Source organism: Drosophila takahashii, chromosome 3L (genome assembly GCF_030179915.1).
Source record: "Drosophila takahashii strain IR98-3 E-12201 chromosome 3L, DtakHiC1v2, whole genome shotgun sequence".
NCBI lineage: Eukaryota > Metazoa > Arthropoda > Insecta > Diptera > Drosophilidae > Drosophila > Drosophila takahashii.
This window is the reverse complement of record NC_091680.1, coordinates 26580631-26648143: the sequence shown is the minus strand read 5'-3', so window position 1 is coordinate 26648143 and position 67513 is coordinate 26580631. Positions and strand designations below refer to the sequence as shown.

Genomic DNA, 67513 nt, shown 5'->3' with positions numbered 1-67513 from the left:
CGGGAGATTTCCATTTCTTATATTTTTTCCCAACTACAGTAACAAATTAAAAATCTGACAAATTCAACCATAACTTTTAGAATGCTTTCATAAAGGCAACATAAGGCAAGACGGTTTTCTCTGGGTAAGGTAAAGTGTAACTCTAAGAAGAGAAAAAACCAATTAAGTTTTATGATCCTCTTCCTTTACGTGCCGAGGGCTTTTAGCTCCGGTCAGCCCCCCCCACTTGGGACATCTCATTTGCGGGAATTATTTATGTGGTCCTGGTTCTCAGACCCTCTCGGGTCTCAGGTTCCTCCATTTGGGATCCACCCCTTGCATGGTCATGCCATTGACAACTTGCACAAATGTTGACCTTTAATTACGACAGCCAACAGCAGCCACAACTTGTTCTGGCTGGCCACTGTTTGCATAACTACGCACATAACAACGACTCGGGGTTCGAAAAGCCTTTTTATATATCTGCACACATGTGCACGAAAAAAGGAGGCAGCCTCCACAAAACGGCAACGACGACAACTGCAATTTGTCCAGCTGCAGTGGAGGACATGTCCCGGGATTGGACACCGGCGGGGAGGAAGGAAGTCGGCAGAGACACACGCATGCCGAGCTGTGGATGAGCACTCCTCTGGATCACTGTGAATGCTCCGCGGTCACTGGCACTGAATCACTTCAAGTTTACAGCGCAAAATCATTTTAATGTATGGCTATTGCTATTGATTTTAGCTTATCTGTGTTGTAGAATGTCTTAGTAATACCAATTTATATGTTTTCAATATAATAAAACGGTTGATTGGGGGTTAGACCATTATTCTTTGGGGTAAGTGGATCGTAACTCGTTTATAATTGTAGTTTTAAAATTATCAAAAGGCATTCAAAGTGAAAAATTAAAAAAATAAAATGTAAATAAAGTATAATGTTAAATTATTGTAGCGTGAATAATTTATCTTTTCTGAGATAAAGCCAATAAATCCTTAATTGTCATTGAAACTTGCTATAGGACAAGCTTTCTCGGGTCCAACATTATGTTCTTGATAGAAAAGATTTTCATAATTTGTTTTTACCATTGGCGGATCTAGGATTGTGCTGTGGGGGGATATCAGAGCAATTTTTTTTGTTGTATATTTTTTGAAAACCAAAATTTCTTCAATTTTTCACCCGAGTGGGGGTGATATATATTACCCCCCGTGGATCCGCACATGGTTTTTTACCAATTTATAAATCACAAGCATATTTTTTAAATCGTTTAAATAGACTCTTTTAAGGTAGTGAGGCCTAACTAAATATCAAAGCCATTTTTTCACACCTCAATTTTAGACCTCTTAAATTATTAAGTGTGACTTAATTTTATACGGACAAAAACTTTTCCTTTCTCTTCAGTTGGGCAGAAAGGGGTTAACATACTAATAAAAATTTAATAAGCACATTAAATGGCCGCTATCCGATTTATTTAAGTAAAAACTCGACTAACAGAGTATGGGTGTAAGATAGTGTGATCGAATGGCACATTAATTTCTCCAACTTTTCTTTCGCGAAATCACTTGGCATCGCTGGCATGCATATGTAGCATCGGGCTTCTGGCTCTTGCTGCGGACTGGGTGACAAGTGCTTAGTGTCAGCACCTTGGTTAGCATGTGGAGCTCCAGCGCCTCGATCCCCGGCCGATGACAATTTTTCACGGGTCCGGGGACTGGGGAGCGGGGAGATCGGCTTACACATTAATTATCACTTTTGTTGCTGGTAGCTGCGACTTCTTTTGCCTCGAGTAGGATGAGTAGGAAATCCCAGCGTTGACATTAGAGGGCGACTGCACTTAGTTCGTTGCCTGAGTCTTTTGTTTTTATCCTCGCTTGCCACTTTTTCCTGCAGCTGTGCCCTGTGCTGTTTGCCCAAGTGATAAATGAGCTGATGAAAGCCCAGCAGGGCGGTGGGGTGCGCTGATTTATGGTTGCCAGGCCAGGCCTGCAGAATAATCGATAATAATCGATAGCAACACCCACTTGGAGTGGGAAGATAAACGAACCGGGCCCCGACACTCGGCGCTGCCACATATGAAAATTAAATTATAAAATGCCTTACAAGTGGGGCGGTGGCCCAGGAGAATCCTTCCATTGCCAACCCTCCAGTGCCCGGACTGCTATAAAATTGCCCGGGCCCAGACGCAAGGACAGCCGGCAGACGAGGGTGGACATGCGATTTCCTTGACATTTAATGCAATCCAACTGCAGACGCCAAACGGGGCGGCGACCCAACTGCCCAACTTCCCCCCATGGCATCCTCTCCTGCTGCTGCCACGCCCCACTCGTGTTGCCTCGGCGGCCAGGATGAACACTCCACCTCGATCTGTGATTCCCCCGTTCCCACACGCTGGGCCAAAGCAAATAGCCAGCGGGCAGATTTTGTCTTTGCGCGCAAGTGCAGCACGTATCAATTATAGTGGGGTACATGCTAACAACAATAACTACACCAGCCCCAGCAGGATCCAGCGCAGCAGCCACTACCACCGATTCGCCATGAACAACGACACTAAAGCTTCAGAGGCGGTTTAAGTTTGGGAGCATCTTTGGTGTGGACAACGAGGTTGACTCTTGAGCGGGGATGTCCTAGGAATATCTAACAGCCGAATTTGAGCCGAAAGTAAAATCTCGATGCGCTGGGAAGATGGGATTAAAAGGTGTAAAAATTGATGATTCGGGAAGAAGGGGTTAAATGAAATATGACACGGATATAAAATGTTCTTCATACATTTAATTACCTTGAGAACATTTTATGGATTTTATAAAGCTTTATAATAAATAAAACATAAACTTTGTAGAAGCTAAACTAATGCAACTTCTATTTCTAATATTTTTTTTATATTTAAGGAATAAACAAGCTTGACATAAACACTTTCAGCATTACGTATTTATTTATCTATCGCCGATAGATAAATCCTTGTTTGGCTAAACATTACTACAATTGATTAACTTAAATATGTTATGGAAAATTGATTAAAAAACATTAAAAAAAATGATATTATACTTCTTATAACTGTTAAGATATGCTAAAGTAACAAGAGGTTCTAATTACTGTGATATCTAATTTACGAATTTCGAAAAATGTAAGCACTTGGTACTAACACCCCAACCACTCAAGACCAAGAACTAAAATTAATCTCATTTACGACATGGACATTTGAGTGCTTCTTCCAATTACCTTGGTCATACTGTGACATGGGCCAGGCGCCAAAACAGCGTCCTGTGCTATTTCAACTCCAATCCCCGGGGCAGAGACAAAAATTCGGAGCGACTCCAAGTGCCCCTGAAGGCACCCGAACCCAGATTCAGATTCAGCCAGATCCACACCGGACCGGGCCAGAAAACTGAACCTAATGGGCAGGCAACGAAACAAAAAATAAAACAGGCCAGGCCGTCGCTGCTGTGGTTCTAGCCAGGCTGTGCCGCAGTCCTGCATAAAACATGATTAATTCCTGGCCGGGTAATTTATGTAGGCACATAATTCACAGCGGGACACATTTTGCTAGAGAGTTCAGGCCGTGGCCCGGCCGAATGCGGTCGCCACTTAAATGCACCACTAAAAATAGCACAAGCACACACTCAGGCGAGTGCGAGTGCGAGTGTCGATCATATGCTTACTATATGCTAAAAATAAAAGGCCAGGGCCAGTCGAGCCGAGCCATAACCCAAACCCAAACCAAAACCAAAAGCGAGCCTCGTGGCGACGACGGCATCGTTGCGCACATTTGATTTAAATTGAAGCCAAAGCCAACGCAGGGGGAATAATCCCGGTCCGAAGCCAAGATCAGGGCCATATGTATGGTCGCGGAGCTGACAATATCATTAAATATTTATGACGCCGCAGCTGAGCACGGCCAGAGCCTAATCCCTAATTAAATCTGGCCGCTCCGCTGGCGTACTTAGCTGGAAAAACTGTCAAGTTCGCTGCCTAAGTCTTTTGTTTTGCGACCCTCCGAAAGGCGTATCCCGAATTCCAAAAACTCTTCCTCCAAACTTATATCGAGTATGCATATCTCTTTGAATTTCCTGGGAACAAGCTTTGGGTTCGACTTCGCATAAAGTCGGAAGCCCTAAGTGAGTCGTAAGTTGTGGGCTTCCCTTCTGGGGCTGCCGGTATTGGCAGCTTGACATGATTACGATGCAACCCACTGCAATACTATTTGTTATCTTTATGCGCTGCCTGCTGTCACTCGAGGCGCACTTCCTCCTCGATGTCGATGCAGAATCATGAATTGAGCCTTTGCATGCGCCAGTGACAAACGATGATGCTTCCGTGCTCATCTCTCCATAGGATCTACCCGATCCCCCCGCGAAAACTCAGCCAGAACGGCATAAATTCTGCGCCAGTAGGCGAGGAGGTGGAGGAGGACTCGGAGAAGAGGAAGCTGTTGTTGCAACCCGCTGGCTTTCATTTCTAATTTTGCATTTGGTCCATGGCTACCGAGCGGTCTGGAGTTGCGATCCCTGGCCGCCGATGTTTTAGCGCATTTTATTGCTTTATTTGAGAGTTTGGCATTGCAACGCTTGTCAATTTTACAACTTTATAGAGGAGAGCTCTTATCGTTTGCATATTTATGCATGATCCCCGTCCGATAGCCAGGCCAATCCCCAATCCCCAAAGCCGAAACCACAAGACCCAAACCGATTCCTATGCCGATTCGCGATTCCCGATCCCATTCCCGGGCCCACTGGCCATGTCTCTTAATATTTTTGACATATTGGCCAGGGCCAGAGCCTTGGCCACAAGTCTGGGCCCTGGCCGAGAAGCCTCTTATTGTTGTTCGCTCCTTCCACCGAAATTTTCGAAAAAAGGAAACGGCAACAACAACAACAAAAGCAACAAACTGAAAGAAACCCAGCTCGAGTCGACTTGAGTCCGCTTTCAGTGTCTGCGTTGCCTTTTCGCATTTGAATTGCAAATCCTATTATGACTTGTGAAATTATAATTTTTCTAGTTGCCTGGCTGAGGTCCCCAACTCCTGCCCCTGCTCCCCTCGTCGCCCAATCTCCGTGGGTAGGTTCAAGTCCAGGGCCCCATGTCCATGTCCAGTCATAACCGCAGAAGGTTCAATAGCATGAATTATGCATATGCAGACGGTTTCGTTCTTTTGGTTTCGTTTCGTTTCGGGAAAATCACAAGCACACGCATCCACATGCACTTAGTTATGATAACGTTGCACATTTCTGACTTCTCAGACTCCTAGACAGAAACAGAGACGCGGCCTCAGACTGCAGCTCTTCATATTTGTTTTGGCCGGCAATAACGCCCCAAAAGAACAGCATCCGCAGTAAGCACTGAGAGAAATATATGCCATATTGTTTAGCATATTGCAGTTCAAGCAGTAAAAATATAAAAAATAACGAGGCGTCAGGAATCGATGTCATCTGTAGTACAGATTCTGTACATCCCAACTTTATATCATTTAGCTTTCGGGATCTCAAAGTTTAACTCCATGAGTAACGGAAAACCTATCTTAAATTCTATACCATGATCATTTATTGTGTTATATAAAAATAAAAAGAAACCCTGTACTGGAAAGACGCCTCCGTTATTGTAAAAGGTATTCAAGAAGTCGACGCAATTTAACAAATTTTAAAATATTACTTTTGAAGACGTATTAAGATAAGAACCTAAAGGTTGTATATGGCATTCATTTTTCATGCTAATCAAGAATTTACATATAATTTCATGTTCTGATTTTTTTCTCTACATTAAAAAGCCGATTACAACACTTACACAATACTTATTTCTTTCAATGCCGAGCTTATGCTTTATGCGTAGCAGCTGCTGGCAGCATAGATGGAGATGGAGACGACTCTGACGACGCCCCCTCTTTTGGGCTGCTACCGCAAAACTCGGACTGCAGCTCTTTTGGCCTTAACTCGGGCTCGAGATCCAACTGGTGCTGGTGCTGGTGCTGATGCTGATTCTGGGCTGTTGGACTGCAGCAGGCCTTGCTGACAGAACAAAGAAGTCGTCCATTTGTAATTGTTGTTCCTGATGCTGTTTGGCTGTTTCTGTTGCTGTTGCAATAAGGGCAGCGAAGACATGGCAAAGGATTACCAAAGCAACGCACATCCCCATACCCGTACCCATATACCATACCCATTCCCGAACCCAAGCCTATACCAAACCCAAACCGAGAGCAAGAGCTACAAAAAACCATCTCGTACATTTGTTAAGGCAGTCAGACTGCGCAGGCTTGCATATCTTTTATGACTTTTGACTTGACTTTGACTTTGCCTCCTTAAACGCCCTGGCCAGCAGAAGTTGAACGACCCCAATGACTTGGCTCCACTTGGTAAAGGTCCAAAAGCTCCGTGGTCAAGGCTGCCCACATAAAGGTTACTGGGAAATATATCTACCAGAAGCTTAACATTTGGAGACAGCATTAAAAACATTTTTATAATTAGCAAGTAAGCAGTTTTGTAACTTATTAAATTAAAGAAAATCCTAGAAAACTGTACAAATAGTAGGGCTTTAATTTGATAACGTTTAATTATGATTTATTAAAATACTGGAACATAGAAAGCCATGAATATAAACGCAAAATACGTCTGCACTGGTTTATTTCTAATGCTCTTTCACATGGGCATTCCCAGGCAATTATGGATTTCTACTCTTTAAAGTTTAAGCCCTTGGCCAGATAGCGTGGGCTACTGCAATTTGCTTGGGCAGTTCTCCGTCTCCAGCTCAAATTAGATGTCAGTGAACAACTCAACTTGAACTGGTCTTAGGCCTAGGTTCATAGTGAAGACATGGCCTCGCAGTGGTATGACATTACCCCAATGGCAGCGTAAATTTGCAAATTAGACGCAGACAACAAAGGCATTATATATGCATTATATAATGCCAAACGAGCTAACACAAATGATCGGAGTCCAAGCCCAAACCCAGGCCAAAGTCAAATCAATTTGCTGCAGTCCAGAGCCCAAAGGGAAAACGGAAATGGAACCTGGTCCTCGGAGGCTCTCGAAGCAGGCTTCTTCTCTGTTTTCTCATCATTAACATTGTCCCGGTCAAATCCAGGTATGCAGATGAGGCTAAGCCCCCAACGATCCCTGGCCAACAGGCGAAACATGCGTACTTACGTCTTAGACTATTTGTTTCACGAATTCGCGGCGCATTTTACTTGGAAAATAAACAAGACGTGCCTTAAGTTTGCTGAATTCCAAATACTCTTCGAATGCTAGGGCATATTTTAGAAAAAGGTTTCTCTTTAAAAAGTATTAATTGTTGTGGCGAACTATGGGATGTAAAGTCATAATACAGGATCAGTTCCAAATTATAAAAACATAACCACTTGGACCACTAGCAAACAATAATATTGTGCCCCTGCAACCAACTGAATAGGTTTTCATTTATATCCAACGGTCCGAGTGTGCCTGATCTCTAACCAGCAGAGGCATTCTGTCCGTCGGTCCAAACAAGGCAAAAGGCATGTCCATCCTTCCTATCGTAACAAGAGCAATTTGTTCTAATGCGCCATGGCAGCGGCAGCTGCTGGAGATGGCGAGGCTAAATCTGTGGAAGAAGCTGAAGGAGCTGGAGTGCCTGACTTGCAGTTGCAACGGGCGTGGAGGAGCAGGAGTAACCGAGTTAGCTGAGATTGCAAAAAGGGCAGCCACTGAACACGCAATGGCCAGAACAAATGTAGACATTAAGCTGCTAGCCGGGACAAGGGTTCGGGAATGGGAAGGGGATGGGGAATGGGATGGGAGATTGGCGGAGATTGCAGCAGCAGCTTCAGGTGACAGACACGCAATGGCCAGACCCAGGGAAAATCCGCAGTCTGGGCCTGGCTATCATAAAATCATAACTATATTTGATACATAAAATTTTACATACATCTCCTGGCCAAACAAATGGGTCCCCCACCATCCGATTCCTTTGGTTGACACTAACGGTCGCGTCAATAAATTCGCTGTGCAAATTTCATTAATTGCTCTGGGTGGGTGGAAGGCGGGGGCCTCGAGGAAAGTGGCGCGGGCAGGTGCCACAACGCCTGCGGATGCCACCGCTGCTTAGAGCCTGGTTCGCATGCAGTGCGCTGTTCGCCATAAAAAATATTTGCCGCCTTAATGTGAGTGGCTTATAAATTTGTGCACAAGCCCAGACCATTTATGGCCATCGGGCAGACCCATGGGGCACTTGTACCTAACTGTTTATGTGGTTAGATGCCAGCCTGGTTGGGTGTGCCTGGGTGTTTCTGTGTGGCTCGATGCTTTTTTGGCTGCATTCAAATATGGAATGCAGCAGCCAGCCGGACATGTCTTAAAATTCTTTAGATGAGCCTCTAAGGTCACGAACACCAATCCCTTGAATGAAAACCATGATTGACAAATACCACTGACCGTTCTTCAATTCAATGCACAGACAAGCAGTTGTGGGGAAATATCATTTGATATCCCTTGATTTCTCAACAGTTTTTAAAAAAAGCTTTACTTTTGAGGTTTTAAGAATTAACTATTTTTAACTCACTCCCGTTGAAAATTGCCCACAATTAATAAACTTGTATTACTAAGGTTGATTAAAATTTAAAAATAAGCGTGTGATTTAGATTTAAAAACATTTCCAATTTCTGGCCAGCTAAGCACTTCGGAACCTTACAGCATTTCAACAACTGACTAATTAGTTCGGTAAGACAAAAGCCGATGAGCTTTAGGTACACTACCTACTTCAGACATTATATGGTATAACAAGATTCCCAAGGTGTCCTAATTGGAAGGATTTTGAACTCTTCTTATTCCCAACTATTTCTACGTAGACCAACCTGGTTTAATTTACAAATTTTATCTTGGTAAAAAGCAGTTAAGCTACTTTAGTACACACAAAAAAATTTGATTGGTAAAATTGACCAACAAAGATAGTTACGTAACTATTAAAATTGTTACGTGTATTTTGTTTTTGCTTCGGGTTTGTGTCTTTGCTAATTGTGTGTATTTTGTTGTTGTGAAATGACTATTTACTTAGTAGAATTGACAATTTTACTGGTTGGGGCCTGTTTGACAATTATTACAGTTGATTTTACCAAGTTTTTTTTTTGTGTGTAAATATCATTTACAACTTTTCGGCAGTCAAAATAATTTCATGTTCCTAAATAACATAAAAGAATGTTAATGAAACTAGTTGCAAACCGATTTAAGCCCACAAATGTATTCACAAATGTCATTTGTCAGATATGTACCTCTAAGAAAATATTTCCCAGCATTCGGCAATGAAGATTAATCACAAACAATACTCTTTATTTATTCAAAAGCAGGATTTGCGTATTTTGATTTGCATTTCATTAATTCCGTTGTACACTTTAGATTTGCACTTTTTACACATTAGCTTGTACACTTTCGAGTTATGCGGAAAAAAAAGGCTAGGAAAGACGAACGGCAATTAAATGCATGGCCACAAAGAGTTCAATTGTACTTGAGCTGTTAGATCCACACTAGGTAATCTTATGCTCTGGCAAGACTAAATATAAATAAAATATGTTTTGGGGGTTCAATTCAATCGAGTTAAACTTAATATTATATAAATTATTGCATCCAAATTCGTTCTTAACATTAAACCTTCTTAGTAGGAAAATTACCAAGGAAAACTAAGTCATTCATTTTTCAAAATACATTCTTTTTGGTATCAGCAAAATTGGGATTAAAGTAAATTAAGTCATGAATATGATCAGTACTGCAAAGTAAATATGTATCTTTGGGATAAGTTATTTGGTTGGGTTTCGTTCTGCAACTTTGGGTTACTAGACACTAAACTAAATGGCAAGAACTAGTTCTACAAATCATCCTATGGCACACTTCCATTTTGCGTTGATTAGCAACTCCTGATTTCTACTTCTGCTTCATGTACATGGTGGCAATCTTGTCAAGAATCGTGTCAATCGACAATAATTCTTCGCTGAATTTCTTCATTGTAGGTGCTGGCACAATCCATTTGAGGAACTCCTCCACATTCATCCGGAGCCTGGCCAAAGGCGTCATCGTGGCATCGTCGTGCGAGGGTCGTTGAGCCAGCTTTAGGGATGCAATGATCACATTATCGATCAGACGCTTCTCGTAACCCAACTGGCGCAGCTTCTGAGCGGAGCTAATCTTCTTCAGCACCACTGCCATGTTAAATCGAATGGTTGAGAGGACCTGGGCGTCTTCAGACTGACTGCCGGCAGACTCGTCTCCACCCGCAGGACACTTGGCGCACTGCTCCGCGTGCGCCTGCAATTCGACCTTGATCTTGAAGAACTCGTGGCAGCCATCGCACATGTAAGGCTTCTGCTGTTTGTGAATCTTCTTCATGTGGTTCTTAAGGTGCGCCAGCTGCGAAAAGGCCACGTCGTCCTCGCAGAGTTGGCAGCGAAAGGGCTTCTCGCCCGTGTGCTTCCGAATGTGCAGCTTTAGAACGCTGGAATGGGCGAAGGTCTGGTGGCAGATCTGTCGAGAGGAGAGATATGAGCAATAGTTTCTTGCAAGCTAGGACTCCGGCAACTTACCCTGCACTGGTAGGGCCGCTCTCCCGTATGCATCCGCATGTGGACATTGTACTGGCTCTTCTGGGTGAAGTACGTGTTGCACACCTCGCACACGTGCGTCTTGACCGCCGCGTGTTTCTGCATGTGGGTGGCCAGATCCTCGTCCGGCTCGATCATCTTGTGGCAAATCTCGCACTCGAACTGCGTCAGCTTGTGGTGCTCCTGGTTGATGTGGGCTCGCAGGGCCAGCTCGTTGGCAAACTGGCTCTCACAGATGCCGCACCGGTGCTCCATGCCCTGCTCGTGGCGCTCCATGTGCACTCGGAGATTGGCGTTAGTTGAGAAGCTGGCCGAGCACTTGGTGCAGTTGAACTGCTGGATGCTCGTCTTGTGGTGAGAAACCATGTGCTGCTGCAGCTGTAATAAGATAAATAAAAAATTGGTTTCAATCTATATATCTTAGGTGTCATTCCTTTCAAATAAATTTTTATACAATCGAGGGACTAATAAAACTGAACAGTTCTGTATGTTTATACCCTTGTAGAGGGTATTATAATTTCAGTCAGATGTTTGCAACGCAGTGAAGAAGACGTTTCCGACCACATAAAGTATATATATTCTTGATTAGCACCAATAGCCGAGTCCATCTAGCCATGTCCGTCTGTCCATCTGTCCGTCTGTCCGTTTCTATGCGAACTAGTCTCCCAGTTTTAAACCTATCGCGATGAAACTTTCCCGAAAGTCTTCTTTCTATTGCAGGTAGTACATATGTCGGAGCGAGCCGGATCGGAACACTATATCTTAAGGCTCCCATAGGAATATTCAAACAAATATAAGAAAATTCATTATAACTTTGTAGGAAGTAGGCTTTTTGATTCTTGACTACTTAAAAACAAAATTTAAATAAATAGAAACGCTGAATCTGGAATCCCTGGAACTGCACCGAGTAAGCATTCTTTAATCTACAAGGGTATATAAGCTTCGGCTGGCCGAAGGTAGCTTCCCTTCTTGTTTTAAATGCTATATCTCGAAGAAAAAACACAGTTTTATTTTGGTGGATAAAAAACAAAAATAATAGTCAAAATATAAATTAACTGTAAGCCTTCCTCGTGAGTTCGTAAACTGATTAATAATATCTTAATGTAGGGGAGTGTGACGTCACGACTAAAATTTCAAATAAATGTAATCGTCTCCCCTTATCTTGTCGACAATGTATGTACAGTAATTTTAATAACAAGTCCCATAATTTCTCCGTGAGGTTTTTTTTCTAAAAAGGTGGCACGCAAATTAGCAAACCTATTCCATTTTTTTGTGTTTTAGCCGTGCCAGAGTGAAGATGTGTTGAAAATAAAATCAAATAAATACATACACGTATAAATGAGATCTTTATCAACAGTTTTTGGTATCGAATCGTAGATGAAAGCAACTTTCTTTATATTCAAAAAAAAGAATCGTTCGTCACCTTACCCTACACTCCCCTACCTATTTATTTTCAGCTTCAACAAGGCAGCACTTATTTGTGCAAATCTAAAGAGCGTCTTGAGAATCAAGAGTTCCTTGCAAGTGGTGGGTTACTCACCTGGCCTCCCCGGGCGAACTTCTTATCGCAGAGGGCGCACGGATACGGCTTCTCGCCAGAGTGAAGGCGCATATGGAGGCGCAGGCGCTCCTTGAGGGCGAAGGACTTGGGGCACTGGGAGCAGGCAAACTGCTTGCGGTGCTCGTGGGCGGTGGTGATGTGGTTCTTGAGGTTGACCGCCTGGCGGTAGCTCTTGCCGCAGTCCTTGCACTTGTGTGGCCGCTCGTCCGAGTGGATGAGCATGTGACGCTGCAGATCGGTCTTGCCGCCGAACTCCTTGGAGCAGTGGCTGCAGACGTGGTGCTTCCTCTTCACCGGCTCACCCTTGCGGGCCGACTTCTTCGCCAGGGGCTGCACGTAGTCGGCGTCCTTGGAGTCCTGCTCGCCGCCGTCTTCCTCATCCTCCTCCGCACAGGCATTTCGCAAGCTGGCCAAGCTGCTCTTTCGCCGCTTGATCGAATGGGTGAGCGCTGGAGAAGATTCCCTCGCCGCCGGCGGCGAGGACAACGAGATCCCGCTGTCCGTGAGCAGAGAGACAGCATCTTCCTTGGACACACTGCGTCTGCTGCGTACCATTTGTTTTTTTTCGTTATTATTTACTTGCTGTTACAATACTTTTGGGGATCTCTCCTTGGGGGACACCGGCACCAGCTGCGTTTTGCTTTACTTCTAGGGTTAATGCTCTACGTAATTTACGGTATTTAGATTCTTTTTTTTTTGATTTGATTTGCTACTTTTAGATAAGTTCCCATACACCTTTGGTTTGTATTAGTTTAGATGGGCTGCAAAAAAGTTAAGAACTGTTTAATTTCTCCACTCGCAGACCGCCACGTTCCGAAGCAGACGGAGAATCAAAAACACAGACAGAAATAGTAACAGTAAGTGAGGCCGAAACAGAAACAAAAAGAGAAACAGCGACAGAACAGAACCTCCAGCTGTGTCAACAGTGATAAGACCTAGGAATGCACAGAAAAATATTACCAAAATTATCTGTCAATTCAGGACTTTGCATATTTAAGAGCTATTGGAAATGGTCTGATTTTAGAAAAGATCTGCAGACATATTAACCGCGACAAATTTCGTATTGTTTTTAGAACTTTTTAAAATGACGGGTGAATTTAGATAATTAATTCTCGAGTCTAGGAGTAACATTAAATAATTTTAAATTAAATGAAAAGTTATACAGTCTCATTATTTTTTGATTTTCGATAATAGCCGTCCAACATTGTAATTATTTTATTTAATAAGAATTTAGATAATAACCCTATGCTATCCCCGCTTTTTCACTGTGTAGAAAGCTAGGAGCTCCCTAGCCTCGATTTTGATTGTTTTATCATATGGCATTTTTCAGAGAACGCAAGCTTCCAGAAATTTTCCCAGTTTGTTGTCTTAATCTTTTGTTTGAGCGGGAGTAGGATGGAGCTATCGTCCGATAAGATCCCGAGGAAGGCAACCACTGATAAGCAATACGGCTGGACGATAAGACCACACACTCACATACACACGAACACCCACTTGAGGAGCTATAGATATATATAGATATAGCTGTGCAACCTGAGCGATCCGGAGTCGTCTGTTCTCCGCGGCAGCGGAGTTTCCAATGAAAAGCGAGCACAAAGAAAATGCAACTGGAAGAGAGCGATGACGATGACCCTGGACGGCGACGAACATCTGGCAGATTGGGAACCCTCCGATTCCAGCCAACCCCTGGCCCTGCGCAGGGTTAATGGTTCATTAGAGCCGCACCCGCAGAAGCTGAAAACTAAAACTCACTTAAACAACACAACGGCCCTCGGCCAAACTGTTGAAAAAGCGAATTAAAGCTAGAATCCGGAGCTGGAAATCGAAACTGAAAGAGAACGGGGCAAAAAGCACGAACGACAGCGAAAATCACACACAAAAAGCGAAAATAAAGAAGTGAATACATAACAGCAGTTTTGTAATGCTAAATAGGCGGGGTAATGGGTTGCAAGGGGTTGGGGTGGTTAGGGGCTATGAAAAGGGGAGGAGAGGGCCGTTGAAGTCTTTCGTATTCGAAGCACAAAACTCGACGAGTCCAGCGTTTTTGGGATCTAGTTCTAGAATCTAGATTGACATTACCAGCACCACAGCAGAGTTACATACGATCTAAGCAATCAATACATACAGATGCTACATATTGGACCTAGAAGGTCCGCCGATCCATCACCGAAAACCAATTAGCCGTGGACTTACCCTCGCAATCATAGGAAATCGCTAAAGCCATCGATCCGCAGGAACCACTCATCACCCCCGATTTGGACACACCTTGACTTCCTCTACATTCTGCGGCCAGCAATAAAATTCGGTTCTTATTTGTTTATAATTCCAACGCCCTCTCGCTGTGTACATACATTTTGCAATCCACTATCTGGCAGTTTGCCTACGTTTTAAGGGCGTATCCATCGAACTGCCCGGGGTTTATTCTGAGGACCACGAAAGTTTACCTGTCCAAAACCGCGTCCGATTTATTCAACAAAATAAATAACAGTTTACGGTGGTTTTTCGTTGTGTTGTTGTTCTTAATCTTAGTGATGTGTATCTTCCGACCGACGGTCACACTAGAATTTCTGCATGCCTAGAGATGGCAGCGTGATTCGGTGCCACTGAACTATTTCAAATAAAAATGTTACTTGTTTTCTGACAAAATCTTGCTTTTTATTTGTTCAAAGTATAAATAATTAACAATTTATGTAGTCGTGTATAGGAAATCTGATCTTTAAAAACCTTTAAAGTTTTGTACATCGTATATATTCTTTATTTAACAAAATTATATATAATAAATTTCTTAAAAATGTTACCTTAATTTTGTGTAATTTTAAGAAATAATTAAAACCTTTGGAGTATTTTGGCATTTTGCTTAACATTTGTGTCAGTGAATTGCACGGGGATGCTCGACAAGCAAATAAAAAACAATAATTACCCTCAATTATTTTTAAGGAAATTCAGTTTTCATCCATTTTTCATCCTGAAGATTGTAAAATTGTTGAAATTTTTGACACTTGCATAAAATTTAACTATTCAATAGTTTAGGGAATACCCTTGATATTTTACACTCCGCCTGTCTGCGACCATTTTTGCACACTAGCACTTGTGGCAACGCTTAAAAGGTCTGGCATCACTGATTCAGAAACACGCGCAAAGATATGGAAAATAGTAGTTAACTTAACACCGGTGTTTATATTAAAATACTCTGCTTAAATTAAGCCTGCTCATTAAGGAACACAGCACTACCTCCGTGTAAAGAGTACGAGTACAAAATCCAAACCCGACACAAGGTAACACATTTGGTGCTCCGCTGAACTGATTCCCAAATAACCAAAGTAATCATATTCGCAGCTACCATGGCTGGCGTACTTTTCGAGGACATCTTCAACGTGAAGGACATGGACCCGGAGGGCAAGAAGTTCGACCGAGTGTCCCGCCTGCACTGCGAGTCCGAGTCTTTCAAGATGGACCTCATCCTGGACATCAACTCGTGGCTGTACCCCATGGAGCTGGGCGACAAGTTCCGCCTGGTCCTGGCCACCACGCTGCGCGAGGATGGCTGTCCGGACAGCGGGGAGTACAACCCCATGGAGCACGAGGGCACGCGGGCGGACAGCTTCGAGTACGTGATGTACGGAAAAATCTACCGGATCGAGGGTGACGAAGCGCACAACGAGGCCTCCCGGCTCTCCGCCTACGTCTCCTTCGGCGGCCTGCTGATGCGACTGCAGGGAGACGCCAACAACCTTCACGGCTTCGAAGTGGATCAGCACATGTACCTCCTGATGAAGCGGCTGGCCTTCTGAGTTTCCCTTCTACTTACTTCCGTTCGAAAATTAGACATAAACAACAAACTTTATTTACATGGTGTGTATAACATTGGTGGACTCCGCTCTGGGTCACGATGGAGAACGATGTAGTCTACTGCCTGGATGGTCGTCTGAAGGGAGCATTCACTATCAGGCGTGCTGGCTGCGGGCGGAAGGGAATGCGGCGATCCACGAAGGGCAGAGCCAGTGGAGTTGACGGGAACACTGGAGTTCCTTTGATCGCATTCACAATCTTGGCCGGCTTAGGCCGCGGACGAGCAGAGAGCTTGGCAGGACGGCGCTGCGGAGTCAGAAGAACCGGTCGCTGCGGTCGGAAAGCCAGGCGGCTCAGCAGCGGGAGAACGTACTGGGCCTGAGGAGGCAGCGGCAGACTGGCCAGATCTATGATGGCTGCGCTTTGGGGCAAGGTGCTCGAAGGGTCATCACTGGCGGGTTGATCAGGGGGGCCATAGGTCTGATCTGGGGGACCGTAGACTTCAGCGGGCTCTTCCACCACCGCAGGCGGTCCGTAGGTGTCTGCTGGAGGTCCATAAGTCTCTTCAGGTTGAGGAAACTCCACCGCCTCCTCGGTGGGCAGTTCGAATGGCGGATCGGGCACCAGACCGGCTGGTGGGTACGGTGCTTGTTCCTGTCCTTGCAGGATCAGCGGCAGGGATCTACCCCTCGCGGGTCCTGGGAACCTCAGGTGAGTGGCTTCGATTCCATTCAAGCTAAGAATGGAACAAAGGGCGAGGGTGGCCAGAGCTGGATAACCGAACATTTTGATATACTATCATGAACTGTTGCATGGTGAGGCTTAGTGTCGTCTATAAATACCCACTAGGGATGCCCTTGGGGACTGCCCAATCCATTGGCCCGAAGAAACCACGAGGCCGATGACTTATAAGGCGGCTCGAACGTTACGTGCCCATTGCGTTGATGACTAAAGAGTGTAAGCACAGGTTGTTATGAAAACGTAGTTAGATTTCCGTAAGTTATAAACAAAATTATTGGGTTTTAAATGGAATGAATCAAATATTTATTGTAACGTCTTAGTAGATACACAATTATTTTTTTGACCAATTAAAGAATTTGATTTTGTGGTAAGCAGCTTAGCAATAAATTCTAGTCTAAGTCTTTCAAAGACTCCTTGAAGTCTACCAACTGCGACGCAGGATCAGTCGCTGGGGGACGGGCTGTTGGGAACGGCGTCCTTGGGGGAATCGCTGGTAGAGTCGGGCGGACTGGGCCGGCTGTGGCTGGTCGAGACTGCTGGCCACGACGATGACAGTGCCATCCTCACTCACCTCCAGCTGGGGCTCATCCTCCTCTGGCAGCAGCTTGGCGCCATCCACCGACTCTTCCTCAGTTTCTGGAATATCATCGGTCTCGATAGGATTCTCAGGCTGCGACTCAGGATCGACCTCTGGAGGTCCATAAGTATTATCCGGGGGTCCATAAGTGTTATCCGGAGGTCCATAGGTGTTATCCGGTGGCAGATAAGTGTTCTCCGGCTTGACAGTCGAGCTGGGAAGATCAAAGGGAACACTTGGTGTGACTCCCGCCTCTGGGTAGCCCGTGGGTGACGGACTGGGCGGAGCCTCTTCTTGCCGGGCGGAGAATCTGCGCCGGAGCGGCTCTGCCGTACCTAGAGCGATCAGGCTCAGGACAAGAACAACAATTGGTGCAGAGCTGGCTTTGATCATTTTCGCGGTTGAAGGGCTTCTGTTCTGATTTCCCAATCCGAGTTGGCTTATTTATAGTCCCAAGCTACCGGATCTAGTTTTGCTATAATTTATGCTCGTCACTTTCAGTTTTCAGGCTCTTGTTCCCGGTAAAGCTTTGATTATGTTGCGCCGATCGCTGATCGCTGGCTTCAGCTTAATACACGGTACGTGACCTTTTTTCGAAATTAAATGGCCAATGCTATGATTTCGAATATTATCCCCTTCCCCGCCATGGGATCATTCATTAACACTTGAATTGGGCTTTGGGGTCGCTGTGAACATTTGAGAATGATTGTTTTTGGATCTTGGGTTCTTGGCAGTTCATAATTTCGTTTGATGAATTTGGTATTCATGTGAAGCAAAATAGGCTATGAAGAAATCCACTGAGCTTGCAGTTCAAGAAGCACGTTCCATCCATAGGCTAACATATTCATAGTTTCTATCAGGGTCGATAAAAAAAGGGGTGAACAAAAAACATTAATTTTTGAAAGATAATATTGAGTTTTGGGGTAAGATTATATATTTATCTATATAAATATAAAACGTTAATAATTTAAAAAATTAATTTATTTGTTTTTTATTGTTAATTTTAAGAAGTTCTTTTTGGACATTGCTAAGAAATAAACAACACTGGCTTTTCACCTTGTTCCAATAAAATGTATCTTAAATTTTTATTTATTATTAACTTTTAATCAATGATGCCAAATTCTTGCATAATGATCAGTGATCATGTGCGTTTGGCAGAACTATCGTAAGAAATCCATCAGTGATCAGTGATTATGTTGTTCTGCTGAACGCGGCCAATTATATTTGGGGTTCCAATTGATCGTCACTATTTTGATTCTACTGAAACCCGTACACATACAATACATTAAAAATATCAGGCTACTATAGATGAAAAAAAGTGGCAAAAAGTACTTCAGTAAAATCCATTGTAGCTAAAGAAGTAGAGGTCGCCCAACTTTGTGATTGGACAATCTTGAAGTTAAGGGTTCAAAGTACCTTTTCCGCTAAATAGTGGCTCTGGGCTACGAATCGTTTTCTTACTATTAAGTCGCAAAAAGTGCCTAAAAATCGAAAATTTGGAACTTTGACCACGGATTTCTCAAAACTTCGACGTGATGGAAGTATGAGGTAGTAATCTACAGCTAAAATCCTTTCAGGTTTGGTAGCTTTTATTCTTGGGCTTTTTTTTGTCGACCAGTGTAATTACTGCTTCTAGAAAATTTTATTTTTATAAAACATCTTTAATATGAACGTGTTCTTAGAAAATATCGAATAGATCGATATATTATAGTTGTCTTGGCATCTCTATTAAAGCGCTATATAGAACAGATGTTCTGATTTGAAAGTAGATAACAAACTACCTCTCGAAAACAAAACAAGAGCTAAGGGTTTGCTCAAAATACAAACTCAAAACTATAGATAAACCGACTGCGAGCATTGAGCTCGATGGACGTGGCCGAGGACAGCGATGGGCCTTCCTCTTCAAAGCGTCAGAGGCACAACACATGTTCTCGGGAAGGCGTTCTCGAAGACACGGATCAGGTTGGGTAAGTGTGGTGGCTAAGTAAACTCTGCGGCGTCCATTACTGACTAGTGTCACACATAGCGTCAGCGACAACAAGCTTAATAACTTAGTTGAACGGGAACAGGAGCCTATCGCGGAGACATTGCCACGGGATGTTTCTCCTTCATTCACTTCGTCTGGGTTCAACCGGCAACCCAACAACGACTTCGATGAAGAGTGGCATGAGTTCCTGGAGGAGACCGTGGAGAGCGATGAGCAAGAGACAGACGAGCCCAACGAAAACCACGATGATTTTGATAATTCCTCTGAGATAGCAGCAAGTATTTCAATACATTAATTTTCTATAATTCCATAATTATTTTCATTAGTCACGCAAACTCCTATCCATTTTAGGACCCTGACATCAATAATGAACTTGACTCTAATTCGGAGGTGAGCAACAAGTATTGTTATTAAATCAAACTAATTTCGAATTCTGGCTAACTCATTTTGGTTATTTATCATTTGTTTAAAGTAAAAGGTTTAAGTAAAATCATTTAAATACATATTTTTTTAATTGTTTAATGTTTTATTGAGTTTGAGCATCTTTCGGAACAAACGTATCCATGTAAAGAGTGAGCATTTAAGCATTTATATTCAAATATATATGTATTAAATAGTCATACAAGCAAGCGAGGATCTTATAATATGATTTTTGTACCCTTGCATTATAAATTTCGTCAGAAGTTTGTAACGCAGTGAAGGAAACATTTAGAACACTTAAAGACATACATATGTAGTCGATATAGCCATGTCTGTCACTCTGTTTCAATACCGTTTGCGAGTTCAGTTTAAAAGCTTTTGATTTAAATTTTTCCAAATCGTATTTTTTTATGCATACCTTATTTATGCTATTCAAGTCAAATTTTCATTCGTGAAATCTGCAAGGGTATTAAAATTTCGGCATTCCGAATCTAGCTTCCGTCATTGTTTTTTATTAAAAGGCTAATAACAAATCTGTCTTTCCAGGATGATGATATCGATTCTGAAATAAGTAATTCAGAGGTAAGCAAAGTTGTTCTTTTTGTTCGTTACATTTTTGGAATCGATTTAAGCCTATTTTATTTTGATTTTAAGTTATGGCTAAGCGATTTCGTTTATTTAATTATATTTATTTAATTTTATTTATTAAACATGAGTTTTACAAGGGTAGTAAAAAAGTAGTTTGACATTTTGCAATGTTCCTCGTAGGCTTCTTCGAAGTTATGTCCAAAAAACCGCCTTTTTGATTAATAGCAAAGAAAGGTTAGAAAAACCACAACAACTGTACTTAATTTTCAATCGAAGGATTAGTGTCCAAAGAGTCCAATATAAAAGTTATACAAATTATTTATTTTACTTTGTAAGTAAGTTTTTCAATATTTTTATCCCAATGCTGGGGAAAGGGTAGTTAAAAAAGTAGTTTGACATTTTGCAATATTCCTCGAAGGCTTCGCAATTGACTTCAAAATGGTGTAGGAAAAAGTTATAGCCAAAAACAGCCTTTTCGATGCCTTTATTTATAGCTGATATGTCTAGCCAAACTTTTCCCACTATTCTTGCACCACTCTCCCCTAACGTTTTTAAGTAAAATCAATTCAGAATAATTTGTTTGGATTTACAAGTTTAAGAACGTACTTTTACAAGCTCAAACATTTTTATAATAAATTAAATAGTCATAAAAACAAGAGAAGATTTAGATTAGTATATTATGTGTCTAAATAAAAGGTAGTAAGAAATAGTTCTGTCTTTCCAGGACGAGTACAGCTTTTCGGACGCCTTTTTTACTGAAGTAAGCACAATGCATTTTTAGAAACTGATCGCAACAATATAATTATTTATTATATAATTATATCTATCCTGTGAGGTTTGTTCAAAAGCGCTCGCCGAACGCGACCGATTTCATAGCGTTGTGGGCAAGACCAAGCCAATGTACCATTGGAACAGCGATAAGGAGTTGATGCATCGTGAGCACAACATCATCAATCGGATTGGATGGCGTGGAGGCCACACCTCTGACCAGAGTTTTGGCGAAAGGTATTACAGCTCCCGCCAGGTAACGGGACAGCTAACTCTACTCAATACGCTGATGCCTCGATACGGTAACTCCCTAAACTTCAACCAGGATGGGGATTTATTGTGCGTAGGTACTGATCGTCACGTGATCGTCTGGGATTGGGCTAATAATAGGACACGGATGATTTTTCGTCTGGAAGTTAAAAAGAAAATCATGCAGATCAAGTTCATAGACAGCGCCGGCTGTTTGGACATCGTTTCCGCCAGCGCCGATGGGCAGGTGCTCCGCTCCGTCATTCACCCCTCCGGCGGATCCCCAATGTCTTCAGTCTGCCTCTATACACACAACGTTTGCGCGGCTGATTTCGCAATAGTCCCTAATAGCCGTCACGAGATAATAAGCGCTGGTCATGATGGAGTCGTCAAGCTCTTCGATCTGCGCACCAGCGATGCGGGCACCACAACAGTACGCTGCGTCCGCCAGGACCAAACAACGGTGGCCCTGTACACCATCGCTCATCATCCGTATGCTCCGGAATTCTGCGTTGGCGGAGACGATGTTAAGCTGAGTGTTTATGACAAGCGCAGGCTGAAAATAGCTATCCACGAAATTACACCACGCAATCTAAAATCTAAACCGGACATCTGCTCCGCCGTCTACAATCACAACGGTACGGAGATCCTGACCTGCCACAGAAGAGCTGGCAACTATTTGTTCGACAGTCGGAGTTACACGGAAGGCGACTATTTGCACTACTACGACAAGCACTTGTAAGTCTGTTGTCCACAATTTCCCTCCATTTCATTTAGTCTGATGCTTTCTATCTACAGTTGCGAGATAAATTTCTTTGGACCCCGATCGGAGTACATTGTTAGCGCCGATTTCAAAGGCATATATTTTTGGGACAAGAACACGGAAGCCATCATCAGCGAAAATAAGTGCAAAAAGGCCGAGTCTGTAGCCTGCCTAAAGCCGCACCCCTGGAAGCCGGTGCTAGCCACCGCTGGACTAAACGAGCCAGGAATCCATGTTTGGATTCCAAATGGCCCTATTGAGTAGGCTGGCCCTTTAAAAGTGTCAGAATTTAGAATATCAATTTGTATATAAACAAGAGAACGCTATAATCGGGTGCTCCGACAATTAGTTACCCGTTACTCAGCTAAAGCGAGTGCGAGGGAGATGGATATATAAAACTTTGATCGGGCATAACTTTATAACGAATGGTCTGATTTAAAAATTTTCTTCTACATTTCGGTAGGTATTAAAAAACACAATAAAACCCTCGGCCCTCGGCTGAAACAAACTTGCGCTGCGTAGGAAGCTTAAGGTAATCCCACCTTTCTAGCTTTTGTAGTTTCCGAGATCTCAGACGGACAGACGGACATGGCTAGATAGACTCGGCTAGTGATCCTGATCAAGAATATTGTACTATGTACTATGTTCACTGTGTACCAAATACATGAAGAATTTTGAAAAGTTTGAAACACAGTATTACAATGCAGCATTTTTAATGATTTTTAAATTTACTTCGATTGATGCTATATTTTTGGATTCGTTACGAATTCCCAAGTTAATCTACGTTTTCCAAAAAGTTCCCCGACGCAAGGACCTCAAAGCTCGAAAAATTCAGAAATTGGCCAACTTTCCGGAGCTCTCAGAGGCAAACGGATTCATGGTTTGATTCGATTTTAAAGTTTTTTAAAAGATACACTCTTTATCTTTCAAGCCCCATACTTAGAAGAATTTTAGGATTATATCAATTATAAATGCTCCCGGATGAACACGGTAATGGCACTAAGTAAATAATTTCAAATAACAATTTGAATGTATTTTTATATATTCAACAAAAAATCGTTTATTTATTTAGTAACAAAATGAAGTATGTGTATGTGTTCGATTCCATTTGTATATCAACAAATTTGGGCTGACCCATTTTAGATGGAATATACCAGCACTGGTGAGGAGCGGATGATCTGGGCGTTTCGGAGCTTTTCCGGGACGGGCCGACGGCTGCGAAGGCGTCCATTACGAGGCTGGATCAGACTGGCGGGAACGGGTTCCGCAGCATCCACAGGAGCCTGGTCAACTGGGACGATGTCTGCCGGCGGTCCATAGGTGTTATCGGGCTCTGCCGGGGGTCCGTAGGTGTTATCCGGAGGTCCGTAGGTGTTGTCCGGCTCAGCTGGCGGTCCGTAGGTCAGATCGGGCTGAGCTTCCGTCTCCGTGGGCAGGTCGAAGGGTACTTCCGGTGTGACTCCCGCTGGGGGGTAAGGAGCCGAGGCCGGAGTGGGGGCAATATCCACGGAGGGAGAGGGATCTGCCGGAGCCGACTGATCCTCTGGAGCCTGCTCCTGACGGGCAAACTGGAAGCGAGAGGATCGGCCTCGGAACCTAACCGGTTCCGCCAGAGAAACGGAAGCAATGGCTGCGATCAGGAGCAGAGAGCAGGTGAACTTGTAGGCCATGTTGTGCTGCTGTTGTGTTGTCTTAGAATGTTGTCAATACCTGAAATTCGTGGGTCTTTTATACCCCAAAGTTTTGGCCACTCATATTTGGCACACCGGGGGACACCCTTTCGATGGCCTACGGACGTGACAATATTTAGTCAAGGGCCCATGTCTAAGCCATAACCATTTATTATAACCCGTCGTGGGCAGTTAACTTTGACACTTAACTTGGAAGCACTGCGTAAAAAGTATGCAAATGGAAATTACAAATTGAAATCAATGCTTCTGTGATTATTAATATAAATAATTATTTGTAAAATGTATCCAGATTTTCTTAATAGTCTCAAAACGACGTTTCATATTTAGAACAATATTATACCATTTAAATAGGATTTTATAAATGTTAAAAAATAGATATTTTTGACAGAAGCGAAGAAATGGCGATGCTTTATTTTTGTTTAATATAACTTAATAATATAATTACGTAAATATATAATCAACACTTTTTAATTCTTAAAAAAAATTCTGTACATAATTCTTGTTGGCCCCTGAAAGTTTCGTCATGAGACTTCCATTACTTTCTGCATAATTTAATAAATCAAGGAAAATCAAAGCATATAATTCACCAAATACTAGTTTATCCAATTCTGAATTGGGAATAAGATTTTTTGTATTTTGTATTTGTAAGATAAATTTGAATTTAAGTTAAATTATGAAATAGCTATATTGTTGGGCAAAGTTTTTTTGGGTATACCAAAGAAGAAGATAATTATATCTAAGGTCCACCCAAATAGCAAATTGGTCAACTAGGGCTAGAGTTTTGACAGCACTTTAAATTCCACTCCACTGTGCGGCGCCTGCTTGACATACGCACTTTGATGGCTTTCAAATCGCGGCGCTCTGCTTAAAATGCACGGCGCTATCGGGCGGGCTAGAATAGCTCACCACTGACCGCTGATCAGCAGGGCCACCGTCGTTGTGTTGTGGGTATAAAAGTTAAAGCTCCATATACGACAGCCAACATAGCACCACTGCAAGTCCCACGATCATGGCACGTTATCAGCTTTTCAGTTCGCTTCTCCTTCTGGCCGTCCTGGCCGTAACTTGCGCCGCCCAGACTCCAGTCCGTCGCACTCTGCGCCTGCGTCCGGTGGCCTTTGCCAGACAGGAGGTGGCGCCCACACCCTATCCTTCGGCTGCGGAACTCAAGCCTGCCGCCGAACAGCCCGCTCTGACCTATGGACCCCCCGAAGATGTGGACACGGACGCCTTGCCATCGGAACAGGAGCCACCGGTGGACAGCTTCGAGCCCAACCCGGAGACCGAGGAGGTGGATACCGAGGAGAGCTCCCTGGAGGCCACCACGCCCTCCTCCGCTCCCGCACGCCTGCGCATCCGCCAAAGATTGGCCAAATTGCAGCTGGCCAAGCCCAAGCGCCTGCGCCAGCGCATCGCTCGCCTGGAGGAGCTGCCCGTGGATGAGGCAGTGGCTCCAGTGGTTCCGGCCCCCCAGGCTCCAGTGCTGACTACGCCCCAGTTTTATTATGTGGGGGCGGGCCAGCAGCCCTATTACCTCGCCTACAACGCTGCTCCCCAGCAGTTGGGCTGGTAAGCAATAGCTCCAGTGTTTAAATTAATCACTGTTCGGTTTGAAGTTGTTTTTGTCGTTGGAAATATATTTTTGGTAATTAAAAACGGTGTGTTTGTTTTATCCGATTAAGCTGGGATAACCTTTGTTTAGGTAGAAGCGTTACTTTAAGACAAACTTTGACGATAATTGGGAAAATAATCGCATTTATAGGTAAATGTAATATTTGTATTTATTGCCCAACTCAACACTACGATTAGAGTTATCCCCTCAACACCAACCCATTGCAAATCATTGGCTTTTAACAATGGCCTAGAAAGAGCCCATTGTGGAACAACTCCCTCTCAGTCTCCTTTGCATATCCCCTTGACATGTGAATTGCTTTGGCAGCTTTTAAAAGGTTTCTTGTTCTCGTCTTTTTAGTGCATATTTTTCCCGGAGTTGGAAGGTCTTTTGTAAACTTAGTTCCCCTTTTTCTATGCATTTTTAATGCTTTGTTTTATTTTAAGCTGAAGTGGCTGGATCACGATTGGAATTTTGTATTAAGCTGCAATTTGGTCGACCCTTTGTAATACACAACTTTAAAATTGATAGAAGTTTAAGTGCAAGTAAAGGGCAATAACGCTATAGTTGAAACTGACATTGTTGTTGTTATCCATTTAATGACAATTTGCTACAAAAAAGTGGAATTCTAATTTTTATACCCGTTACTCGTAGAGTAAACGGAAGCATTTCCGACATCTTTAAAGATTTCGGAAAAGTAAGTATTCAGTTTTACAGTGCTTGTCTCTCTTATTTTTAAAAAATTTATCATAATTTATTTTGCCTTCGCCAATTAACACATTCTGTTTCTAATTAAAATCATGAGAACTCATAAATATTTACTAAAGCGGATGGGGGATATAAGATTAATCAAGTAAAAATACATTTTAACAATGTAAAATGTCATGAAGAAATCTACGATATCAAATTTTGTGACCAAGAGCTGATGTAATCTAATCGAAAACACCTAATCAGCTTTTGGTGTTAAAATTTAATTTAAGATTCTGTCAATTTAAATGGACCCAAAATAAATCTTTGCAAAACTGTTAACAAAATTTATTCCATGTAATTTAATAATTTAGAAAACCAAAACCCGTACGTCTTTTAATAGAATTTTATATGATCGAAAACATAGATTTTCTGAAAAGGCTGCATTTCTCTAAATTATGGAAAAAACAAGAAAGGAAGCTACCTTCGGCCAGCCGAAGCTTATATACCCTTGCAGATAAAGTAATGCTCACTCGGTGCAGTTCCAGCGTTTCTATTTAAATTTTGTTTTTAAGTAGTCAAGAATCAAAACGCCTACTTCCTACAAAGTTACAATGAATTTTCTTATATTTGTTTGAATATTCCTATGGAAGCCGGCTCGCTCCGACATATGTACTACCTGCAATAGAAAGAAGACTTTCGGGAAAGTTTCATCGCGATAGCTTTAAAACTGAGAGACTAGTTCGCATAGAAACGGACAGACGGACAGACGGACAGACAGACAGACGGACAGACGGACAGACGGACAGACGGACATGGCCAGATAGACTCGGTGCTGATCAAGAATATATATACTTTATGTGGTCGGAAACGTCTCCTTCACTGCGTTGCAAACATCTGACTGAAATTATAATATCCTCTACAAGGGTATAATAAAGTCCAATTTATAAAATATGGTATGATTCCAAATGCCATTGAATTTATTTTAAGCAGTTGCGGATTCAGGATTTGATTGTGAGGGTGGCTTTTATAAATATTTTGTTCTTTTCACTTTTCACCCGAGTGAATCCCTCGGAAATCCTTGGATCCGCTCATGATTTGAAGTGATTTTTCTGTGATTTTTTTTTTTAATTGTTTCCATGGGAGTCTTTTAATGTTGAACGATTACATAATTGCTATAAGTCATACAAATTTCATTCAATTTTAGCCGCCAAAGGAATTTGGGCGAGATTCCCAAGCGCCCACATTAGGATTCCTACCGCTCCTTAGGTCCTCGATTGCTTTGTAGTTTAAGAGCCAGAATGGCTGCTGTTCTTCAGGCAGCTGACTCAATCTGTTTACCAAGTCCCAATCACCTTGGGCATCGATAGGTAATCGGTCGTCCGCACTTGAATACTCATTCGTATTGTAGGGTAGGACCACAGGAACTCCAATAGGCGGCCTTTGGGGTGCTCCGTAGGGTAGCTCAACAGTGTTTCGCGACAAGGATGAGTCCCTGGGTCCCGTAACACCGAAAATGTTCTCCAGAGCTGTGTTTTGAGTTCCAAGGTATTTGTCCCTCTGACTCAATCCATCTGGAGGTCTTAAACCCGCATAGGAGGGCCTTTGAGCCTGGATAATTTGAAGAAAACTCATTGTAATGATACCCACAGTACACATATGTTTTAACATTTTTGTCTATTAAACTAAATTTGTGTATAAGAATTTTTCTAGTGCTTCTCGAGATGTTAACTTCTTGAATATTGTCTAACAAGTGAGTAGAGGTCCGGTGTAATATTATTTAAATAACTTTAAATTTTATGATTAAACAGAAAAAGAAACAACGAGTTAATTAGGTGCTTAATGTGCACAAATTTGCATCGCACTATAAACAAGAAAATCGTCATATAACCGGAGTCAAAGGCGATTGGGGAACAAATAAGGTTAAATTTAAATTTACATCTTACATTAAAGGTAATTTTTCCTATATAAACGGTTACTCGTGGAGCAAAAAAGGGTATTTTGTATTCGTGGGAAATTATGTCATCAGTAAAAGAACACGTTTCCGACCCTATAAGGTAAATATTTTCTTGATCAAGAATATTAATCCGTCCGTCGGTTTTAAATTCTTGGGAGCTAAGTCTTCGTTAAACATGTGTAGGCAGATCAAGTTTGAAAATCTCGTTCAGACGTCCTTATACTGTTTGTGAAGATATTTCGCGCAGTATAAAAGCTATTGAATGAATTTTTGCGTTTCATCCATTAATTTTAAAAATGAATTACCGTCTTGATTCTCCAAAAAGAACTTTAAAGATCCCACTTCAAAGAACAAATGCCACAATGATACAAATTATTGTAAAGCCCAGTGGCGGACCTAGGATTTTGTTGTGGGGGTGATATCAGAACAAATTTTTTTTTGCATACTTTTTGAATAACAAAATTCCTTTCATTTTTTACCCGAGTGGGGGATGATATATTACCCATATCACCCCCCGTGGATCCGCGCATGGTAAAGCCATTAGATAAAGATATCGCTCAGTGAAAATTGTCATTCAATTGAAATTTATCATTAAAACCGTTCCAACTTAAATTGAACAATTTTATAGCTCTGTTACGTTATCTCTTAACACACAGCTTTGTATACATTATATATGGAAATAAATCGAAAATGAACTTCTCAATAATCTAATAGCGTCAGATGCTTGGGAATATTCAGGCTTATCAACTTTGAGTTGATTTCCTTAGGAAAGGTTATCACAATTTTAGATTAAGCAGTTTAAAAAGTAAAATATACGGCACAAAATAAATAAATAATTCTATATTTAAATTCGAACATATTTGTAAAAAGTACGCTTATGGTAAAATCTCATTGAGTCTGTTAACCGCGAAAGAAAGATCCCGGCGTTTCCAGAGCGCCCACGTTGGGTCTCGAGCTGTTCCGATGGGCCTCAATGGCCTGGTAGTTTATGAACCAGAAGGGTTGGTTTTCCACGGGCAGCTGGCTCAAGTAGTTAACCCACTCCCGATCACCGTGAGCATCGACGGGAAGCTGGCCGAGAACTGGGGCCACTGGGGTTGGGGTGGTAGTGGTACTAGCGGTCGGGGAACTTGCAGTTGGATTTTCGGAATCAGGTGCTCCAAATCGGTTGGCCACTGCTGGAACCTGCTCAGGGGCAGAACTGCTTATCGGCAGCACAAGGGGAACTCCAACTGGTGGCCTCTGGGGTGCTCCGAAGGGCAGATTGATAAGTTCAGGCTTTTGAGAACTGGATGGCTCTCCGAATCTAGTAGCTATATCCACACCGGTTATATTCTCCACAGCTGTGTTTTGGGTTCCGTGGTATTTGTCCTTTTGACTTAGTCCACCTGGTGGTCTCAAGCCCGCAAAGGAGGGCCTTTGAGCTTGAATATTTTCCAAAAAAGCCATGGTGATGATAGCAAGTGCGAAAATTAATTTCAACATTTTTGCAAACAGATTTCACTTTTTCTTTCCCAATTTCTCAGATGACTCCACGAGATGTTAACTGGTCTGATCTGCTCCGACAACTGAGTACAGCCAGCTTGTAAGATCATTTAAATAAGTTTCGACTCTCAGCTCGACCGCAGCTTTTCTTTAAGTCAGACAAGGTGCACAGAAAGAAAAGTTAATCAAGTAACACTAGCTTTATGAAAAACGATTATCTGAGCGAATAATTAAATTTCAATTTAAAATATGTATTAAGTAAGCTAAAAAAATGTATAACATATAATCGTTAAAAATTGTATTATATAAACATTAACAAAAAGTGTATAAATACACAGTTAATAAATAAAAACATTTCGTTCTGTGTTTTAAATGAGGTTTTGATGGAGCTAATTAAATGTTAGGATCCCCCCATGATATACCTTTGTCATATGCACAGTCTCCCTATTTCTATGGGAAGTGTGCAGTCATTGTTTTTACTCAAACATTGTCATTTTTCTGAAGGCATCGTTCTTAAACTTCCCTACTTTATGATGCATAGAGCTTTTTTAATGACTTAATGTGCTCTCGCTTTCCCCCTTTAATTTCCGAAAAGCAGCAAAGTTTTAGTTTAGTTCTTAAATTATTTATTTAATTACTAATTGTATATAATTGGTATGCAGTGTATTTAAATGAATGATTTTATTAACTAATAATCATAATCATCCGGATTGCTGACGATTATTTCTTAATCATAGTTATGTTAATTACTTAATCATAATTAATTGAAAATATATATCACTCATATATGGGAAGTCATCAAATTTATGACGTATAAATGCAATCAAAGTTCCAGTTTACTCTCTTAAAATTCTTAGCAGAAAATAGAGTATTTATTTTTCGCTAGGGTGATATGACTACGTTAATTTCTTGTTTTTTTGCGGCTGGGGCAATCCCAAATTCGTCACCGCTTGGCGAAGCGTGCGTCCTCAAACCAGTTTCTGGTCTTCCCCTTCGCCCACTCACCTCTCCCAGTCCATTCACAATACCATCTCGATCGAGTTGGTAGGAAATTTTGTTTTTGGGCGCGTCTAGCGAAATTTCTTTCACGTCTTAGTTAGTGTGACTCACAGGAATGTCTGCCAGAAAAAGAACGTTCTATCTCAAAACATGATTTATTTGCTTTAAATTATAATCGAGTAGGGGTTTCATATGTATATGTATCGGTGTGTTCAGGTGAAAAAGTGTGCGCGTGTGTAGCTTTGTCGTCATCGTGTCTCGGTTGGATCGTCATGGGTTTTTGTTTTGAGTTGGCTGTTGGAATGGAAAAAAGATTATGAGTGTCAGTAAGAAAATTAATGCAATATTAATATAGCTCTGGAAGGATCTGTGTAGATTCAGAATTCTGCGATATTTGTTTATAAATTCTATTACTTCCCTTTTCAATAACTTAAAGGACGGATAAGTGAAAAAGACAATGCTAAGGGTTATGCTTAATTTAGTTGCTTGAAACAAAGGCATAACAGATAAAAGCATCGATTTGAAACAGTTGCTAACCTGCATTTTATTCTAGAAGCGTCGCACGGTGGAGCGGGCGGCGCTCAACTTGGCCGGACGTGCTGCAGCGGAAGCCAGACGACGGTAGGCCACGGGTTGGGCGGCTCTCCGGTAGTTAGCCGCCCTCCTGGCAGCTACCAAGCGAGCCTGCTCGGCCGGAATGTCAGCGGCGGGCAGATCGTTTCCGGTCACGTCCGGTGGGCCGTACACCTCATCGGGAGCGTTGTTGGGCGCAGCATCGGGCGGTCCGTAAACGGCATCCGGTGTGGGCTCAGCGGCCGAGGGAGCCGCCGCCTCATCGAAGGGCACTTCCGGCTTCAGCTCGTCGGCCGAGGGATAGGGCGTCACGGCGTCCGGATCACCGCCGTCCGCGGGAGCCAGCTCCTGGCGAGCGGAGTACCTCGAGCGTCCGCGGCTCAAGCGCTGCGAGTAGCGCTGCTGCTGGGCCTCGGATGCGGCAAGCAGGCTTAGAGCAGCAACCACGAGGATAACTTGAAACTTGGCCATGGTGGTTGAGTTGATGTGATGGAAGTGTATCTATGGGAAGGCTGAACCAACGACTGATGACTGGAAGAGCTCCCCTGGGCGCTTTTATAGGTAGGACTTGGATGGGCACCTGTTTAGTGTGCGGCGCGTGGACCCAGTGCGGGCATCCTTTTTTGGACCTACGCTCTGACGTCGGCTCACTACTATAGTCTTGGTTCCCCACGATCGGCGGTGTCTGCGGCGTCTTTATGCGCCTACGACGTGACCAGAAAGAAGTAGCAGATGCAGAGGTCCGAGGTTCCTCCAGCAATCAGTCCAAAATCAGAGAGTGTGCTCCACCTCGATTAAGCCAATCGCTCAACATTAAAATGCTCCTAATGTGACAGGAGGGGGAATTAATGGTTGCTCGTAAATTTGAGGTGAAGTTAAAGGATATTGGAAATTGAAAAGTCTATTCAAGAGTGACGGACTTAATTTGAGAATGACTAAAACTTAACTCACAATATGTTAAATGACTAATAAATCTTCTTTAACTTTCTACACTCAGAACTTTGACAATCGACTTTAATTTCAGGAATAATGTATTTAAAATGGCTAAACAAGGATAAACGTTTATCTTAAAATGACTCAAAAATGCGTTGAAGTCCATATGGTTTTAAATTGCTCCTCAATTTAAGTTAGGATACTTTTTTTCTGGGTACCTATAGATATTTTGTTAAGTGTTTTTTGTAATTTGTAAGCGATTGTATAACGTCAACAAAATGATATCTTTAACAAATGGTTAAACTGTTAGACTTGTTTGCGATTCTACAAATGATTTAAATGCCTTCTGGCTTTAAACTTAAAATGCCTAAAAATTACACATCTCAAAAAGTTAGTAGCTATATATACATTTAGTGTTAATTGTAAATTTCTTTCCTACAAAGTATTCTCTCCCCCCCATTAACTAAACCAAAACATCAATAGTTCATTTTATGTAATGATAGTTTAGGACGTGACTTAAAACAATCGTTTGAGGAATGGGCCTTGTGACCTTGGTGTTCACCTCAGCGCCAAATCGTTGATCGCATAAATATTGATTATAAGTGTTTAATCAAAAATTCTAACACTCAAACTGACAATTCCAGCATAATGCAATTGACAACAGTCGATGGCGACTTCGTTTCGTTTTCGCTTTCAATTGGTTAGGGATTGGATTGCGTATCACGTACGAAACGCATTTAATTTTCATAGAACATGGCGAATCGGACGTGGACATCGGACATCAGTGTGGCAGTTGGAGACCGGTGATAATGTGGGCGATGTGGTGGATGAGTTGGCGGCGGACGTGGTTTTGCCGGCGGCGACCAGAAACAAACAAAAAGCTATGCAAAATAAATCATTAAGTGTGCGCCTAATCGATGTCGTGTCGATATAGAAGCTTCATGTCTATATTCCCCGGGACGACTCTCGTTTTCGAGAACTTTGTATAAAAGTATCGCCCACAATCGCACCTGGAATCAGTTGTGTCTAAATCCGGCCGAGATCGAAAGTTCAGCATGCAGTGGCTTCTACCCGTTATCCTTTGCCTTTGGGGGTTTAGTCCCTCGCAGATCGAAGCGCGTCAGGTCAGGATTAATCGCTATGCGGTCAGTGTGCAGGAGGACCAGGCGGTTGAGGTTAAGGCAGCGCCCTATCCAGCAGCGGGCTATAGGCCGCAAGGTCGCTCCTTCTGGCTGCCAGGTGAAGTAGAAATTGAGGTTCAGGAAGGATCGGGTCTCGATGCGAGTCTGCTAACCACCACAACCGAGCTGCCTCTGGAGGATCTCTCGACCAGCACCACGGAGGCAACTGGAGACTGGAGCACCACCACCAACTGGGATTCCCTGGACACTACCACTGTTTCTCCGGCAGTGGACTCCCGTTCTGGTCGCGCCTTCGAGAAGGCTCCCTATCCAGCAGCTGGCTACCGACCAAGTCGCGCTTTTCGCCTGCCCACCGAGCAGAATCCGGAGGAGCAGCAGCTGATCTCCGCCAGCAACTCCACTGACAGCAATGCCGACCATCCCGTCTGTGGGGTCAGCACGGATCCCCTGAAACCCACACCGGAACCAGGATCCAAGGACGAGCCCGATGCGGAGAGTGTGGTCATTACTGGCAATTTGGGCCCTGCTGTTATCGTTGCCAGAGCTCCGTCCTCCATTCCGGTGGCCATTCCTCTGCGATCGCAGCCTCTAATTCAGGCTCCGAGATCCCGGGGATTCGTTTACACCACGCATGTGGAGCAGCGGTGGTGAGAGTTGCGATGGGAGCTATATTATAATCCTTGTTAACAGTTCAGTATTTTTAGATATTTGCGTGTGAACAAATAAATGTTTTCCTTTGTTAATTGATGTGAATTGTGTTTATTTTGCGAAGAAAAGCCAAAATACTAATAGGTATAGTAGCTCTTCTTTTTATTCAACTGCTGGTGCTTTCTTCAACTTGACAGCAAGGATATTCTAGATGTTTTTATCCGAATCCAAATCATAACGTCATCACTCTCATCGTTTCATCGACCGGAAGTTCTAGCACGTTCCAAACTTTGTTTCTCTAACGTCATTGAATGTTTTGTTAAATGTTGTTTTCGTTCCCAATTGAAGGAGGAGCCGCGTCAAGCAACAAACTGTTTTCTATCAAATTGTGACTGGCTATGGCTGGAGACAGCCAGAGAGTTCCTCTTCCCGGCATCCGTATTAAATTTGACGTGCGGATGTGCAAAGTTTTAACCGTGGGACGTGCGTGGCATGCGGAAAGGCGTGAGGCGTCTTTGGAGGTGGAGCTTAGGGCCTCCATCTCCCCGCATCCAGTCTTCATGGAGGATTCAAATTGAATAACGAGTATGCGAGTTTCTTCCGTCCCATCCGAGTGGAGGAGGAGCAGGCGGCGGGACTGCGAATCCACCGGAGAACATTGAACCTGCGTTTTTCCGAGAAGGACTTGTTGAGCGGGAGGAGTTTCCGTGGCAGACATTTATGGCAATATTTCTGAATTTTTTATGTGAGAATTTCGTGGGTTCAGCGCGGCATTCAATTGAAGCGACAGCTCCAATAAATGCTAACACAAAGTACCATATTTACGAACCGATTTGTTTTTGTCAAATCCAATTTAAAAAGGCAACAATTGAATCTTCTTTTGATTTAAATTGACCAGCCTACAATTTTAAAAAGCTCTTTCAATTTAATTAGTACGTTCTTATTTATTTCGTTAAAGGCTATTAGCCACTCGAGAGGTATATTCAAAAAATTAACAAAAGTCATAATAAAAGAGGTATGAAGAAGCTTTAACAGAGTCCGGATGACAGCCGCACGGGGTTAATTGATTCGCCCGAGCACGCCTCCTTGGCCAAGTCATCGCAAATTGTGCACGTAATTGACAATCAAAGGATCATCGAGGCTGGTGGGCACGATTTCGACGGAATGCACCACCGGCTGCAAGTGGACATCGCTGTCGATGTGCGTGAAGCTGGCTAGCTGGAGGTCCAGGTCGTCGTGGCTGCCGTCCACCAGCACGTACTCGGCCTCCGACTCCACGAGGGCCAACTCCACGGCCGCATTATTGTCGCCGGGCACCTGCGGCTGCTCGGCAATCGAAACAGTGGCATTGGAATTGTCCTGGGAGAGGGATATCGCCACGTTCGGGGGCGGGGAATCCACTCCGGCCGGGGTGGCATCGATGGCAAACAGCTTGGTCGTGGCCGGAGTTGTGCTGCTCTCTGTGGTCGGACTTTCTGGGCCGACCTCCTCCTCCTTCTGCTCCACGCCTTCCTTTGGCTGCTCGGTTGTGGTGGCCTCCCCATCGGCCTTGTTCTCCTCCCCCGCGTCATCCTGCTCCTCCAGCTGCCGCTCGTTCTCATGCAGGCGCTTGGGGGATGTACTGAGCAGCAGGAGCTTGCCGGACTTCTCTTGCAGCACGGCGCCATCCTCTTGTAGAGTACCCGGGGCGGGATCAATCATTATGCTGGCCTCCTCATCGCGACTCAAAGCAGGACCCGCCAAAGTGGTGGCCTCCTCGGTGGTGACATCCCCCTCTTGGTCCACAATAACCACACTAGTGGTGGTTTCCGGACTCGCCGCATCCCCTTCGGGACGGATAACAGCCGCCTGGACCAAAGCCAGGCAGAGAAGTGCGCAACCGAATCCTTTCCACATGTTCGCTGGTCAATTTGTTGACGATTTGATGGCAGTCCATTCCAGACGGGCGTATTTATACCAGTGGTTCCCACCCATTCGGGAGCTGTCATAATTTTAGCCCTGAGCATTTAATTTGACGCGAAACTTCCGCAAGCGGCCCAAACCGGAAATGTAATTCGCCCAGTCTGTGGGTGTGGGTGTGAGTGTCTGTCGGAGGGTGTTGTGCGAGTCTGTGGTGGCATTGAAGGAGGCCGAAAAGGCCTGGGTCGTTCGTTACACCTTAAGCCCCCACAGCCCCCATTGACCGCAACGATGGCCAGAGTGCCAACCCCAAAAAGTCACTTTACATTTTCGCCTTTACCTCCGCCGCACACACTGGATCGCCACAGTAGAGGTAAAAATAATAGTGTTTAAAAGTCAAAACAAATATTATTGTAATTATCACTTATTGATTTGAATTCTGAATAAACAAAATAAATAATAAATGTGCTGAAATCCTCAGATATATCTAAGTATGGCAAAGTAAAGGTGAATTTTAATATTTTTAAAGAGTAATGATTTAAATGTATTTAAAAACTGCAACAAAATGTCACCATATAAATTTACATTAACTTTAATTTCTAAATAAATGTTTTCTGTTGTTCCTTGACAAAATAAAATTAAGAATTTATCAAGGAATATGTAGGTTCCTAGCTAGTAATTTGACCTCAATTATATGTGCGGCCTATGTGTTGGTGCGTATCTGTGTGTGAGCTTGTGTAGTTTTGTCGGTTTAACTTTGTGATGAGCAAAGTTAGTGGCTTGACCGTGCCAGCTGTTGGACATGCTGGTCACGTTCTTCGGGTGACTTTGTTTTCGTCTTAAATGGGAAATGATAAAATTGAAAATAAATTCATACAAACACACATACTCACAGGAAATAAATGTGTCTTGAGGGCAACAACAATGGCAACAGGCTACAAGTTCATTGATTGCCTGTTGACCCAGAGAAATATTTGCAGGCATAAAATGCACAACAGTCGTTGAAGGGTTAACTTGGAGTAATGGCATTTGTGCGTGGTTTAATTGGATTCCCGAGGTTGCTTCAGTGGAATAGAATAGACTGGATTTGATCGAGAATACTCTTACGATTTTTGGTAACTTTATTTTGAAAAGGATTTAAGCTCCTTTACTATCCCCAGTGTTTTTCAAGTATAAAAGTACCCAAACAGATCCCCCCTTGGGAAATAAAAGTACAAAACTGCTTTAAATAATGGTATAGTATTTATATATATAAGTTTATTATCGAAGATTCAACACTACTTACGTTAAAAATATTGTACGTCTTATGCTTTGTTATTTCCTTATTGATTTCTGTCATTACTTGTATTACATCTGTTGTTCATGTTTGTTGTGTGGTTTTCGTCTATACCGAAATTTCTAATTTCATAAAATGAGTATGTGTCGTGTTATATGTAGATATAAATGTATAATAATTGCATATGATCGATGGCTTGTACATGAAGAGTGGGGGAAATTGCGAAATGGCCTGGATATACTCGTATCTTTTAGGTAACTATATGATTTTATGTATAGTTTAGTTTGGAGCATAGTCCAAGATCGATATCGATGCCACTGAGTGGGCGTCGAGATATGTGTGCTTCGTTAGATACAAGATTCAAGATACTATTAGTTAAGTACAATTATGATAATTATTGTTCAACGTTTATATGCAAATGTTGTGGAGTTCATAGAATTAGATTTCGTTTTTCGATTTCACTTTAGATGGTAACCTGTGTAAATGACACACGTATAAAATGAATTTACGCCTACTTACAAGTTAAATAAAGTTTTTCCGTTTTGTCTTACTCTTCTTTATTTTTTGTTTTTGGTTTGTGCTTCGTGTGTTTTTTGTTTTTCAAAAATCTACCTTTGTGTTTCTGACTTCTCTTCCTGCTAAACCTATCCAACTAATCCATTTCCATAGCCACCAGGAAGCGCGATATGCTCACTCATCTACCACTATCTAAACCCTTCTTTGCTAAATTAACTAAGTCGTAATTTAGGTAGGACTTACATTTAAAACGCTAATATCTTAGGCAAAACAGAATTTCATATTAAATCATAATTCTTTGTGGTCTGCTTTTAGGCTGAGCCAAAATTTAAAATTGAATAGGTAAATTTGAAGTTCTTGATTAATTTTTGGTTAATTGACAAAGTTAACAAAATATTGCACTTAGAAAAATGTCATTAGAACGTACAAATGTGGCTAAAAGCCACTAAAAACAAAGTTTAGACTAAGTGTCTGAAAAAAACAATAATACTTGACCAAAAAAAATTTAGCTTTGGACAATCTTATAATTAAATAAATTGCACGTTGGTTCTGTAAGGAATCCAAATGCGCATCCAATGTGCCCGAAACATCAACAACTATCAGATTGTCCCTCCGATTCAACCTCGTTCTAAGCAATATTATGAACTTTGGCCGACAGGCAGTTGTGCACGACAAAAACAACCGGCTTGGGGCAGCACTCCATGTCCAGTTCCTGCAAAGAAGACAACCAAGTTGCATTAAACTGGCATTTTCGGGGGAGCCGTAGGGACTCACAATCTCTCCGTCATCGCCAAAGTCCAGATACAACATCCTGGTCCCATCATCCGCGGAGCCCTTTAGCTTGTCGAACGCGAACTGCCACAGCTGCGTTTTGGAGGTGGCCACCGTCGGAGTGGTCGGAGCGAATCCACCGCAATCGTACAGAAAGAAGCCACGATTTATGTGCACAACCAATTGACACTGCCGGCCCTGGAAGAGGCAGCGGAAGGAGAACTCCCTCTGGTAGCTGACCGCCTGATGGGAGCCCTGAACGAGGGATCTGGCCCAGGCGGCCATGTCCCTATGCGTCTCGGAGCGCAGCCAGTAGACGAGAACGCCGCGGGCGGTGCCGCAGCGGACGCAGAACACCGTGGTCTGCTGGCCCTGCAAAAGGATACAATTCTTAAAAAATCTGCTTCAGGCCGAGGCCAGATCTCCGCTCACATTCAGGGAGGAATTGTTGCCGGCTCCTGCCAGACGCGTCGTGGCCAGGGCGTAGATTTCCAGGGGACGACTCCAAGCCTCCACCGACCACGGAGCACTCTCGTAAATCCGGAACTCACGCTCCGTAACCGCCACGAATATGGGCAGCCACTTGTCGCTCTCATCCGAGCTTTCCGAACTGGAACGACCGCTGGGCTGTGGATCAGAAGGCATATTTGTATACTTGGTTCTCATCAGATAAGGAAAGGTTCTACTTAAAGAAAGTGTTTGCTATTAGTTCAAATACATATAAATTAAAACATGATACATGATTTCATAATCCTCTTTTATTTCCTACTCAGTGGTTGATGCTGTTCGAAGCAATGCAGACTAGTACCGCAATTTAAAGATATCTTAAGGACAGAACTTTTTGAGCAGTCAAGTCGCGCAACTAAGATGCGAATCCCCTCTAATTTTTAAGGACCATACAAATGGTGGTATTATAAAGTTATTATCATTTGTCATTAAAATTGAGAAAGTATAGATTAGTATATAGACTACATTGATAGTTATCCTTAGAATTAAAGACCAACCAAAAATAATGTTTATAATCAGAAACCAGCTTTAAACACTTATTTATATATTTTTTGATAAATATAAAAAAAGAAATAATTTATACATCTTTGAAATGTCGTAACATAAAATCCGAGAACTACTAATAAATCAGAGAGTGATTCATTTGAAATATAAGAGTTGTGATTTGCTTTGTAGTATATGGGTTTAAAAATGTAGTATTTATTAATGTGGATGTTGGGTCAACTTACACTTACCAGCTCGCCGGCTACGCCGCTGTTCGAGGTGCCGCTGCCCCCGCTGGCCGCTCCACCCCCGGCACTCCCAGAACTTCCGCCGCCACCGCCGCTCATCCGCTTGCTCAGCCAGCCGATGTGCTTCAGTTCGCCGATTAGGTTGGTCAGCGCCCGATTCGCCTCGGCCAAAGCTCGCTGCGTGCTGCTGCCCATCGCCGAGTGGAGGGCATTGAACCAGACCAAGGCCTCTGCCGAGTCCGCTGCACGCAGGATGCAGGAGTGCACTCCGTCCGGCGAGTGCAGCTCGAAGCATCGATTCTCTAGAGGAGTAAGAAAGATGATCGACTTTGAGTATAATCTATAACAATATTTGGGAATTAGATAAATATTTTTATACCCTTGTAGAGGGTATTATGATTTCAGTCAGAAGTTTGCAACGCAGTGAAGGAGACGTTTCCGACCACATAAAGTATATATATTCTTGATCAGCACCAATAGCCGAGTCTATCTAGCCATGTCCGTCTGTCCGTCTGTCCGTCTGTCCGTCTGTCCGTTTCTATGCGAACTAGTTTCTCAGTTTTAAAGCTATCGCGATGAAACTTTCCCGAAGGTCTTCTTTCTATTGCAGGTAGTACATATGTCGGAGCCAGCCGGATCGGACCACTATATCTTAAGGCTCCCAATCAAATATAAGAAAATTCATTGTAACTTTGTAGGAAGTAGGCGTTTTGATTCTTGACTACTTAAAAACAAAATTGAAATAAATCGAAACGCTGAATCTGGAATCCCTGGAACTGCACCGAGTGAGTATTCTTTTATCTACAAGGGTATATAAGCTTCGGCTGGCCGAAGGTAGCTTCCTTTCTTGTTTCTAATTATTTTACATGCTAGGAATACGATATAATACGATATAATATATACGGTCGATTAACTTACCCGGGTCGATGTACTTGAGATTTCTGGCCAGATGCGTCAGCTGCAGCGGGATATATCGCGTATCCGCCCGGGGTGTAGTCTTCGGGGCGGGCGGCGAGGTGGGGACGCCCGGTCCCAGCGGACAGAGGAAGGCCCGCTGCAGTTCCCAGCCCACTTCCGAGATGATGCTCGCCTTCCGAAAGTAGGGCGTCACTTCGCGTAGGAATTTAACTGCAAAGCACACAGGAGGAATCCCACCAGGGATATATGTAGGCATCAGTAAAAATCAAACGATAGCGCATGAATATGGATACAGGAAGGATGTGGGGAACAGTGTCATCAGCACTCCCAGCATTCAATCAGAGGGAGTTGGAGCCTTCTTCGTTAAAGCCGATGTTGCTGTTGCTGTTGCTGTTGCTGCTGCGGCAGTCTTGGCAAACGCTGCGGCATAAATTCATTAGAGTTTCCGCTCCATTTTTATTCGATTTGCACACCCAAAGTCCCTCGACTGGCGTCGAACGCTTGAGAACAGTGGGCACAGGGCAATGACAAAGCGGTAAAATATTCTACCTTCTTATCTTCCAAAGGGTAAACATAAGTTTTATTAGAAAATGACAAAAAGGAAGCTACAAATAAAATCTGACTTAGGATATTGTCATATATTTTATTTAAAATAAAGATGTTAGAATAATCCAATTTTTTTGGCTTTAACTAATTACACTAATATGTTTGCTCTAGCTAAATATTTGTATAGCTTTTCTGGCTTTGACTATTATATCGATTTGAATTTAAAGGTTTTTGTGTTTCGTATGGATTACCTAGTAAGCCACTGTGGAACTACTATGCAAATCGTGCTGACGATGCCAGGTGCTCTGCCTCTGAGGGAAAGGGGCATTCTCCAAGTCTCGTATATCTAACTGGTAAGTCCCATACCATTCCCCAGCCAAAGCCCAGCCCACTTGATATGCTCAGAATTCCGCCCACAACATTTGCACAATTTCCGTTTGCTGTTGCCGCTGTCGCTGCTATTTCTGTTGTTGTTGTCGTCGTTTGCCGTTCGAGTGATTTGGAAATTCAATTTTCACACTTAATGCCATCGGCCGACGGTTGGCGGCGGTTTGTCCGACTCCATTCGTGTGTTTAGCTCAACTAATTAGAGCAGACGGCCACACGGCGGATGGGTGATGGGATGGCGGTGTGGGGTTGGGCCAGCGCCACCCAGTTGCTAATTGCTTGGCATTTACCGGGCACTGGAAGGTGGAAGCCGCCAGGGCACTCCAACTGCCCAAATCCCACAGGCACTCCTACTCCTGGAGTTCTGCAAACATTTGCATTCACAAATATGCAACCGACGACAAACAAACAGCCAAACAAGCGGAGCAACTAAAAATAAAAAATGTTGCATAGCGGCAGGCGCAAAGTGTGACGAAGCTTTCGGGAGAAAGGGGGATGGGGTCTTCGGGCGGTTTGGGATATTTGGGAGTGGACTGCAGAGCAAACTAAGCCAAAAACGACAAACGAGAAACGCAACTGGCAGCGGCAAAAGTTTAGATGCAACAGCAAAAACAACAATAACAACGGTAATAAGTTGTGCAAATTTTTGCATTTAAGTGTAAATAAAGTTGCCCGCTCCATGAGAGTGTGTGTTTGTGCTAAAAAAGCATTCTGGAAAAACAAACAAGTTATGGAAAAGTTGGCTAAAACCACCGCAGGCCACAATTGTTAGCTGCTTAAGTATGAATATTTTGCGCTTACATTTTTCAAATAAATATGGTATTACAAACAATCCACTAAGGATTAAAGTCAAGGATTTGCTTAGTGCTTCTGGCATGTGGGTTAAACCAGAAACGGCGAGTACAGCAATTTAATATAAGCCTCTGCTGTTTACGCAAAGTCTTTTTGAAAATTAATTTATTTGCTGGACGTGTCTGTTCAATTATTGTAAGCTTTTAAGTAAAGATAATTTTCTTTTTATCCCGAAACTCTTTATATAAATAACCATGCTCCAAAATTGTTTTGCAAACAATTTATTTTTCTTTTAATATATACCTTGAAGTATATTCGTTGGTTCCCCAATGACGCCGCTAATCTTCCTAAGCTCTTAAGAAATCATTAATTTAATTTGATCTAAGCCCCTTGCATTTTGCTTTACACTTCTCTCTGGGATCATCTTTACGATAATATTATTACTCAAATCGCATTCATTTGACGCCGCTCTCTCGTGGCTTTTAGCTCTTTCCACATTACCCCACTTAATTCACAGTCAGGCCAAAAAACTTTTTTACACCTTTGCCGACAAAAGGAAATCCTGAAAATCCGGCATTGCTGCCACCCCAAAGCATAAATCAAAGAGGCAAGCCGTATAGTGGGCGTGGCCGGTCGGAATATGATATCAACAGCAGGCGGCATTCGGAATTCGGCAAATCGTGCGTTAAAACAAACTTTGCGCAAAACTTTTGCGAGTAAAATCTCACGCGCTCCTGGGGAGGAAGTGGGCAGGTCGGCTAAGTAGGGGCCACTTGGGTGGTGCCGGTGGGTTGGATGGGTTGGTTGGGCGGGAAGGTGGGTTGGTGGGCGGATTGTTGGATCCGGTGGGTCCACAAATGTGTGCCAAGCTGTAAAAACCATTGCTAATGGACTTCTGGGAGGCGAGCAAAGCCAACTGTCGTCGCCTCCGTCGCCATCTCGGGAATCTGTCGCTGACATTTGGCAGTCGGAGCTGGAATCCAGTTGCAGAACCCCCGAATGCCGCCCGCCCCCCTGGCTTATTTAAATTACAATGAGACGGCTGCCTGCGCGCAAATACTTTGGGCCAAAGTTGTGCGCACAGCGGCCAGCGGAGCTTGGCAAGCAACTTGGCCAACTTGTAAATTGAAGTTCGAATCAAGAGCTCGGGCCGAAGTCAGTGGGCAGAAATGGGGCAGGATAGTTCTGAGCTGTTAAGCATGTCGCCGCCCATTCATGGCTAAAGGCTTTTGAAATTGTGATTACATTTGCGCCACTTTGCGTGCCTATAGATCTGGGCCACTTTAATTTAATGAACACACCGTTGAAATTATGAAAACGACCGCAAACCAAATGCCGAAAATCAAAATGCTCACTCAATAACAAAGCGGCCAGTGAAGGCAAGTTTCTGGCGCCTGTGGTGCGGGGTAAATTGGCTAATTGATTGAATTGGTTCATCGGGAGGGAAATGGGTTTTCCAAATAAGTGAATATCTAAATGTAAATGAGCTTAAATAAAATAAACTGTTATTGCTACTTAATGGAGTTTATAACTTTTTGATGAGCTTTAAAGACTTACAACTGGAAGAAGGCTTTGCCTGGGGTATTAAAAAGTGTAAGCCATTTTTTAATAATAATTAAGTATTAAGTAGATATGTTTAAATGAATATTAAGTTACAAATTGTAAAAAATAGTGATTGTAAAATAAATAATAATAATAATTTAGAAAACATTTTTAATATTTCAAAAATGTTATGTAGGGAAGATCCTAGTATAGATTACTCGTCGAATAAAATCTACAACCAAAAAGAACTTGATATGAAACGATGATTAATTTCATATTATTTAGTATAAATTTTGAATTGATATAGGGCAAATCGATTTGATCCCGGCGTATTGTTTTTGTGTGTATACGTTCATCGATTGAATTTTCTACAAATTGTAAGCAGAGCACCAAAACTTCGTAGCAGTGCCGAAAATCTCCGAAAATAGTTTCACCACTGTAATTGGCTCGCAGTAATATATTTTGGCCCAGAAAGGCGGCGAAATGGATCACCAGCGGCTCAACATGGACATGCGCTGGCCCAAAATTAAATGCGAGTCAGACTCTCGGACTGATACTGATACTTTGGGGCTCTGGGCTGCGTGGCATGCGAGGCACGTTGACGACGATGACGTGAGTCTTGGAGGGCTAAGCCCGAGATGGAACTGAAGTTTTGCGGGAGGGGTTGCTCGGCTGTTGATATTAAAGCGACATTAACATTGAGCTTGATGGCTGCTTTGATGGGCCACGATACGTTTTTAAATGCGCGAATATTGTCAGTTGTCCCATACATTCAGATTCCGATTCGGATTCGCACTGTGCATCTGGGATCGAGTGAGTTATCATAACCCCAGGCGACGGCAACGGCAACGTCGACCTTGCGACCGTTACTGAATTCTGATGGGAGAATCGGTTGCACGCTTGGCATAAATAGCGGGGCACCCACAGCAGCCGGGCACAAACCGTTAGCATCCGTCCACCAATCAACATGAAGAGCCAGCGCCAACCCATCCTGATCCTGGCCATGTGCCTTCTGGCCCTCTCCGCCGTTTCTGCCATGCCCCAGCGTCGGGCGAAGAGTCAGCGCCAGGTGGAGTACTCCTCCACCCCCTATCCGGCGGCTGGCTTCCGGCCCAGGATTGCCTTCAATCTGCCCGGCGAAGTGCAGCCCAAGCTCGAGACGGAACCACTGACCACCACCACCAGCGAAGTGGAGACCCTAGAGAGTACCGAGCCATTGAGCACCACCGAGCAGCAGCAACCGGAAGCGGAAACGGAGGCGGATTTGGAAGTGTCCGTCCGTACGCCCGCCAACACCTACGGAGCCCCCGGAGAGCAGGATCCCCTGGAGCCGGACACCGTGGAGGTGGTAGCCCAGGAGCCCGCCCGGGACTTTCAGCCACCCGCACTCGAGGCCGTCGAGGACTTTGCCGCCGATGGCGCTGCTGCTGCTGGCAGCGAGCAGCCTGTTGCTGATGTCCCTGCCCTGGGCCAAGCGGAAACGCAGGACAATGAGCCGGAGGCGGAGGTCAAGGCCGCTACCCCAGCAGGAACATACGGACCACCCGCCACCACCTACGGAGTGCCCGAGCTGAGCGAACCCGAGAACGAGTTGGATCTGGAGGAGTCCCAGGTGGAGCTGGTGGACGAGGAGGCGGCCGAGGAGGCTCTGACCAACGAGCTGGCCAGCGGACGCCTCATCCTGCTGCCCGTGGGCGCCAGGGGAGCGCAGTTCGGTCGCCTCATCCTGGCCGTGGAGCAGCCACGACAACGCTTGAGGAGCGAGCGACTGAGGAGGATCTAAGGATTCACCTGTCCATCTAAAAATGGGGATTATTCTAACGAAAATATACGTACTTGTTTCAACTGGACATTCGCTGCGTTTATGTAAAACTTATTTAACGATGAAAATGAAATTGGAAAAGGGTTGGGCCGTTTTCTCGTCCGTTTGTTAAATTTAAAATGGGGTTAAAACCTTGAAATCGTATGGGAAATCAGAGTTTTAACCCTACTTTAAACGGCGAGAAAACGGCCCTTAGTTGAGGCTTATTCAAGGCTTGTTAGATTTGTTAAATAATAATCATTACAATCATTATACTTCTAGGTATAATTTACTGAATCCAATCATTTTGAAACATTTTTCCAGGATCTTTAAAAGATTTGTCAAATACTACCTGGCATAAACGCAATATAATTAAAGCGATTGTTTAGCCGGAGCAGCTGGTGCCCAGGAAATGTGTGTGTCAAGGAAATGGAATTGGCTGTGTCAGAGGGGATTCCCCGATCCAACTCCAGCCTTTCCCCATCATTCCGCAGAGGAAGTTGTTTCAGCAAAATTGTCGTGCACGGTTCATTGCATTGTTTATGCCAAATGGTTTGGCTTGTGATTGGGTCACGCCCACAGGATGCACAAGTGGGTGGGTCTGGGATTGGCCCGCTGCGTGAGCGATGTGTGTGTGTGCGCAAGGACATCCACCCATACATCGCCTAATTGATGCTTACTATTGTTTATTGTGTTTTGTGCGAGGAGCCGAGCAAAGCGAAGCGAAAACACAACTGAATGGAGATGAACAGGAAACGATGCTCCAACTTTGCCCGACCACTTTGATTAGGCATTGTCCTCCCTGTGTCTGTGTGTCTGTGATTATGATTACGATGATGATGTGCTGGTGTGATTATGTACTTGGGTTGTTATTAGATCAGGCCCCGGCCCTGTACATTCATTTTTAAAGTGTCGGGTCGATGGGTTCGGTGCCAGAATATTTGCCTGTGCAGCGTGTTCTTGCAGATAACTGGTACTCACTGAACCGTTCAAGAGGTTAGATTAAATGGGAACAATATTACTGAGGAGTTTGTGGTTTGGATTTAGTATGAATTTACTTTAATAGTGGTTGTGTTTGCAAGGGCTGAGCTAATTTGAAACAGAGTTAAATGGATATTTATTCAGGTGTAAGAGCCGTCTTTAAAAAAGGGAAAATTTATGTGGAACAAGTGAATGAAATGACAATCTCTCGCAGAGGATATTATAGTTTCACCCAGTTGCTCTACGAGTAACGGGTATAATTATTAAAATTTAAGTAGAGTAAGAGCTTTGATGGCTGCCTATCAGCTGGGCTCCTCAAATGACCCTCCAGGCAGCTTAGCAAACCTCGATAATTATTTTCCTCCTATATCTTTACCTTTCTTCACCTATAGCCCTTTCCTTATTTATGTCTCCCAGCTTCTGCGTGCCAGCTACTCAGACAGTTGAGAATGCAGTGCGTAGCAGGCCATCGCAACATCCCAGCATCCAACCTTCCACAACCTGAACCATTTTCGCTTTTTGCCACTCGACGCCGCTGTGCGGGTGCACCACCCACAAGAAGCGACTATGTATTTTTGGGCCATTTGATCAAATGGAAAGAAAACTTTTCTCATTACTCATTGCCAAGCCGGGGCAAACAAACCAGGCAACGAACCAACCAACCAACCGACCAACCAACCAGCCAGCCAACAAACCAGCGCAACTAACGGCAGTCAACAGCTAACAGTCAACATGAAGCGGTGGGCCAAAAGGGGGGTGGATCTGGATGCTGGGGGATTTATAACAGAACCCAGCTGCAACAGTGGCAATAGCAGTCGCAGTCGCAGTGGCTGCGGCAGTAACTCGCATGTTTTGCTGAGTAATCCCACGTATGTATTTGCACTAAAACCCTCTGTTCCGCCCTTCCGACTCGCTACTCCACCATGGGACGGATGCCACAACAACGGGACAAAAAAGAATCCCTACTGTCGGTCAATTAATCACGGTTGAACAAGTTTGTAAAAGATTATCTGCGCAGTTATGGGGCGGGGAAGGAGGAGGGAATCAAAGACACAATTTATCACAAAAACAAGCAGCAGATAAAAAATGTTTCAAATTTATTGTTGCTAAGAGGGATCTGAATTTTGAGATGGATTTTAGTTCGTAGTTGGGGATTGCGATTAGAACTTTGGTCATATGTACATCGATGTTCTTGAATTAAGTTGTCCATGTTGTGAGCAGGATGTTTAAACCTAAAAAAAAATTTATGTGAAGCGTAGATCGATTTTACATAATGTAATATCAATTTTAACTTAATATGGGGCTAGGTAAATTTGATATGGTCGAAATGAGTGTTCATGTAAAAACGATATGGGTTTTGCATAACCATACATTTACATGCACATATCGATTTTACAACGACATGCTTATTTTTGTGGGTAGCTCAGAAAGGAGAACAGAAATTAAGTCGAACAAATATAAAAAAATAATAAAAATCCGATGACGAATAATATTGAGACTATAAAGAAATGATAGGATGTTATAATCTACCGACTCTAAATTTTAGTCAAATTACGCTTCTTCAACCCACTGTGCCCAACTGTTCGCGATGGTACTCATAGTTTACTTGTTAGTTTGACTCGCGTTTTTTAAGCTCTTCCCTTTTTCGGTACTCCACCTTTCCGATTCCGTGTGTGCGAAATGTTTTACGCAAATAACAATTTGACATTCTGGCACGGGGAGGGTAACGAATGTATCAGCGGTGTGTACTCACCCTCCAGATCCACCACTCGACCGGATCGCTTGAGGGCCCTCACCGCCTCGTCGTGGGTGGCGTCCCGCAGCTCCTCCCCGTTGACCGTCAGGATGGCGTCGCCCACGTAGAGTCCCTTGGCCTGGTCGGCGGCCATGCCCCGGAAGATCTTCGAGATGAGGATGGGCATCCGGTTCTCGCGACCCCCCTTTATGGAGATGCCCAGGCCGTTGTTGTCCGACTTGATGATCCGCACATGACGCTTCTGGTTGGCCACATGGTCAGGTACGTCGCACATATCCATGCCGCCCCCGTCGCCGGCATTGTTGTTGTTGTTCAGACAGAGATCCCCATTGTCGTTGCTGCCGGAGCCATCTAGCTCCGTGTCCTGGATGTTCATCCCCTGAAGCGAGGCAGAGCTGGGCAGGGTGCCGTTCTGGCCAGCTCCGCTAGACCCTCCGCCACCTGCGCCACCGCCTCCTCCGCCACTGTGATTGCTCCTGGGGAGAAACAGGATGGTTAAATTCGATTTGTCATTACTAATCATCCGCACAACTCACCCCAAGGTTCCGTTCAGGGTGGTAGACTGTCCATCGTTGGATGGCTGCGCCGCCTCACAGGATTCGTCGAGACTGACGGCCAGGAAGTCCGTCTCCAGCGTGACGAGAACGCGGTACCAGGCGCCTCGCACCCTCGTCTCCATGTTGCCGCACCGCAGTCCCGAGGGCGACGGGGAGTGCTGCTGCGGAATGGGCTGCTGGGCCGCCGGCGGGGTCCTCCCCAGACTGGAGGATTCCACCATGATTCCTCTCTGACTTCGATTCGCGGTGCTGATATGTCACTCTACATGGTAGTCGCCAGCATGGGCTAAAATGTTAAACAGTATAAAATATTTAGTTTTTAGGCTTAATTAAAAATATTGTTTAACTGCAACTTTCGGGCAATTCACTAGCACAAGATTGTAGTAAGAGATTAATAATTGCCCAGCAATAAAGTCAGTCCTTGCTGGTTTTAAAATTTATCAATTCACTGTGTCTGGAAACGTAAAAGCTTAGCCTAATTTATTGGTATTTGTGCCATAATTAACAATGTGCCAGTTGAACGGATGCTAAGTCATATAAAACTAATTGCCAAGATAAGGGAATCAATTTTTACTGTGGTCATTTAAAGAACGCAGTGCAAATGAGCCTGTTGCAGATGAGAAATGCTCCCAGCCAGGTGGGCCATTAAGATAAAATCACAATTTGGTTGCCAACGATTTGCAATTGAGTCTCAATGGGATCTCCAGTTAGACATGCAGATGACAGGAGGCAGAGGGAGGGATATGAAATTAAATGTCCGGCATGCGGATGACACACACGGAGGCAGAAATGCGTAGCGGAAGAGGGAACATTTGTCATTGTTTTGCCAGTCCAGGATTTATTGCATTCTCCGACAAGTCAAGAAGCACTGCTGACGGGCGGTAGATGGTAGGGAGGTGGCGACACCAGGGCCGGAATGCAAAAGCCGTGGCATTTGGGGCGTACAGCCTTCCATTTCCGGCCACATCCTTCCACACACATCCTTTCGCATCCTTGGCAGCCGCAGTGCAACAGTTCCCCGCTCGGAGCTCTGCAATTACGCATCTTGTCGCCGCCGCGGGACTTTTTTCTATGATTTTCTATTTGACAAGTTGCCACTCTCCGAGGAGCAGGACTCCTGCCAGAGATGCCACCGTGACACAGGATAAGGGGGGAATCGGACTGCTGGCAGAGACTGCGACTCCAGAGCGAGCATCCAATTCGATTTCGTGCTCACGCTCTCAACCGGAAAAGGACTGCTCCAGTCAGACACATCCTGTTTCTGTGATTGTGATTGCGTCTGTGTGAGTGCCATTTGTATGTACATTTCCGCTACGATTCAGCAGGAAGTAATTTTGCCGCTGCCGCTGTTGCTGCTGCTGCTGCTTCTTCCAATGTTGCTGCCGTCATCAAGTCTGTTTACTTTGCAATTTATTGTGCAACATTTGTAATTATTATTGCAATGCCGCAGCTCAAGGCCCCCACCGAAGACTTGGCGAAAATGTATAAAAAACTTTTCCAAGTGTGTGACTGCTTGAGACGAAGGACGAAGGCGCAACGTTGTCATCAACACGCTCATAATTGTAAGTAAACACACCCAAACATACTCAAGGCGTACATATGTATGTATTCACATTTAAGGGCAAGAAACGAGGGTTGACTGGTGAGTCTGGAAAAGTTTATCAAATGTACTACCCCCAAAAAAAACGTAATATGAAAAGATGATCAATTTGATATTGTGGTATCAATTTTGACTTGATATGGGGCATATCAATTCTATTGCTCAACACTTAAACATGTATTAAACAACATCTAAGAGGCCCAATTCGAACGTCGAATATGTCTTCTCCCTCCCACTCATGTATCTTTAAGCGCTATCCCGCTCTATTTCGAATTGAGAGATTTAGTTGTTCTTATTGATCAGAGAATCCACAAAACAGAAAAAATGGCAAAATGATATTATTTAAAATAATTTTTACCAGTATTGCATGGTAAAAACAATATGCGCATACATACTAGAAATTTACCACGCGCATATGGATATGATCCCTACGTGTCGCTTTTTGTGTGTAGGGTAGAGCTATGTCTCAATCAATGACAAACGGGAATTTACCAAAAGTCTTCTACATTTTTGTCAATCAAATAAATCAATATAATTTATGTTGTTAACCTAACAAATTATTTAAAATTTTCCTTAGTTTTCCTTTTGTAAATTGTGAGGAATGACTTAGCTACTACATTTTAAAGCCTAGAAGGATCACAAATGGGGTTAACCCCTTTTCGATCAGATTGTAAAGTTCAAACGGCAGTTGCACTCCAATTCCCTAAAAATGCTGCACAATGATGTCATAACATTAATTAAAAAACACGAGATTCTTATTATTGCACGTGAAACAATGAACTCACAACTGTTTTGCGACAGAACATAGCATTTCCTAAAATCACTTGTTTAATGCCGCATTCATTGTATTCAAATTGTAGAAAAACAAGCGTTTAAAAAACAATAGCCAAAAGAAATCGTAATTAAGTTTGAAAAATTCACCAAAATATTCCCACGACTATGTGGATTTCATTTTCAGAAAATAAATTATCGCAAGTATTCTCATTGTTGTTTGGTTTCTAAATAAATTAAATAAAAATTGTAGCCAAAGTGCAATTGTGTTCATCATATTTTCATACTTCTAAAAAGCTATAACGGAAAATAGAAACTAAATATTTGATAAATTGCGAAAAAGTTAAAGCAGTGAAAACAAACTCTACTAAAATAAATGTGAAATGTTGGTTGCGGCCCCGCTGACTTGGCCGACTGAGATTCGGACTGTTTGTAGGGATGTGTGCCACGCCCCCTTTGGAACACCCCGGCAATTGGAGCCCCCCTCAGCCCCGCCATGTCATCGCCTAATAAGCGCCGGACGTCGCTTGTCGCCAGCGTTTCTGCCGTTTTTCATGCGACGCTTTGGCTAATTTAATGCCGGGCGGTCATAAATTATGCGCCCAAAAGTAGGCAGCGCGAAAATCAGACAAAAAAATGGCACACAAATGCTGGGAAGTGGCAGCAGCTGCTGCAACCCATACATACACATACATTCACATGGAAGTTGCATTCAACTCGAACAGAATTTTTTCGCGCTTTCGTGTAATAACTTTTTTTGGCGTCGCTTTAAGGCATGCCTTTTTGTCAGATTTTTTGCCTTTTTGTTTTTTGTGCCAATTTTTTTAATGCAAACTTGGTGATGGGCGAAAATGGAGGTCCTTTGTATCGATATATAAAGCGGTAGCAGCGCCCAATGCGAAATTGCTATAAATACGTAAAGCGTTTTTCCTTCGAGTCGCCCCTCTCGCTCCCTCCTCTTGGCGAGCGGAAATATATTACCCTGCGTATGTGTGTGTGTGCGGGAATTGCGTAAGTGTGGGTCCTGTGGCGGCGCCATCAAAAAGTCATAAAATCATAATTTGTAAACGAGAATTTATTTCGAAAAATATTTATGGCTGGCTCTGGCTTCTTTTTGTTGCCGCAGAAGCTCCACGGAATTCGCGCTATTTGCTCCGTCCTGCAGCTGTGTGGGTGCGTATCTGTGCCTGTGTGAGTGTGCAAATGTTGCTTCATTAGAGCGAGTGGCAACAACTGGCGCCCTCGCATTGTTTCCCCACATTAATTTAATCCGCAACCTTTCCCGCCTCGACCCTGCATTTAATTCTCTTTATCTGAACCGGTCCAGGTTCCTGCATTTTAATGGAAATGTATGCAAAAATGCTGCGCCAGTTGATGGCGGAAAAGTCTCTTATACGTTTAATGGAATCTTGATCGTTATCGGCGAAATTGACAACGATATATTGCGGATGGATGGCGGCCAGAGAAAGCCCACGTTGAATGCTCGTTTAAAATGCGGAACGCTTTTTTATTGCATACTTGGGGGCGCCTGGGGAAATAGAGGGAGTAGCGCAGAGGCGTATGAAAAGCCCAGGTGAAAATCGTTTAATGTTAATGGGAAAATCAATTTCTAGCCATTGTGTCCAAAGGAGTGAAGAATAAATATTTTAGAATGAATTTCATACTTTAGGCAGGAGCTGTAATTTCCTATTTGTGAGAAAGAAAAGTTCCCCTTCGGAAAATGTGGATATAGAAATGGTAAAAGGCAAGGCTTTTTATGGTTATTTCACTTTATTTAAGCCAATTCATCGTCGTAAGCAAGTTCCATTTTCCGCCACTCTCGTTTTTTTCTCATTTGGCCCCACATCCGGCTTAGCTTCGATTAAGGTAGGACCCCACCGGAGAACACATGTCTTAACGCTTGGCCTTGACACCGCCATGAGCCCCGAGCCCTCGGCCCACATTGCGCCCACCTCTCGACCTCCCCAACCCCCTCAACCTGCACGACCTCTTCAACCGCCTGGCCACTGATGCCATCGAAGCCTCTTAATCATTCTTAACAATGCCGCCACACGTTGGGCCTGGCATTAAGCTCTCAGCCCGCTCAACTGGTGGAAATCGATACGCATTTACGTACATATATTCCGGAATATCTACATATAAATTGCGCACTAATGATCTTTAAATACACATAATACCCAGAACATGCCGCACACACAAATTGTGGGCCAGAAAAAGAGGGGAGATGCTGTTGGATACCCAGTTTGTTTAGTCATTTAGTTACCCGACTTTTTTCCGATGCTGTTAGTTATTTTTGTAATGTGAGATACTCAGCGGAAAGTAAAATACCCTTATGAGCTTATTAGAGCCACGTTTACACTTTACCAGTTGAAAAGAGACGATTAGTTTGGTTAAAGTTTCACAAGAAAGATAAGCAGCTCAAATAACATGAAGTACTATCAAAATTCAATCGCAAATATTGAAATGCAAAAGGATATTATGTTACTAGTCATTATAGTTACGTTATAGGTCATAACCTTTAAAGCAAAACTTATTTAATCCACGTAATTTAAAAGTTTGCACTTAGTGTTTGCTTTTAAACCTCAAATCCACATCTATTTATAACGTTTTACTATCGCCCATTTGGGTCCTAGTGTAAACGCGGCTTTCACAGTTGGCTTGGCCTCCTGCTGTCGTGTGTGTGGGATTCGGATAGATAGATTTTTCATGTGTTCACCGCAAAGCCGCCGCTGCGACCGATAAAAGCCAAAACAAACCTCCGAGATTTGCTTATTAGCACACCCGCCCACACCTCGCCCAGTGCCACAACATAACCTGACTCTATCTGACAAATTATTCAGCATTGATTAATTATGAAAATGCGTTTATATTGATTGTCGAGTGTGGGTTCGAGAGGCTTATGTGTACGGGGTTGCGTGTGTATCGGATGGTGGGGTGTGGGCGTTATGGCCACAGTTCTGGTGTTTGCCCAATTCCAATCCCAATTCCAGAACCACTTGCACGCCTGCTTATGTATATTAGTTGACAATCTGGGAAAAACAATTGCCAAGAACTGGTCGGCCTGACCTGGATGAATTTGCACGAGAAGTTTTTGAGCAGGTTAGGATATGTTTAAAGAGGTTTTTAAAAATATGTGTCTAATATTATTAATATATATAATAATATTTAAATATATAGTAATTAATTTTAAAAATATGTGTCTCATATTATTAATACAGTAAATAATATTTAAATATATGGTAATCAATTTTCGAGAATTATTGTTTTTGGACCTAGAAATATTTCCTCAGAAATTCTGTTCGAAATTTGGTTTTAGTATGCAAATTTTTGTGGAAAGAATACCTAATTATTAAGTCAATCACAGCTATCGTTGTGAAGGGCCATTAAAATCAAATCATGATACACAACCCAATTATTTTCCAGAGCCCAGGGCACGTCGACAAGAATCAAGGAGCCAATGGAACCAACTGATTTCGTGCAGTGCAGACCGACCTGGGGATTATTATGTATTGCCGTTGGCAAACACTCGACGCCCCCAATGCAAGCATGTAAATGAGACGTTCGGCTTGAAGGGGATCAGGGGACGGACAGGTGGGGAAGGTGTGCGGAGTGTCTGTAATCACTGAAGGCGGCTAACAGCAGGTGGCCAGAGACAAAAGTCAAACGGAAGACGGAAGAGGGGATGGCTTACGTTGCTTTTCTCCACTTATTAATTGCCAGTGTCTTGGCATAATTTCCACTCATTTGTCTGTTGAATGCAAGTGGCTGAAGCATTGTTCTCCCAGTATGGAATCTCCTCACGTACGGAAAGAAATGGCAATGGAGTGAATCCATCCGCCAGGCGTATGAACACACATACTCTAGCAGCACGGAGCAAAATTTATAGATAATATTTTTAAATCAAGGAAAAGCGTAACCTATATTATGATGTCTAATTATAACATGATTATTGATTCCTTATTATTGATTTTGGATTCTATGAGACCTTTTATAATCTTTTTTTGTATAAAAGAAATGGTTATAACTTTAAATGATTGTTACGTTTTCTTGTGCCTTTTGTTTTCAGTGTGCCTTTGCATGAAATGCAAAATGTGATGATGCAGCTTCATTAAGTGCAATTTAAGTGCGATATTTTCTCGACGGCACCATCGCCTCTCCGTCGCTTCGGTGAGCTGTTGAAAGGCGCGATGGATGACAAAAGGTAACGGAAACAAATGGAACAAGAGTCGGGCCAAGAAAGGACCTAAGCAGCTGGGTAGCTGGGTAGCTGGGGAGCTGAGGAGCAGGACGACCAAGTGGAAATGCTCTAATGCACGTAATTGCACGTCGCTCTGATTAAGTTAGCGCAATTTGGTTTCTTTCTCTTGGAGAGCCGGCAGCAGAATGTTAAGCCAAAAAGCGGATTACACTTCTCTAGAAACGTAATTTGTACGCTGAATATGAAAGTGATCTGGGAGAGAGCGCACATTTAAAGCGGGACCGGTCATAATTAGGTCGTGTTTTGTCAAGGATAATCTTAAAAGTGCACATATGCTTTGGTGGTTTTGGGGAATATATCTATAATCCAATTAAATGTTTACGCTTTGTTTAAAATTTGGTATTTATCTATGTGTTCCTGCAGTAAAAATATAACTAAGTTTGTAGAAAAATGTATTTTTATTTAGTCTATATTGACATTGAACACGTTCCTTAACATTTCACAGCCTTTCTTAAATCAATAATTTAGTTATTTTGGCTGGAATAAAATGTAATAAATATATATTATTTTATTATGTATCTACGCATTTATTGTATTACTTTAGACGTCTTAATAAATGGTTTTAAAAGCGAAGAGCTTGCATTTATTTTTGGCAATGAAAATAACAATATTCCATTTCTATCTATTTAAATTAGTTAACTAAGTTCAACAGTATTTACTGGGTTAACCAAATATTTTTATCACATGTACTGACTGAGTGTGCTCAAGAATGCAAAAGTTCTAAACGAAAACGTGCTCGCCAACCTCTTTCTACCTAATGAGGTAATGAGACTTTTAAGGTTTCACTTAGTGGTTTTATTATTATGGGTTTTATAAGTGCAGTAAGCTGGTTTGGCAAGAAAACTTTGAAGACAATCCATCTCCTAACTCAGCTGTAAAACTAATCGCCGTAGTTGAATCGTAATTTATTTTAATTTCGAACCCAAATACGGGTATGCAAATAAAATCCAGGACCCAAAAACTTTGAGCTTGTTTTGGTCTCGGTTACCCGACCCGCTTGCAATGGTAACACTCTAAGCCGCACTCAAGATGATGAAAATTGGGCTTCGTGGCAGGCACTACCCTAATCCCGTCGTAATAATAATCCCCCTGAAGCCCACCCACATTTTCAAAGGCAAAGCGAAAGGGAAAGGGAAAGGAAAAGGGCAATGGTAAATGGCAAGTGGCAAGAAAAAATAGTAGTAGTGGTTATCTGTCAACACATATCGGCGAATGCATGTCAATTACTGCTTAAATGCTTAGCACAAAAAGCCGGCAAAAGGTGCGGAGCGTGGGTGGTGGGCGGCGGTAGTGGGAGTGTGTGGGCGGGCGGCTTGGCGATGATGATGATGATGAATGCCGATAGTAAACGGAATTAACTTTCACGCAGCATAACGGCAACGACTGCAGCAGCGACTTGAATGAAAGAAAAAGCTTACGCCGTCGCAGAGACGAAGCTTTCCGGCAAAGCGCGCGTAGTAAATGTGCGGGTGGTGGCAAGGGGGAGGGGGCTCGGTTTCTGGCCATCATGCGTGGGTGGGCGCACTTAGATGACGAATAAATGCGCACGTCAAAAAGACTTTAATAAAAACTCGTCAAAAATAAAAGAGTTAATAACAAAGAAAACGAGTTTCCACCCACCTTTCGATCGTATTGCAGAGTACTTTGCGAAAAGCAATTAATGCACAGAAACTCGAATTGGCGCCTGCGCATAAACACACACCTACACTCACGCACACACACTCCCACTAGACGTCTGCTCCGTGTGTGTGTGTGTATTAAGGATTTTTTGCTTTTAACTTATTTTGATTTTATTACACTACTTGGCAGCTCCCTGGTTCAACAGCTCGAAAACTTGGTCGATTGATATGCAAACATTTACGCGACGTCAGCCAGAAATAACAATTAACAAATGGCTATAATACTGGTCGGGCAATTAGCTCTTCGGTTTTTGTCTGGCGCTTTTCATTATTATTGTTTGTTCGGCGACGGCGGCGGCTCAGTGGAAAGCCGTTGAAAAAGCGCGCAGCTGAATTCGTTGCCGTTAGAAAGTTGCGTTGCGAAAAACATACAAAAATACTAAAATATCCATCAACTTTTACTGCAATTCGGACATTATTTGAGTTGGATTATCCCAGCGATTAGTCGGATATCGAGTATGTTTCGCTATATTTTCTTAAATATTTTTATGGGAATCGGAACCAAACGCAGCGCGGGTGAGCGTCAGAATTAAAAAAATAAATGGTTGCGGGTTGCTTAAATAGACTCGGCGCTCACCCAAAGCTCGCTCCCAAAGCCAGCTTAGCAGCTCTCTGCTCAATCTCCCCCGCTGTTGGATTTCTGTTAACCGAATAGGGTTGTTGTTAAATTGTTATTAATTTGTTAACAAATAATTAATTTGTAAAATTAGAATTAAAAATAAAATATTTGTATGTGTCAATACGAATTTATTTGAAAATGGCTTCAAGAGTCGATTTGAGTCGGAGTCTAAGTAGGCAACAGGGTTCAATAAAGTGTTATACTATAATCACAGCACATACACAAACCGTAGGCGCTGCATATGTATAACAGTACGAGGGAAAGATGTTATCAGAATCAGCTGTTCTGGAAAACGGTGACGGTAAGTTACTCTGTTAAAGCAACCACTGTTAGTATAACAGTTAGACTTTCGACTTAGTAATTGAATGAATACATAACTATTTATTAAACTATTACAAGAATTATCTTCCGCCTTTAACATATAACTACATATTTTACGTTAAAACAATATTAGATCAAATTTAAAAAAAAATTTTGTAACAGAACGCACAGCATTGCCGTATTGATAAGAAAAAACGTCAGTGCTGCCAGATCAAGCGAGAAAGATGAGTCCAAGGTGTCCTAGACTTGGCGTTTTATTTAAATTTTCGTTTAAGTTATTTAGTTAAATAAATAGTTCGCTTTTTTTGAATTTGTGCTGAAGGAAATTTATGCTATTTGACGTTTTTCAACTTTAAGCTGACCAAAATTGTATTGACAATGAATGAAAAACAATAAATATAAAACAAAACAAATGTTTCAGGATTCAGAAGGATGCAAAATAAAGAAATTATAATAATAATAATAAGTTAGCCGAAGTTTATATATATATACCCGCATATCGTACCTTTGGCAGATTGTTTTATATTACAAACATTTAACATTTCTATTTACTTCAGTTTATGTTAATTATGGTAATGTTTAAACAAAAAACAAATTAAAGCTGTTCTCGTATTAAAACATAGAATTCCCAAAGGCGAGATTTGAAAAATTTTAAAAGGAATAAGAAAGGAATTTAAGTTTGGCTAGTTTAATGCTATACAAAATACGAAAATACAATACAAAAAGCATTACAATTGGTTTCGTTCTGAATAGAGTCCTGCATGAATAGATTCAATTAATTATTTTGAATTTTTTGTTTTATTTAAATATATTAATTAGTAATTTGAGTTTAATAAAATTGAATGAATGAATGGCATGAATTCCAAAATAATTCAAATTACAATTTCTTTTGAAGAAGAAAGGCCCATAATTATACCCGTTACTCGTAGAGTAAAAGGGTATATTGTATTCGTGCAAAAGTATGTAACAGGGAGAAGGATGCGTTTCCGACCCTATAAAGTATATATATTTTTGATCAGGGTCCCTAGCCGGGTCGATATATCCATGTCCGTCTGTCTGTCTGTCCGTCTGTATGAACGCTGAGATCTCGGAAACTACGAAAGCTAGAAGGTTGAGATTTCCCACACATATTCTTGGGCTTCCTACGCAGCGCAAGTTTCTTTCAGCCGAGTGCCACGCCCCCTCTAACGCCCATAATCGCCCACTAACGCTTTTAAAATGTGTCTGGCGCCCATACCTTTAAAAATTTCCGATAAGTATAAATTCAATTTTGTTGTGTATATTTATACCTATCAAAGTGCAGAAGACATTTTTCAAATCAGATCATTAATTAAAAAGTTATGCGCAATAAAAAAAAGTTTATATAACCTTCTCCCTCGCACTCCCTTTAGCCGAGGGACGGGTATTAGATAGTCGGGACACGAACCCGACTATAGCGTTCTCTATTGGTTTGTGATTAAATCTGACTGAATTTAATTTACTAAGCTGTTAACATTGATTTATTAAAAATGTTCCACATTTTGTTCTCAGAAGAAAGCACAAAAAAATCTGGCAAATTAAAAAAATTCATAAAAATTATTTATTCATTCATTCAATTCGAAATGAATTAGAACAAAAAAGGAAGCTACCTTCGGCCAGCCGAAGCTTATATACCCTTGTAGATAAAGTAATTCTCACTCGGTGCAGTTCCTACAAAGTTACAATGAATTTTCTTATATTTGTTTGAATATTCCTATGGGAGCCTTAAGATATAGTGGTCCGATCCGGCTCGCTCCGACATATGTACTACCTGCAATAGAAAGAAGACTTTCGGGAAAGTTTCATCGCGATGCCTTTAAAACTGAGAGACTAGTTCGCATAGAAACGGACAGACGGACATGGCTAGATAGTCTCGGCTATTGGTGCTGATCAAGAATATATATACTTTATGTGGTCGGAAACGTCTCCTTCACTGCGTTGCAAACATCTGACTGAAATTATAATACCCTCTACAAGGGTATAAAAACATTCAATTTATTTCACATAGAATTGAATTAAACAAATCAGAAATTTTACGGCATACTATTATAAAACAAAAATTGCATGATTCACGCAGGGCTCTAGTTCTGAAGTATAAATTTGGATTTTTGACAATTTAAAAACAAAATCTAAAATAAAATTGGGCAATGGGAACGGGACCGATCGAGGGAGCTCAAGAACATTGGTTACGATAGATAGAGCTTGAAGCTTTCAAACAAGATTAATTAAGGGTAAACAAACTTCGGCATGCTCAGTTAACTCCTTCATTGCTTAGAATTAAAGTACAAAATAACATGTTTAAACACAATTTTAATTTTTTCCTTCAGGTGACTACTTTTGTTTTAAGTTAATCGTACACATTTTTTTTGGTGTGCGAAAATGTATAAATTTATCAATCAACAACGTATAATATTCTGATAAAACTTGAATTTAATTTCTAGCTACTTAGATCCACGAGAAATTAATTTTTGTCGTTCTGTTAAAATATTTTTGGAAGTAGTAAAGTTTCTTTTTGCACCGAGATCCACCCATTTTCAGCTTTCCTGATAAGATATCAAAAGGAATGGAAGGAATTTTCTCCACCACCAGATTTTCGGGTGGATGCAGAAAGCAGAAAACTTTTCCACGCATCCAACGCATTTTTCACTAGCCTAGCTGCAATATCGGTAATCATCAGCTGCAAAGAAAATCGTGCCGTTGCTTTGCCTTTGCTTTGCTTTCGATACACAGAGAAAAACCATTTTAATATCTTCTAATAAAGGCGGAATTCTTTGACGGATTAAGACTGATTTGTTATTTCTTATGCAATAGAAATTACAACAAAAAAACAAGAAAAGGTGGATCGAACACGGTATTTTTTAATCAGCGACAAAAGCTTTCCTGAGTTGACTACGAAGAACAGTGGCGGATCTAGGATTTTATTGTGGTTGGTGGGAAAAGGGGTTTTCAATACAAATTTTTCGAGAAGAATAAATAAGTTATACATGTCGTATTAGTAACTTTTACTAAACGCTTAGAGCCTTTGAGAACCGCCTAAACATTAAAATACCATTTTGAGTTTTGAGAAGGCGAGCTTATTCTACCTTATAATACTCTTCCTAATGTAATGTAAATAAATCTTATTTCGGTTCCGGTACTGGTCCCAAACGGAACCTGCTTATTCGGTAAACGGTTATATTTCGGTATTGATGTTTTGGTTCCGGTTCTTATTCCGGTACGTACCGGTAAAGTTAAAAAACATTTCCATTAATACTTTAAAATGATTTATGTGAGTTTTATTTGGAAAAAACTTTAATGTAAGATCATTAAAATTAATTTGATTTTTTTATATAAAATATACAAATATACAAAAAATAACGCGTAGAATGGCGGCAAAAATGCCAGATTTTCGACTTGTTTAGATACAGAACGTTTCTGCCTGAGCGATATTTTCTTACATGAGCAGTACATCTGCTAAAAAGGGAATGGAAGAAGTCAATTAGCGGAAAGTGGGATATTATTTGGATGGATATTATTTTATTCAGGATTTTTAACAAATGTAGTAAATGAGTACCAAAACCGTACCGGTACCAGCAACACGGTAATCGGTTTGAAACTAAACTTTTATTTTGGTTTATTTCGGTTATCGGTTCCCGTTCTGGTTTTATTTCCTTTATTTAACCAAAATAAAAAATACATTAGGGAAAAAATAATTTAAAAATATGAAAACATTTATAAATGATTTTATTTCTTAATTTATCTAAAAATGGTAAATATATTAATCACATTGAAAATACAAAGAAAACTAAGGTAATTTGAGAAGACTAAAACTTTTTTCTGTGTAAGTGTGGGGGTTTGGGCCCGTCTTCGTCGGTCTTGGCCTGGCCAATTATGCACCGCGCGCCAAATGGTGAAATCGATGAAGATGCACAAAATGCAAAACGCACTCTCGGCCCGCCTAATGGTCAATATGGTGATGGCCAGCGAGCCAGCGGGCCTGCTATCCTCATGTACAGTATGCTGGTCCCGACAATTATGGCCAAACAGGCAGTGTGGAGGAGCTACAGGTGGGTTGTGGCTCAAATTCGGGTTTTTCGGCAATTTTATTTGTATTCGCATTCGGCTAACGAGCTGTGAATGTGATTATAACTGCCAGAGCGACATACGAAAATTATGTTCGAAATGCAGTTTGGCCAAAGAGCACCAAGGCAGCGGAAGCAACGGGAGCGGTACCATGCTGCAGCGTCAAAAACAATGGCCAAGACGACCAGGAGCTGTTGCTCTCGGATTAGGCAACCATGGAGTGAAAATATTTGCTTTTCCATTGATCTTCTTGTTTGCCGTTGTTGCTGTGGCATTGTTTGTTAATGCTTTTGGGCCCGGCCATGGTCCGCGGCAATAAAATATGAATTTGTCTGGCGATTTCTGTGCTTTAAGAAGTGAGGCGACTCCATTTGGCCCGTCCCATCTAACGGCAATTGATAATGCCCCAGAGCAGGTGGGTTCACCTGGCGGGGTCAACAGAAGTCCCTCTGTTATTGTTCCGTCGTGTTGCGGGCTGCTGTACTGTTATGACGGTTGTAGGGGCATTGGAAGATCGGGAAGGAGCCCCAGGCCCCACATATATGGCGAGGAATGAGTTAGATTCGAACGGAATCCATAAGGAATCCAGCATGTAAATGCGATTAGGAGAGCGGCTGCAGATAGGATCCCGCATTGTCGAACTAGGGGCCATTATTTTGTAATGAAATAATATTGAAGGAAGTTTTGGAAATTATAGTATAATTTAAAGAATCTTTTTTATAGTGTATTAAAATTAACATAAATTTATTCGTTTTTATTACTTTACAATCAATCCTCGGAAATTTTAGCAAATACAATTACACTATTTGTCAACTAATTTACACCAGACAGCGGGCCACCGCCCCCCGCAGGTGCGACCACGACGTACACCCCCAGGGCTAACTTAGCCGCAGTGTTGGCCAATATGTTAAATCTTCACCGAATCACAATGCTCACGTGACTTGTCAACGCTTTTAGCCCGTTTCAGGCACGAATCTCCTTCACAGCTACTAGGCGAAAAAAGGGAAAGAGATCAAAGCGGGTGTGCCGCCAGTTGTGGGAATCTGTTGCAGAGGCAGGCGCTAAGCGGCGGCTACCAAATGGCGGGAATTTCATTGCCCATACGCCCCGTTGTCTTGGCCGAGTCTTTGGCTCCTTCCCTTATACCCTGTTCATAATACACTTGGAAATAAAAATTGGGTTTCTTTCATTGCTCGATAATATATATTTTTAAGTTTCTGACATATTTTTCAAAAAAATTATCGACAATAATACTTAGCTCAAATTAATTAAATGTCTGATTATACCCGTTACTCGTAGAGTAAAAGGGTATATTGTATTCGTGCAAAAGTATGTAACAGGGAGAAGGAAGCGTTTCCGACCCCATAAAGTATATATATTCTTGATCAGGATCACTAGCCGAGTCGATCTAGCCATGTCCGTCTGTCCGTCTGTCCGTCTGTCTGTCCGTCTGTCCGTCTGTCTGTCTGTATGAACGCTGAGATCTCGGAAACTATGAAAGCTAGAAGATTGGCATTTTGCATGCAGATTTTAGGAGTTCCTACGCAGCGCAAGTTTGTTTCAAAATGGTGCCACGCCCCCTCTAACGCCCACAATCGCTTATATACGATTTTAAAAACTTTAATATTTTGGAAAAGTAAAAATGCAGTTTTATTGTGTTTATCAATACCTATCGAAATGTAGAAGAAATTTTTCAAATCGGACCATTCGTTAAAAAGTTATGCGTGATCAAAGTTTTCAATCTATATCTCCATCTCCCTCGCACTCCCTTTACCTGAGTAACGGGTATCTGATAGTCGGGGCACCCGACTATAACGTTCTCTCTTGTTTTAAACTAATTTCATCAATTTATCATAAAATTCCAAACTAGAAATTATGGAATACATTCCTTACATGATAACATTTTATGTCCTTTATACATTTTAAATTGCGGTCTTGTTTTGTAAATTTGAATTAATTTAACAAAGTTTTCTTTTGGCTCTAATTTACAGAGAAGATCCGAAATTAAAGCAAATTTCTAAAATTCAGGGCGAATATAATTTGGTTAATAATGTATTGAACATTTTTACTTATGTAAACCAATTGTGTTCCAAAAACAAAATAACAACTTTCTATTTAATACATAACATTGTTTTTTTAACGTATACATTTACGGGACAATATTGAACTCTTGACCGATCTTGGGATTATTTTTTCTGAGTGCACCTCCCTCTGCCCAACGCAAAGACGATCAATCTATGGCCTGGTCGCCGGTCGGTTGCCTCACTTGTTAAGCGCCTCGGAGCGTTTTGTAAGAACATAAATCCTTCAGCTTCAGTTGCCGCCGCTCGTCGCCCGCTGCGGACGGCATTTGAATGCAGCCAGCTAGCTTTCCAGGCAGGCTTTGGCTTTGGTTCGGGCCTTGAGCTTCCAGATGGGGCCGAGTTTCTTTCCTGTCTCGGCCCGTCTGCGTTGGTTTTTTTATTGCCATAAGTGGCAGGTAATTATGTCGCTTGCCTGATAAATTACATTGTTGACAACGCCAGGCGAGATGAGATGGGCCGAGATCCGATGAGTGGGGAGAGTTTGGCCCGGGGGAATCATTTTTGGCAAAGCGGCGGCGGAGCGGGAAATTGAATGAAAAGCTTTGGTGTCACTCCAATCCCACTTTGACGGGCCGAGTCTCAGAAGATCGTTGGAAACGATGGGAAACTTCAGCTAACTTAATAGGTAAGCATTGTAAAGTAGTCGCAATTCTTCTATAGAAGTGAAAATGGTTTAATGTTTATTTTATGTTTTCAGTACGTTTAAAACTATAATTTTCCATGCGTTTTCTAGGTTTTTTTACGCACTTTACGTAACCAGATAACGAGAAAACGACCCCAAAGAAAGTAACAATTAGTTACCGAAACATTTGTGTTACTAGGGCCGGCTTGGAATAATTTGGGGTGTAAATTCGAAATAGCGACGAATCTTTAAGACGAAATTCTGAAATTGCAATCTTATCAAGAACACCCTAAACGCTGCTCAGCTTAGGCAAATGAAGTTGCTCCCATGAGCAATCTTCGGCTCCCTCGGCTGACCCAACACCTTCCAGTGGCGCGAGGGGCCAAGGAGGCCGGCTGTGGCGGGTGGCATGCCACACAAACCACAATGATTGCGTGCCCGCGATAAGGCGTGTGCCGCATGCAGGGAATCGATGGACGCCGCCCCCAGCGGCCAGTTGAAAGATGCTGGATATGCTGGATCGGCCGGATCGGGATCCATGGCCAGAAGCGCCTTATATCTTCGAACACGGTAGCTAACATGCTTGGGCTTAATTAATGATAAGAAATCTGTATCTAAGGCCATTGCCGCCAGCGGCACCTCAGCTCCTGCTCCTGGCCATAATGAGGCCGGCATTCAGGTGTGCAAACCGGCCGGTGGAGGATTCTGAGGCTCATCTTCGGGCACCTTGTGGCATCTCAATATCATGTAGATTTTTGCTAATGTGCGGTTCGCACTGCTCTGCACCACACCACACCGAACCACTCGCGGCTGCCTGTGGCTCAATCTCATGCTCTCATACTCGCCATTAATTAGCTGAATTTATTAGATGGCCATCTCGCGATGTGCGGCGGTGCAGCAGCAAACGCCTGGGAATTTTTCGAATCCCTTGCATCGCTCTTCGCACTATGAACAGGCTATGCAAAGGAGCTGAGCTCCCAGCCCAATCCCCACTTTTTGTATTCCTTCCTCAGTTTTTTTGTACGAAAACGAAAGAGATGTCTGCGTGAGAGAATGTTATATATTCTGCCACCGTTGGATTTCCTGATTCTTATTTAATAAGTTAACAAAACTGCAGCAAAAGAGTAAGCAACACAATCCCTCTTCAATTTAGTTAGGTTTTTTTTCTGTGTACAGTGCATTTTACACAGAAACGATATAAAATCAAGAAAATGTTCTTTAGCCAAGAAAAAATGGTCAAGATTTTTTTCTTTAGAGTATGTCCAATTTTCATTCATTTTTAACCGAGTGTGGGGGGATCCGCTCATGATTTGTATTATTTTTAATCACCATCCCTAGGTTATTCGGTACAAATATGTTTGGCTGTTTGTTTTTATTCAATTTATTCTCTTAATTTAAGTACAAGTGGAAGGCAACTTTATTAGAAGCCTCAATGAATAACAACCTATGTACAAAACAGTCAAGTTTAATAATTTCGTGAGCAGCACAACTGTACACTATTGGGCATTATGTATTTTAGAGATAGATCTAGTTACTTTTTTATAATAAGAGTAATCATAATGTTAAAACATCTAATTTTCTCAATCTTTCCTTCATCACGGTGTCACCTCTTAATCACGCACCCAACGTGTGTAGCTGGGGATTGCAAAGCCAAGTCAGTTTACGATGTGGCTTTGTTCATGTCGACGGACATCGGCCAGCGAATGGCACCAAATATTTTATCCGACCAATCGTCGTTTGTCGCTAAGAGAGATAGGGTGAGAAGTCAGGGGAAAATCCGTCGGATTAGTGCAACTTTAGTTGGACTATTTAGAGTAATAAATGGTTGTATATTGTTCCATCTCCCGATCAGCAAACTTTATGTTCAATGTATTGACATTTGATTGCTCTACAGATTGGCTTATTAGCAAATAGTCAGTAGTTGGGGCACAAAAGAGAGCTTGTGGGAATTAAGTGTGCATTCGCGATGTGGATCCTGTTGCACTGTTATTAAAATGTATCCTCATACATGACAATTGTATAAATTGGTAAAATAACTTATATTCTGTTAGTCGACCTTTAGGTTCTTACATACGTAAGAAAGCAATATTCCATTCGATCAAATAATAAATCAGTTCTTAATTTCAAAAATCCAGTGAACGTTAAATGACTGTCATTGCTTTAAATAACTGCTGGACTGTCTCATTGGCTAATTTCCTTTTAATAAAAGGAAAATATGTATAGCTGTATTCTGCTATTCATTAAAATGTTTCTGCACATTTGTCTCGCTAGCAGTTCGCATCCCCATCGAATCCCCATTCCCATACCATACCAGCATAGTTCGACTGTCCAGAGGCCGAACAATCTTTGCCGCAATTCAATGCGGAACTCTGGGCCACTAAACACGATTTTGTCAACCTCTAAAGCCGCCGACGCCGCCGAGACCCATTGAGGTTCACTTTGCGGCTTTGTGATTTCAAATATTTGTGCCAAAACTGCACTCATAGATTTGCTCGGGGCGATTAGATGAAATCGAAAAATACAAGAAAAATAAAACAAATGAGGTGACTACCAAGGATAAACTAATTTGGGAACTATCAAAATTACCTAAGACAATTCTAACAAATACAATAGGTATTTTAAGAAATCTATAGGCTTCCAAATATCACCAGAATTATAAGGATTTAATATACAAAACCCTGACCTTTTTCATATCTTTAAGACCTCTGCTTGTTTGGGGAAATGCATGTAGACATGTAGTTGCAATCACACGTTCCAAGCTGAGTACTATTTAAAGCGCTAATCTGTTTCCCATACTCATCAAT

The 67513-nt window shown here is 42.5% G+C and overlaps 14 protein-coding genes across 18 annotated transcripts; 5 read left to right on the top strand and 9 right to left on the bottom strand.

Annotated features, from left to right (window-relative positions):
- Positions 1-9618: 9618 nt before the first annotated feature.
- Positions 9619-14625, bottom strand: LOC108060202 (gastrula zinc finger protein XlCGF57.1). Of its 2 annotated transcripts, XM_070215049.1 has the most exons (5): positions 14438-14625; positions 14280-14369; positions 12066-12847; positions 10508-10903; positions 9619-10448 (listed from the first exon to the last, which is right to left on the bottom strand). In XM_070215049.1, the coding sequence occupies exons 3-5, from the start codon at positions 12639-12641 to the stop codon at positions 9852-9854; spliced, it is 1569 nt and encodes a 522-aa protein (XP_070071150.1). In that variant the 5' UTR covers positions 12642-12847; positions 14280-14369; positions 14438-14625; the 3' UTR covers positions 9619-9851. The 2 variants fall into 2 exon arrangements, with proteins under 2 accessions (XP_070071150.1, XP_070071151.1); XM_070215050.1 differs by lacking the exon at positions 14280-14369 and having other exon boundaries at positions 14531-14599.
- A 549-nt stretch (positions 14626-15174) lies between these two features.
- On the top strand, positions 15175-15934 carry Polr2H (DNA-directed RNA polymerases I, II, and III subunit Rpb8). Its single transcript, XM_017145764.3, has 2 exons — positions 15175-15361; positions 15423-15934. The coding sequence occupies exon 2, from the start codon at positions 15428-15430 to the stop codon at positions 15875-15877; it is 450 nt and encodes a 149-aa protein (XP_017001253.1). The 5' UTR covers positions 15175-15361; positions 15423-15427; the 3' UTR covers positions 15878-15934.
- On the bottom strand, positions 15899-16853 carry LOC108060173 (uncharacterized). 2 transcript variants are annotated; one of them, XM_070215555.1, is made up of 2 exons: positions 16722-16853; positions 15899-16645 (listed from the first exon to the last, which is right to left on the bottom strand). In XM_070215555.1, the coding sequence occupies exons 1-2, from the start codon at positions 16750-16752 to the stop codon at positions 15993-15995; spliced, it is 684 nt and encodes a 227-aa protein (XP_070071656.1). In that variant the 5' UTR covers positions 16753-16853; the 3' UTR covers positions 15899-15992. The 2 variants fall into 2 exon arrangements, with proteins under 2 accessions (XP_070071656.1, XP_017001244.2); XM_017145755.3 differs by lacking the exon at positions 16722-16853 and having other exon boundaries at positions 15899-16695.
- A 49-nt stretch (positions 16854-16902) lies between these two features.
- LOC108060193 (zinc finger protein jing homolog) lies at positions 16903-17701 on the bottom strand. The gene has a single exon (XM_017145776.3). It carries the CDS (start codon positions 17584-17586, stop codon positions 17038-17040), a length of 549 nt encoding a protein of 182 aa, XP_017001265.2. The 5' UTR covers positions 17587-17701; the 3' UTR covers positions 16903-17037.
- A 1256-nt stretch (positions 17702-18957) lies between these two features.
- Positions 18958-22772, top strand: LOC108058904 (DDB1- and CUL4-associated factor 8-like). The gene is made up of 7 exons (XM_070214845.1): positions 18958-19160; positions 19220-19454; positions 19532-19570; positions 20147-20182; positions 20913-20948; positions 21024-21943; positions 22004-22772. Exons 1-7 carry the CDS (start codon positions 19060-19062, stop codon positions 22230-22232), a joined length of 1596 nt encoding a protein of 531 aa, XP_070070946.1. The 5' UTR covers positions 18958-19059; the 3' UTR covers positions 22233-22772.
- Positions 22773-23000: 228 nt separating this feature from the next.
- Positions 23001-23845, bottom strand: LOC108058911 (resuscitation-promoting factor RpfA). The gene has a single exon (XM_017143895.3). It carries the CDS (start codon positions 23636-23638, stop codon positions 23108-23110), a length of 531 nt encoding a protein of 176 aa, XP_016999384.1. The 5' UTR covers positions 23639-23845; the 3' UTR covers positions 23001-23107.
- An 808-nt stretch (positions 23846-24653) lies between these two features.
- On the top strand, positions 24654-25315 carry LOC108058912 (fibrous sheath CABYR-binding protein). Its single transcript, XM_017143896.3, has one exon. The coding sequence runs from the start codon at positions 24669-24671 to the stop codon at positions 25230-25232; it is 564 nt and encodes a 187-aa protein (XP_016999385.2). The 5' UTR covers positions 24654-24668; the 3' UTR covers positions 25233-25315.
- Positions 25316-27076: 1761 nt separating this feature from the next.
- On the bottom strand, positions 27077-27697 carry LOC108058909 (uncharacterized). The gene has a single exon (XM_017143892.3). The coding sequence runs from the start codon at positions 27627-27629 to the stop codon at positions 27162-27164; it is 468 nt and encodes a 155-aa protein (XP_016999381.2). The 5' UTR covers positions 27630-27697; the 3' UTR covers positions 27077-27161.
- A 1043-nt stretch (positions 27698-28740) lies between these two features.
- Positions 28741-29473, bottom strand: LOC108058907 (uncharacterized). The gene has a single exon (XM_017143890.3). The coding sequence runs from the start codon at positions 29398-29400 to the stop codon at positions 28816-28818; it is 585 nt and encodes a 194-aa protein (XP_016999379.2). The 5' UTR covers positions 29401-29473; the 3' UTR covers positions 28741-28815.
- Positions 29474-30580: 1107 nt separating this feature from the next.
- LOC108058913 (uncharacterized) lies at positions 30581-33025 on the bottom strand. Its single transcript, XM_017143897.3, has 3 exons — positions 32916-33025; positions 30937-31796; positions 30581-30693 (listed from the first exon to the last, which is right to left on the bottom strand). Exon 2 carries the CDS (start codon positions 31441-31443, stop codon positions 30949-30951), a length of 495 nt encoding a protein of 164 aa, XP_016999386.1. The 5' UTR covers positions 31444-31796; positions 32916-33025; the 3' UTR covers positions 30581-30693; positions 30937-30948.
- Positions 32782-33794, top strand: LOC108058914 (uncharacterized). Its single transcript, XM_017143898.3, has one exon. It carries the CDS (start codon positions 32961-32963, stop codon positions 33696-33698), a length of 738 nt encoding a protein of 245 aa, XP_016999387.2. The 5' UTR covers positions 32782-32960; the 3' UTR covers positions 33699-33794.
- An 825-nt stretch (positions 33795-34619) lies between these two features.
- Positions 34620-35626, bottom strand: LOC108058910 (uncharacterized). The gene has a single exon (XM_017143894.3). It carries the CDS (start codon positions 35589-35591, stop codon positions 34791-34793), a length of 801 nt encoding a protein of 266 aa, XP_016999383.2. The 5' UTR covers positions 35592-35626; the 3' UTR covers positions 34620-34790.
- A 1197-nt stretch (positions 35627-36823) lies between these two features.
- Positions 36824-57523, bottom strand: Syn1 (Syntrophin-like 1). 3 transcript variants are annotated; one of them, XM_017143899.3, is made up of 8 exons: positions 56925-57523; positions 48655-48961; positions 48116-48594; positions 40314-40523; positions 39393-39697; positions 38590-38784; positions 38161-38529; positions 36824-38098 (listed from the first exon to the last, which is right to left on the bottom strand). In XM_017143899.3, the coding sequence occupies exons 2-8, from the start codon at positions 48894-48896 to the stop codon at positions 38015-38017; spliced, it is 1884 nt and encodes a 627-aa protein (XP_016999388.2). In that variant the 5' UTR covers positions 48897-48961; positions 56925-57523; the 3' UTR covers positions 36824-38014. The 3 variants fall into 3 exon arrangements, with proteins under 3 accessions (XP_016999388.2, XP_016999390.2, XP_016999389.2); XM_017143901.3 differs by having other exon boundaries at positions 39399-39697; XM_017143900.3 differs by having other exon boundaries at positions 57102-57523.
- On the top strand, positions 44548-45363 carry LOC108058917 (uncharacterized). The gene has a single exon (XM_017143902.2). The coding sequence runs from the start codon at positions 44548-44550 to the stop codon at positions 45361-45363; it is 816 nt and encodes a 271-aa protein (XP_016999391.2).
- Positions 57524-67513: the final 9990 nt, after the last annotated feature.

Excerpts from the sequence above, each read along its gene's own strand:
- LOC108060193 (XM_017145776.3), bottom strand. The coding sequence starts at position 17,586 with ATGATCAAAGCCAGCTCTGCACCAATTGTTGTTCTTGTCCTGAGCCTG.
- LOC108058917 (XM_017143902.2), top strand. The coding sequence starts at position 44,548 with ATGAAGAGCCAGCGCCAACCCATCCTGATCCTGGCCATGTGCCTTCTG.
- Syn1 (XM_017143899.3), bottom strand. The coding sequence starts at position 48,896 with ATGGTGGAATCCTCCAGTCTGGGGAGGACCCCGCCGGCGGCCCAGCAG. Across the intron at positions 38,785-39,392 it reads TAGCCGGCGAGCTGGTAAGT|CCCAGCGGTCGTTCCAGTTC; the intron begins GTAAGTTGACCC and ends TCTGATCCACAG. Across the intron at positions 38,099-38,160 it reads TTGGCGATGACGGAGAGATT|GAACTGGACATGGAGTGCTG; the intron begins GTGAGTCCCTAC and ends TCTTCTTTGCAG.
- LOC108058914 (XM_017143898.3), top strand. The coding sequence starts at position 32,961 with ATGCAGTGGCTTCTACCCGTTATCCTTTGCCTTTGGGGGTTTAGTCCC.
- LOC108060202 (XM_070215049.1), bottom strand. The coding sequence starts at position 12,641 with ATGGTACGCAGCAGACGCAGTGTGTCCAAGGAAGATGCTGTCTCTCTG. Across the intron at positions 10,904-12,065 it reads AGTTCGCCCGGGGAGGCCAG|CTGCAGCAGCACATGGTTTC; the intron begins GTGAGTAACCCA and ends ATCTTATTACAG. Across the intron at positions 10,449-10,507 it reads AGCGGCCCTACCAGTGCAGG|ATCTGCCACCAGACCTTCGC; the intron begins GTAAGTTGCCGG and ends TCCTCTCGACAG.
- LOC108058909 (XM_017143892.3), bottom strand. The coding sequence starts at position 27,629 with ATGTTAAAACATATGTGTACTGTGGGTATCATTACAATGAGTTTTCTT.
- LOC108058913 (XM_017143897.3), bottom strand. The coding sequence starts at position 31,443 with ATGGCCAAGTTTCAAGTTATCCTCGTGGTTGCTGCTCTAAGCCTGCTT.
- Polr2H (XM_017145764.3), top strand. The coding sequence starts at position 15,428 with ATGGCTGGCGTACTTTTCGAGGACATCTTCAACGTGAAGGACATGGAC.
- LOC108058904 (XM_070214845.1), top strand. The coding sequence starts at position 19,060 with ATGGACGTGGCCGAGGACAGCGATGGGCCTTCCTCTTCAAAGCGTCAG. Across the intron at positions 19,571-20,146 it reads AACTTGACTCTAATTCGGAG|GATGATGATATCGATTCTGA; the intron begins GTGAGCAACAAG and ends CTGTCTTTCCAG. Across the intron at positions 21,944-22,003 it reads CACTACTACGACAAGCACTT|TTGCGAGATAAATTTCTTTG; the intron begins GTAAGTCTGTTG and ends TTCTATCTACAG.
- LOC108058912 (XM_017143896.3), top strand. The coding sequence starts at position 24,669 with ATGGCACGTTATCAGCTTTTCAGTTCGCTTCTCCTTCTGGCCGTCCTG.
- LOC108058907 (XM_017143890.3), bottom strand. The coding sequence starts at position 29,400 with ATGTTGAAATTAATTTTCGCACTTGCTATCATCACCATGGCTTTTTTG.
- LOC108060173 (XM_070215555.1), bottom strand. The coding sequence starts at position 16,752 with ATGGATTGGGCAGTCCCCAAGGGCATCCCTA. Across the intron at positions 16,646-16,721 it reads AGTCCCCAAGGGCATCCCTA|CTCTGGCCACCCTCGCCCTT; the intron begins GTGGGTATTTAT and ends TCGGTTATCCAG.
- LOC108058911 (XM_017143895.3), bottom strand. The coding sequence starts at position 23,638 with ATGGCCTACAAGTTCACCTGCTCTCTGCTCCTGATCGCAGCCATTGCT.
- LOC108058910 (XM_017143894.3), bottom strand. The coding sequence starts at position 35,591 with ATGTGGAAAGGATTCGGTTGCGCACTTCTCTGCCTGGCTTTGGTCCAG.